Here is a 72,089-nt window from a genome sequence, read left to right as displayed (position 1 = left end):
TGTACCACAAAGACTAGAGCTCATTAGTACATTGTCAACACTTTTTAGAAGCTACCAGTACAGGTCAGTGCATGTTTGATTTTCTAGAAATATTATTGGTTGATCCAAGTAGTGGAATTACTTTTTGTTGCCATCTTATCAAGCCATCAATCTCTCCAATATTAATGGCTAACACATAACCACAATATGAACAACCTCAAGGTTTATGTAATGTGGGCAAGCATCTACTTGATGCATAGAAAATAATGAGGTCATGGGCTAGCAATCTTTGAAAGGTAGTAACATAGTATGCATAGTTAACACTTGTCAAATACACTAGAGAAAAGGAATGCATTTATTGGTTAAGTTCACTGATTGGATCCAAGAAAGCTTGACTTACACACACTGTTGATATTGAAAAGATCAAGGGGTGGCACATTCTTGTTATATGAAAGAGGAAGATCTTTAACTAAAGTGGGGAAGCGCTTGCTTGACGCGTGGCAAAGTGGGACCTATCATAAAGAAAACTATCGAGTCACACTAGGATGGAAAAGTGTGATGAAATAGAATGTAGTGATTGGTTAAAAAAATAAGTGTACTTGCTAAGGTAGGGATGAATGTACCAATGAGGCCATATTTTTAAAGGCATAATTGTAAGGTTATAGTGATATTTTGATATCATCAATCTTTGGAAGATTGATGATCAGTGCTTCACCACATTATGAAAATGACTAAACTTTTGTCAAAGTGGGGAAGCACCTGCTTTATGTGTGGTGTGTCTTTAAAAAGTTGTAATGTAGCTTTTCTATTTTTAAATCAAATAGTCTAATGCTCTATGATCAATGGAGGACATTCAAAGTTCAAATTGTGACATAAAAATTGAAACTGTGAAGCATTAATTCTATTTAGTGCCACTTCATGTGATCTTAATGCCATAGTAAGTTTCCAAATTATCCACTCTTTGAACCAGAAGATCACAAAGATAGTAGAGTGCAAGTGTTTCCAAATCTAGGGCACAAAATCTCTTAGGGTTTTTAGTGATTTGCAGAGTGATCCACAGGAGAAAAGAAGCAAGAAAAGGTAGGTAAGTTATATGAAACCTTTGAGAATTGAGAAATTGAGGATTGTGTTAGGGTAAATTAAAAATGCTTCCTCATAAGGACTTTTCTAGTAAAGTAGATTATTTGAAAAGAGTTGCCCATGTTGATTTTTTAGAAAAATCCTCCATTAGTAAATGAATTGACTAAGAGTAGACAATTCATTCCCAAAACCCTAGGTTGCTAGTCAGCGAGGGTTTCTATGATAAGGAAAATTATTTGAGGTATGTAGAGGTTTTAGTGGGAGCTTTAGAGCTCTTTAAGAAGTGGTTTGCAAAATGAAATTTGGATACTCCTATGAGCAATGTTTGGGAATTTGATATAGGAAAATTAATTTTCCTTGGAGTCTTCTTTGATAGTGACCTATTAACATATATGGCTAAGAAATATGACACAATTTCTATGGTGGTAAAGAATCATGCATGGGATAACTAATTTAGGGTTTTTCTTGAATTGATCAAAGAAGTTTTCAAGTTCAACCCTAACCATTCTGTGCATGAGAAAGTTGATATGGATGACCTTCAAGCTAGATATGATGTACAAAGCATATATCTTAGGGGAGGACCATTACAACAACATTTTGTCAAAATTTGATTATTTCCTTTGGTCACACTAAATACCCTTGAACCCTTGTTGAAAAATTATTTCAATCCTAGGGAAAAGGCTTTATATTTTTCTCTCTATAAAATCTTTAGAATGGATAAGAAAGATCACATTCAAGGATCCATTGTTCTTATCATAGCTCAAACTTTGTAGTATGGAATGATTCGCTACTTTCCTAGCTAAAGAGATTCATAATGGATTAATTGGAATAGCACGAGCTAAGGTTAATAGGTATTTTTGTTGGTATTCATTATTGATGTGTGTGTGTGTGTGTGTGTGTGTGTGTGCGTGCGTGCGTGCGTGCGTGCGTGTGTGTGTGTGTGTGTGTGTGTGTGTGTGTGTGTGTGTGTGTGTGTGTGTGTGTGTGTGTGTGTGTGTGTGTGTGTGTGTGTGTGTGTGTGTGTGTGTTGTATAAAGGAGTTAATTTCTTCTCTAAAGAGATGAAATTGGAATTAGAGAGAGATAGAGAAAGAATCTTAGTCTAGATGTGGAATGCAAACATGACATGGGAGGTCACTAATGCCAATTTCATTAGGTTTGACAAATATTTTTCTTCAAGGCTTAGAATGTTGTTGAGAGGGGATAGCCCTAGAATAACACAACCCTTATTAGAATTGATAAGACCTAAGGATCATGCCAAAGGGTTGTTGGTAAGTCATAATTGGGGGATATCATCCCATATGTTGTTTCTACTATTTTTCGAGTTTATGGCTTCTTGGGACAACCCCATGTGTTACCATATTAGGTGCCTTTAAAGGTAGGAATTATAGAATTGTTATGGCAAATTGGGTCAATTGATGAAAGGGATTTTCTAGGAAAAGACCAAGGTACATTCTTCCCAATGGTTACTATTGTGCATGATTTTGTGTTTGTTAAGAAGGGATGGAGAGGTTTGGGAAATTTTTTAGATAAGTATCAAATGGACCAATCCCATGCTCATTATATTGATCAAGAGGGATTCTATGACCTTCTTAGGGAAAGAAGTAAGGCTACAGCTTTAAAAAAACTATATATTTCCCTAAAGATATAATTAGAAACAATTTCTCATTGCAAGAGAAGGAAGTCAAAAAAGAGAAATGGATAGTTTATAGAAAAGTCCTTGATTTCATAAATGCTTTCAAGCCCAAATATTATCCTTTGGTAGATAAGAAATATTGGGGGGCCACAATGGATATGTTGATTAATAAATTTGCTAGAATTATGCAGAACTTGAATGAGAAGAAAGACATTATAACAAATGAATATCTAGACAAATCTATTGAGGTAGAAAGAAGATTAAACAATAGGATGATTGTAACTCTAGGATAGTATAGATTGCAAAGAAAGGCTAGATATATTGTGGTTTAGAATATGCAATATGTTCCCCCTTACAAGAGGCAAGATCAAAGAGCCTACCTGATACAAATGCCCCCAAGAAGTAGAGGTTGGAACAAGGATCATCTTCTCATGTAGAAGAATATTCACCATCCCAATCTCCACTCAGAATAGATGATGAGGCATCTCTAAGAGAATAGTTGAGATAGATTGGAGGGGAAGGGGATATTGTTATTAAAACTACTAATATTGAAGGACGAATACCTAAGGAGCTTCTTGTGCCATCATTTGAACTTACTATTGCTAATTATAGAGGTAGAGAGATTGAACTTATAATTGCACATGCCTCTAAAAAGTTCATTGATGATGAGAGTTTTGCAAAATCTAGAGCCTTTGCACAATTTTTATGGAGAAGAAAAATTGTAAATTTTGAGGCTAAGTGCAAATCAATAAAAGTAGAGAAACTAAGTAAGTTGGACTCTAAGATTGAGGAAGAGGTTAAGGCCAACTTCATGGATGAATTTGCACAATTGACCCCTAAAGGAGGAAGATAGCTATTGAAACAATCAAGAGTTTTAATATTATGTTGGACTAACTACTAGCCTTCCCCTTAAGGATTTGTGGCATGGCTTAATTTCCTCATGTGTTCTATAAGTATAGCAGTTGTATTGGGCATCAAATCATTAATCTTTTGGTGCTACGATAACTCTAGCTTGTAACAAGTGGTATTAGAGCTTGGTCACAGGTTTGAATCTCCTCAGGTGACACTAAGGGGGGAATTGTTGGACTAACTGCCAACCTTCCCCTTTGGGATTCGTGACATGGCTTAATTGCCTCCTATGTTCTATAATTCTATTAGTTGTATTAGGCATCAATAGGTCAATCTTTTGGTGAAATGACAACTCTAGCTTGTAACATATTACGCAAGTGGGATATAGCTAATGCTATGATTTTTTACTCTATTAGAAAAGAAAAGGATATCCAATACAAAACTAAAGAGGAGATTTTGCAAGAACATAGAGGAATAAAGTATAGCAATGATAACCAAGAATTGGTGATTTGGTCCATTGAAAAAAGAGATAAAACTAGGATACAAGAAATTTCCAATGCAGAGCATATAGGCATTCTCATAGTATATAGAGCCGATGAAGTGGATAGTGAAGAAGTATGTTAAATGACTGAAAAAGTGGTGGATTTTGGAATAGTGGTTGCTAGAAAAGAAAAGCGTAAGTTTCTAGAACTGAATGAAAAGTTTGAAGAGATATTTAAAGGATATGAGGAAAGATGAAACAAGATACAACAACTTGAGACTCAAGCATTTGAAATAAATAAGCTACTAGGAAAGAGGAATGTGGGAGAATCTAGTAGGCCTAGAATTGTCTACCCTAACCCCCCAATTGAGCCATTTGAGTCAACTCCAATTGTAGAGCTTCTTGATACTCCAAAAAGGCCTAAATTTTATACTACTAAGGAGTTTGAAGAAGAAAATAATAAGCTATGGGAATTGCATGTTGAGCTAAATAATTAGTATGAGGAAAAACTCAAAAAAATAATCTTATATCTAGTAGATAAGATTGATTGGCTAGTATTTTATGAACAATTGGTGGAAATCCTTGACATGTGGAATGAAATAAGAAGAGATGAAGATACCTTGAAGCCTATTGTACAAAAATGGAGTGAAAGAGATAAAGATATCATCCTTATGTGTATCTCAGATATCAATTTATCTTGTGAACAAATAGAAAATACTTTTGATATAACTACCAATCTATCTAAATTTGATGAGAAAAGGGTTGTTGTTCAAAAGAGAATAATAATCTACCTTTCTAGATATGTAAGAGAGAATTTTGATCTTGTTCCCAGGGCACTTAAAAAGATTGATAAAATAAAAGGAAAGGAAGAGTGGGAGAAAGAATTGGATGATTTACTATGCCATAGGATGAATGGAGTTATTAATGAAAAGGGACATGTGTTATGGGAAATGAAAAATGAAGAATTTGTTAAAGTACAACTATTCTCTAATGTCATCAGAAAATAATTTGTTGAAATAAACAAATAGGAAACATTGTGATCAAAAAATAGTGTGAGATATTAAATTTTGATTGTCTTGATGACACAGTCTTCAACAAATGGAGGGAGGAATTTGTATATTTGAAGAAAATGGAAGCAAAGGAAGATGGTGTGGGCCAAGAAGAGATTGAAAAAAATGATACATTAGTAGAAGAAAACAAGATAGAACAACCAACCTTAGTGATAAGAACAACAATTCCAACTAATGATATGTCAACTGAGGAATTAGATATAACAGTTGTATTATTAGTATATGATGATGTAAATGGAGAGTCATGAATTGAAGTAATCCTACAACAAGAAAAGTTAGATATTTCACAATCAATTCCATTGGCTACATCTTTTAGGGAGTCACAAAAATAATAAAGCCAACTATTAACCTTTTTCATCAATGAAGACAATGCAACAAAAAGTGTAACAGAAAGTGGTCCCACAAAAGAATATTATGAAGTAAAGTTTTTTTTGTTGCACAAATTTTGTCTTTTATGATAATAAAAAATGTAAATATCTTTTGTCTTGAGGAAAATTGTCAGTTCTCTATGCCTGAAGCTTGTTGCATCTCACCCTATATAAGTGAGATCCTAAGGCTAGAGAAAAGGTTTGAGTCATTTATAAATTTAGTATTACTAAGGATTGTTCAGTCTAGTTTATTGATGCAAACTTTGTGATATATTCTCTTTACAAATGTCTAATAATACCGTGATATTATAGGATCATAATTTCTTATCTTGAGTCATTTTTGAGTTCTATTACAATTATTATACAATTTTCAAAGGAAATTAATACAAAGATGAATTGTCCCCATATCTTTTCTTCTTGAATCTTCTCTCCATTTTTATTACCTAGATATCTTGAGATTGTATAACCAAATCTTTTCAATTGAATGCATTCAACTTGAATTGTATGTCATTTCACTATTGCTTTTAATTCAATGAATTAAGTAAATGCTTCAGTGAGGTTGATAGGATTTCCATGGTGGTAGGAAGGATATGTATATAAGAATGAGTTTTTAGTAAGAATGGATGATAATATTAATTGCAATGCAATCAATTAGGTCTAGAAAGTGGATAAGACTCTAAATCCCAAAGGATAAGGCAATGATCTATTAATTCAGTTTACAAATGAGGAAATCATAAATAAGCATCAAGCTTAAAAATAAAATAAAATCAATTTTACTTTAATGTTTCAAGAATGTCAAAAGCTGGTCAGCACTTGTTTACATTTTAATTTCTAAGTCTTAGATAGCTACTACTACCTAGAGTTACCTATAAATCTAAGAAGAATTGTGACCAATCTGCTATAAGGGATGTGTGTTGTTGAAAATGTCATGGAATGAATGAAATACGTGTGTAGTATTAGATTGAAAATATTTATCCCTCAAGTGCACCTGCCTTGGTTTTGCAAGGCCAAAAGAGTAGAAAATATTTTTGTAATTTTGTTGAACTTGGGTCTAGATTTGAAGAACAAATGACTATTTATGGGAAATAGCTAATCCTTAGGTTATTGTGATCTTTATCATCTTGGTATTAAGTATTTTGTGTCTTCATAGTGTAAAAACACCAACACACCTAGTAACATTTCATGACTCGCTGCTTTGGAGTGTTTAATATCCATATTAGAGAACCTATGTTTCATATTTTGAGTCATTTTGATATGTTTTGACTAGGTTTTGAATCCCTCAAAGATTGGTCATTTATTGTTGTCATGCTGATGTAAATTGTTCAAAATTATGGGAGGCCCTATATGACTTGTTATAACTTTAACCTAGTTGATTGAAATGAGATAATTCCTTTTGCATCATATTTTCTAGGTTGGATACTTGTTATGTTTCAATTTTGAGCTTATGACAAATCCTTCTGATCAATTTTTGAACATGATTCCATTTGCAATTTGTAACTTTTTACTAGTGTCATAAAGTCCAGATTGATTAGTACCCCTATTTGGGATGTCATATCTTTGAATCCATGTTAGGTGAGATCAAATGGATTATACTCTTCTGTTCTACTCTAAAAACTCTTTAAGTGTGCTAGTTTGCAAGTCTTGAAAAATCTTTTTGCACAATTTCCTAGGTCCAATATATTTGTAAAAACACTTTTCAGCCATTGTATCCAGCTTTGCAAACCCAAGTAGTTCACTTTGAACATTCACCAAATGCACTCAATTATTTTTCATGAGCCCAAATCCTAGATTTATGTTTTCCTTGTGATAGTGAACAAGTTCACTAGTTTTTGTGCCCCAAGTATCCATTTGTACTATTTTCAAAGCCAAATTTGAATGCATTTTATGGTTCCTAACATGTTTTCTTGCAAGTAGTTCTGAGAAGGCAACTTTGATGGTCAATATCTTTCAAATCTTAGTCAGGTGTTTTTGTTAGTTTTTAAAGCCAGTCAAAGGACCTTTAACACAAAATTGACAGTTTTCAAATAAGATGTGGAATGAGTTTTAAGAATGATTTCAATGGTTGAATTTGATCTCAATCAGTATGACGAGTTTAGTATGCCAGTTTGAGAGATCAAGTGTTTCAAAGATTTTTTTATCTGGGCCCACTTTAGGGCCCAACTAATATGTGGGGATTATGCATATTTTTGAGTGATCAAAAGAACTATGACTCAATGCATGTTTGATATACATATATGATTTTTTAGATCAAGTGGCTATACATAAGATTATGTATAAAAGAAATGAAGTAGGTTTGATTGGTAAATATGAAGTATGGTAGAATGTTTATGCAAGAATGCCACTTCTCATTGTCAATGTTTTGGTATTTTAGGTTATGAGAAGCATCATATATTTGAGTGTGGTTCAGAGCATAAAGAGACCCATACTAAGGATAAATATGACTAGAGTCCTTGCCATTTGCCACATAAGAATATTTTTTATTCTTATGAGAACATTGAAATCCTTTCAAGTCCCTAGCTGGGAAAAATGGCCTCAAAGGAAGATATAAAGAATAACAAGTGATGGAAGGTCATTCCCTTATGGTATTGCACTACATTTCAAGCAATGGTTTAGGATGATAAGAAGAGTAAGGAGTAATCCCCACTACATGATGACATTGAGGGTAGAATGGGTTTGTGTGGCTTGCCCTTCATTTTGGTGAATGAGTGTGTAACAAGCTAGCAAATGATGGGGCTATCAACCAATATGGTCTCTTATTGGGCTAAGGAATTTCACTTACCACTAGAAAAAGTTGCTAACATGTTAATTACCTATGGAGAACATTATGCATTTTAATATGATTTGAAGGTAGTCAAATATTTTCTTCTTCTCATTACCAAGATGTATTTTTTCCTTGAGGAGGAGTTGGAAGTCACAATTTGGTGGGGTATGCATTCTAGAAAATTGGTGGAAACTTGTTGATCTTAATTTGTTAGCATTTTCTCCAAGGAAAAAGATAAGGAACCTCTGGAGGTACATGAGTTTCACTCCTAGTTGTAGAGAGAAAGAAGTAGTAGCAACTCTATTTCCCTCCAAAGCCAAGCAAAGTATTCCATGCCCAAAATGTTTTTGTCAAGACTAAGTATAGTGAGTCTTTGATTGTGCCAAATCAATAGGAATGTCGAGGATATTTTGTATCATCATCAGTGACAGTTATCATATTAAAAGTAGTTTCTGTAGTGCCCAAGCCCATAGAGGCAAGGACTTCACAATGTTTGATCTTATTCCTTAGTCAGTTCATTTTGGTAAAATCTAGGAGCCCACATTGTCAGCAGAGAAAAGAAAATACAAATAAAAAATGTGAAGTCATGGCTTTCAAAGGAATAATTTCATATTTATATTCATTTGAAATAGCATCTAGTTGAGATTGTAGATTAGAAGAAGCCCTATTCATCAAGATTGGTGGGGACTAATTTCAAACTTGTAGCGACCATGTTTCGAGTGGAAGTATGAAGCAAGACATCGATCTTCCTTTAGAATACTGGAATTTAAATTTGAGATCCTAATCACATGTCCATTAGCTAGGATCATAACCATGGAAGAGACCAAGGAGGGTAGGGAGATAGCCTTGGAGTTTTTTGTTGAACCTGCAAACAAGTGACAAAGGAAAAGGCCATTTTATTAATCCCATGTTGAGTGGGTGGGGTTTTTCTCCAATGTTTAAATATCAAACTACACTATGCTTAAGTGTCTAAAATGAAATCTTCCCTTTGAAGGCAAGGCTCAAGCGTAGGGGTCCCACCTTGGAAGATGGCTAGCTAAGACAATAGGCAGAGAGGAAGTGATGATATTAGCATGATGCCATGTGGGACAAAATTGTATATTCACCTTGGTAATTGCATGGTTATAAAAATTGGCCCCAACAGTGCAAAAATGAAGATTTCATGATTTTTCTTGAGTTAACCATACTTAGGAAGTTTGAGTTTCAAAGCTATAAAGTGGGGTTAAGTGCCAGTTTGCCTGAGTTAAGGTGTAACCCCAAGCTAATCCTATGAAGCTACCTTGAGACTATTAGAGTAAATAATTATTTATTCTTTTACTTAAGTTTACTTAGATAAATGCATCTTGATATTTAGTTGTCATCTAAGAGTTGTTGATGAGTTGTTGACAACACGAGAGTTTGTTCCTACTTAGTCATACTTATCCTCTCACCTTGATCGAGGATATCCCACCTTTTTTGGATGTATGCTAGTTGTCACACTTATCTCCCATTGTTTTATAGCTTGTTCTAGAAGCTTCCTTGAGGCCTTTATATTGGAATCTCTCATTGTATTATTTATATTGTATTTCATTTTCTCATTGTGAAATATATCTTCTCACTTTGTTGAATTGCTCTAAGCTCTTGTTCTCTTCCTTTTTTGGTTTCCCTTCAGTAGTCTATTTGCATGAGGTGATCTTGGCACACTATGAAGTTGGATTTCATCAACTTCTACATGGTATCAAAGCCTCCCTACTACTTCTCTGTTGACTTATTTTCAAAACCATGATTCGGTGACACAAGCCCAAGTTTGTTTGTACATTTTTCTTCAATCAGGGGGAGAAATTTTTTGGAGCACTTTGGGCCTAAACAGACACTAGCATTAAGTTTAGAAGGTTCTTTATAGTTAGAATTCATATAAAGTTTTCCAATTTTGGTGACAGGAGCTCTAGGAGGCAAATTCTTTTTAGCATGTCGTACATTCTATATGTATGTGATCACAAAATATATATAAATTGCAGCACCACCACGACTCTGCCTAGTGGCCATTGCAACCACCATAGCTTGCATCTTTGTCAAAGCTCTACCAAGCCTTGTCACCACCCGTGAAGTACCTTTGCTCTGCCTCTGCTAGCAGGCACCTTCAGGTTCTCCTCCTGGGCCCGACAACTATTGGCAGACCATTGGATAGTCACCACTCTGGCAATTGATGCCAGCTTGCATCATTTCTTGACTATAAAACATCATTTTCCATCAGCACCACAACAAAATTCTAATGCTGATGTCACTTCCTAGTGATATGTCAATATTTTTCAGGCACTGACATTATCCCTGGCAATGACTCTGCTGACATCATCTTTCCAGCTACTAACATCATCAAACTAATGGTCAGATTTTTTTTTGCCAATGGCCAGTTGATGGCTATATGGCCGTCAAATTTAATCTAGTGACTATAATTTTCCAACAAGGGTGTTTTTTGGAGTAGCAGTTGTTTTTTGGCTATAACTTGAGCATATAGAGGTCTTTTTTTGATCTACAAGAAGCACCAAAAAGCTGACTCAGAGATGGAGACAACGGTGCTAGTTTTGTCACATTCTAAGTTCATTTGAGCTACTATTTTTGGCATTAAAGTAGAGGCTTCTGTTTCCTCCTCTACATTCAGAATCCAGGTTCTTTTCTAAATTTTTGTGCTTTCTATAGTTGTTTTGTGGTACTTGAGGGATATCTTTTTACATTGTGGGGAGGGTGGAATTTTCCTTTCTATCATTTGCTTCAAAATAAGACCCTTCTACTTCCATCTTCTTCTCTTAATGTCACATCCATCTGTGACCCATCTCACACTACACAACTTTCACACTTGGAAGACACACATGACTAGGCTTCTCATGTCAAGATGCTTATGGTCATGTCTTGATGTGAACCAACCTATTCTCATGCACTTAAGAGGTTCTTCAACACATGAATAAAATGGATGAGGCTATGGTATTGATTTCATTGAATATTTTAGATAGTCTTCTTTTTCACTTGGATGGTTTGACTACTTGGAGGGCTATTTGGACCAAATTCTAGACTTTGTTTGGCATAGTGAATGAGTTCTAGGCACTTTAGCTAGATGTAGAGTTGACATCTTTAACACTAGCCAGATTTCCTAGTATTGAAGACTTCTTGATGAAGTTCAAATCACTGTGTACCATGTTGCAGGGATGTGGGAAAGTTAAGATAGATGATGAGTGTATCTTCTTGATACTCTCAAAGTTGAGGGGGCAGTATCTGATCTTCTTTTCTACTTTCTACTCCACTATGGGTGCCTTGGGTGACAGACATAGGATGCCTTCATTTGAGATATTTTGTGATTGGTTAACACAGGAATAGGTAAAGATCCAATAGGTGGAATCTTCTGGCTCTTCTAGCCAAGAATTGGTTACTCAAAATTCTAAGGGGAGATCAAAGAAGAAAGAAAAACCAAAGAAAGATACACCAAAAATAGATACTAAACCTCTAGTTAACCCTTCTAAGGGTAAATATTATTCAAAGTCTACTGAGTCTACCTCCAAGACCAAGAAGAAATCTAGTGAGACCCATAATTTTTTTGGCAAGGATGGACATCCCATTTCTAGGTGTTGGAAGCATTCAGAAGCTTTAGAAGAAGCCATGCAGGAGCATAATATTTTAGCTCCTAAGTCATCATCCCCCTTGTAGGGAAAGGTCATGCTCTTTCTGCTCGAGCTACGATGTCCAAGACCACATGGATTCTTGATTCAGGTGCCTCTCACCATATGAAAAACACTTTGCAGTTGGTCACATCACTTGCTCCTTGTGTTACCTCACAAATTATTGTTGGGAACTCGTCACAACTTTTAGTTATGGTTTTTGGTTCTATTGCACTAGTTGGGGGTTCTCTATAGAATGTTCTTTGTGTCCTAGACATTTTGATGAACCTATTGTCCATCTATCATATTTTCCACTCTGGCTCTGGTAAGATAGTTGAGTTCTCACCACATGATGTGGTTATCCAAGACTTGCATGATTTTGAGATGGTTGTAGCTACTAGAAGTGTTGATTCTACATCTCACCTCTATAGGTTTGATGGATTTGAGTCTTTTGATGACACAGATTCATGTCATGTTGCACATGCAGATTCAATAAGAAAAATTTGGCATGAGTGTTTGGGCCATGTCAATTACATATATCTTTAGTAGATGAGTACACAGGCACTTGTTCTTTGGCTTCCCTAGATTTCATGTATAGATGGTGTTTATTATGGCTATGCACTTGGCAAGAAACATAGGGATTCCTTTCCACATGGACAAGCCACTTGTGCTTTGGGACCTTTGGAGTTGATTCATAATGACCTCATGTCATTTCCTACCTTTTTTTTTCTAGTGCCATATATGTGCTTACATTTATTGATGAATTCTCTAGATGTACATGGGTGTACTTTCTTAAGTACAAGTCTGATGTCTTTAATTCATTTTGAGTCTTCAAGACATTTGTAGAGAAGTAGGCTAGTCTTTCTATTTGGTGGATATGCATGGATAATGGGTGGATTATGTGAACCAAGATTTAGGGATTTTTTCTTTGACATGGTCTTCAACATCAATTTTTAGTGCCCTACACCCCTCAATAGAATGGTGTGGCCAAGAGAAAGAATAGAACCCTTCAGGATATGGCTAATTGTATGATTCAGTCTAGGTCCATGGATTCATTTTTTTGGGTAGAGTAGTCAATTGTACCAATTATATTCAGAATTAGATGCCTCACAAGGTGGTTTGACATATGACTCCTGAGGAGGCTTGGTCTCATGTCAAGCCTGATGTATCATCATTCTATGTTTTTGGGAGTGAAGCTTGGGCATTTGTGCTTGATCCTCAGCAAAAAGAAATGGAATAGAAGAGCTGACCACTCATTTTTGTTGGCTACTGCAAGGATGTTAAGGCTTACAGGTTGTTTGATCCTGATTCCAAAGAGGTCCTATCTCGATGGGATGTCTAATTTGATGAGACCCTTCATGTAGTGCACACCCCAACTCTAGTGCCTTCTTCACTTCCCACTCCTCTTCCCTCTCTTCCTGCTTATTTTTAGGATGATGAGGATGATGATCTTAGTGATCCCCATTTATCTCTACCATAGAATCCTCCATAGATGCCCAAATGGGCTTAGACTACAATTGAGTCTGCAAGATCTTTAGCTGGTGATCCTTCCACTTCTCATTGCACTCGTTCTCATACAATGGGTTCTAGTCTTATCAGTCATGTTATTTGTGATGATGCTTAGACATTTATATTAATGATAGGCCATTTAGAGTGGTACAATGCCATGGAGGAGGAGTATTCTTCTTTGATGAAGAATCATACATGGGATCTTTGTACTCTTCCCAAGGGAAGAAAGCTAGTGTGATGCAAATGGATTTATCATACTAAGTTTGCTACTGATGGTTCCATTGATAAGCACAAGGCTCATCTTGTTGTGAAGGGTTTTTCGTAGGTTTAGGTTATTGACTACACCAAGACCTTTGCCCCTATCACCAAGATGAATCCTATCGACCTTAACTTGTCCCTTACAACTTCACAGGGATGGCCTATTTTTTAGATGGATGTGAAGAGTGTCTTCCAACATGGTGATCTCACTAAGGAGATTTACATGGAGTAGCCTAAGGGCTTTGTCTAGGATTCCTCCTTGGTTTGCAAACTTTGATGCTCATTGTATGGTCTCAAGAAGGCCCCTTGGGCTTGGTATGATAAGATGGACTCTTTTCTACTTTCCACAGCCTTCACCCACTGCCATTCTGATCCTACAATGTACATTCAGCATCTTAGAGATGAGCTCTTGATTCTTGTCCTATATGTTGACGATCTTATCCTCATGGGTAGCTCATCATCCATGCTTTAGGATGTTCAGTGTGTATTAATGGACCAGTTTGAGATCATTGATCTTGGCTATTTGCACTATTTTCTTGGGCTCTAGATTGTTTACTCCTCTATTGGGATTTTTTTCTTAGCAAAAGTATGCTCTTAACATGCTTTGTCAGTTTGACATGCTTGATTGTAAGCCTACTTTGACAACTTTTCTGTTGGGCATCACTCTGTCTACCTCCTACTCCTCACCTTCATTGGATGCTACTTTGTATTGGTAGTTGTTTGGTAGCTTATTATACCTAAAACACACTCGTCTTGATCTCTCATTTGTAATAGGTCTTATCCCTCAATTCTCTTAGGACCCTCATGAGAGTCATTAGTAGGCTACCAAGTGCATTTTGTGATACATTTAGGGCACCCTTTTGTATGGCATTCACTATACCTTAGGGACTCCTCACATTGTTGGCTACACTAACTCTGATTGGGCTAGTGATGTTGATGATCAGAGGTCTACTTCTAGATTTTTGTTTTGTCTTGGCTCTGGTCCTATCACATGGTCATGCAAGAAGTAGCATGCTCATGCACTTATATCTATAGAGGTTGGGTACAAGGATGCAGTTCTTGCCAGTTAGGAGATTTTATGGCCTTGACAGTTGATGACTGAGTTTGGTTTTCCCCCTAATTTTCCCACTATTTTGTGGTGTGATATTGAAAGTGCCATTCACATTTCTCACAACCTAGTGGAGTATTAGAGCACCAAACACATTGAGCTGCAAATGCACTTCATCTATTAGCTCATCCAGGATGGTGTTCTTTCTTTGGAGTACATTCCTACTGATGCATAAGTTGCAGACATCTTCACCAAAACTTTTGCATCACCTCACTATCTTCAGTTGTAGTCCACGCTTGGGGTGATAGAAGTTTTCCTGAAGGGGTCTTGTTGAGGCCTTCCTTCCTTCATGTTTTCTAGCATGCTTGTACTTACCTCTTTTGAGGGAGGGTTTTTCCCATGTGGTTTTCTCTCTTTCCTCATTTTTTGAGGTTGCATTTCTTTGTATTTGTACATGGGTACCTTTCTTTGCTTTATTTCCAAGACCCATTCTACATTTCATCTTAGCTTTTGTGAGCTTAAGGAATTTCCCTAAGTTGCACTTAAGCGGGGGTGTTATAGTAAACAATTATTTATTCTTTTACTTAAGTTTACTTAGATAAATGTATCTTGATATTTAGTTGTCATCTAGGAGTTGTTGATTAGTTGTTGATAACACAAGAGTTTATTCCTACCTAATCATACTTATCCTCTCACCTTGATTGAGGATATCCCACTTTTTGTGGATGTATGCGAGTTGTCACACTTATCTCCTAGTGCTTTCTAGCTTGTTCTAGAAGCTTTCTTGAGGCCTTTATATTGGGCTCTCTCATTGTATTATTTAGATTGCATTTCATTTTCTCATTGTGAAATATATCTTCTCACTTTGTTGAATTTCTCTAAGCTCTTGTTCTCTTCCTTTTTCAGTTTCCCTTCAACAGTCTATTTGCATGTAGGTGATCTTGGCACACTGTGAAGTTGGCTTTCATCAACTTCTACAGAGACAACATGTGGTAGAGAGTGTTGATTGGTCAATGTTTGAGGTGGCAAAAATTGGCCAATCAGAGGTCAACACATGGCAGTCAAACAAGAGGGTTGACTTGGATGGAAAAGTGAAAAATATTGAAGATTAATATTTCATCTTTTTATTTGCAAAATTTTGAATGCTTAAGGTCTCATTTAAAAAATTTGAAATAATTTTGAGTTTTCTATAGTTTTAACTATAGAGATTTTTAAAAAAAATTCATTTTAATGCTCTGAACTTGCAATTGGGGCCTAATTTTTGAACGCATGCCAGAGGGGTGATTTTTGTCAAAAATATGTAGTGCAATATACTATTGGAACCAGAAGAAGATGGAATTTCCAAATATGGGATCATAATTTGTACATGTATTCAGTGGTACATTATATAAGTAGATTTGTATTTTTTAGGGCATTCTCAGTAGAAGGAGCATAATTCATCATTGAGCATCAAAATTAGTTGGAAAGAACATATGAAATTTTGCTGAAGCTTGAATGTGGAGAAAAATGATTATGTAAAGTTTATCTTGCCTTTAGAGGTCATTTGACGAGTGTTTTTTCTTTTCCTTGATCTCAGATTTGGCATCAAAATTAGTTACACATTTCAATCATTCTAGTGATATTTTCAAGGCATTCTCAAGAAACAATGAAAATATCTGATGTGTAGTTACAGAGAGAGAATAGAAAGATTTTTTTCATCTACAGATGGAGATTTTCCAAGTGGAAAAGGTGTAGCACCTGACCTAATATGAGATTTCTTCCTTTATATTTAGTCTCTTCTTCCTTCTTTCTCAAAGGTTGGTTCCAATTTTTCTATGAGACCATATTGTTTTGGATCCAGAGCTATGATTTCACCATCATTCTTCAGCAATTTCCCTTGTATTGAACAACAAGAAATTAGAATATAGATATTTCTTATCTATTAAGCAATTTTACATTTCAATTTCATGCATCTTATTGTATTTATTTCAAAGAAATGAATGATAATGTAGAAGCAAGTTAATATTCATTCTAATATCTTATCTCACATTCATGTTGTTTGTGATCTTTTGTGTTTTGTAAACAAAGAGTATGAAACTTAGTTGCAATCTATTGGTTGTATATGTTGATTTATTTTTCTTATGACTCAAGGACTCATGTAAATGCTTGATTTATCATCATAGGATTGTAGATCTCATGAAGGGATAGGTCAAGTATGAGATCTAGAAAGATGTAGATGTTTGATTCACATGGTGAACAAATAGATCGGGAAGTCCTGATGTATGGGATATGTCAATGACTTTCATGGATATGTGTTAGGGATTTGTAGGATTTCCTAATAGATAAGACACGGATCAACTATAGGATCAAATTGTTATGGTTTTCATATCATTTTTTTTCTGAAATCTACTTCATTAATCAAATATCCTTCCCTTTAATGTTGAAGGAATTGAAAAGAATGCCCTCACTTAGCTTAGAAATTTTTTATGCCATGTTATTAGCTATTCCATGTTTGAGATCTCTACATAAGTGTTAGAGGATTAAGGGTTTTATCTACTTTGTTAGATTTAGTGTATGCTTTTGACTTCTGGTACCATATGAAGAATCTAATAGGTCCACCGGCCTAGGTTTTGTAGAGCTTAAAGTAGTAGAAGAGTTTAGCATTATAGTTGGCCCAGTGTCTGAAAGGGTATCTTATTCTCATCAGGTTAATTTGAAACTTTGATGTTTCAAAACACCAAGAGATAGGAAGAAGATTTGAGTACCTTGCTTATAACTATTTTGTCATTAATGTGATCTCCTCCAAATGCTTTGATTGCACTCACACTTGCTTTGATTCTTTCCACATATTTTGCAATATTTTCATCTTCTCTTTTCATCTGATCAAATTGACCTCTAAGAATTTTAGTTTTAGCTCTTCTTAAATTTTCATCTCCTCCATAAATGTCTTTTAGTTTGATCCATATTTCATAGGTTGTTTTTCAGTCTTTTACTTCATCAAATTTTGTATAACTAAGAGAAGATGCAATATCAATCTTTGTGATGTTATGATTCTTTTGTTCAATAATTTCTTTAACTGATAATGTTCCAGAAGGGGTCTTGTATTTAGTATCAAGATACTTACAACCTAAATCATTGATGATTGCCAAATGTAATCTCATAAGTCTTTGCCATGCTGCAAAGTTTTCCCAGATCAATTTGGGAATCTCTCTTCTATAAGACATCCTGATCTTTAGCTTAGGTCATTGAAACCTTCTCTGCAAGCACCAAAAGCTCTGATACCAATTGTTAGAAATATAAGAGGAGTAACTAAGAGGGGAGGGGTGAATCAATTACTAAAAAAATAAATCCCAGATCCCTTAGATGCTAGTACAAAATAAACTCTGTTGGTGCTTGACAAACACACATAAAATATTGTAACTCGGTAAACACTAAAAAATACTTTGTAAATACTTAGCATGAAGAACTTAAGATATTATTTTTAATTACTTATTACTTTAAATTAGTTGCAAACACATAAAATAAATAGCATGAACACATTTGACACCAAGATTTAATGTGAAAACCCAATTTTGGAAAACCACCAATTGTAACTAGTTACTATTTTTCGCTCTTCTAAAGTAAGCCCTATTAGAGCCAACCCTATTAAAGGTTACCAAAAATACTATTAGGTGTGACCCTATTAGAGAATTTACTCACCTTGTTAGAAGTGGCCTTGTTAGATATCTTTAGAAACTTCAATAGAAATGCCATATTATTAGAGGATTTACAAATAGCTATTAATCAAACTCTATTACAAGACTTAGATCACTACTACAATGGTTAGAGAGTAATAATGACCTGACCTAATTTGGATGCAACTAAATTTTTTATTACAAATATCAATTCTAGATTATACCTAATCCTTCCTAATCTAATATATCTTTTTAGCTTCTCAAGGATATTTTGCATATCCTTCTTGATTCACTTCCTCTTAGCATCATCAAATCTTCAATTATCTTCCATGTGTTTCACACTTCACACACTTTCTAACCCTCAACTTGAACTTTTATTTATGTCTTTCATATTGTCAATTCAACTCAAATACAACTTAGAATAATCAATATTCATCTTCTCAGTCTACTAGAACCAATAGATAAATCAATTGAACTCAGCATGCCAAAACAAAAAAATCCTTCATTAGCTGACCCTTCTCGGTAGACACTAACTTAGAAATGATTTTCTTGTATTAACCAAGTTAGCTTAGTTAACACTGCATATTTGTATAGTTCCTTTGGTAACCAAGTGAGCTTAGTTAACATTGGTTCCACCCAATATTTCCTTCATTAACTGAGTGAGCTCAGTTAACACTCATCTTCTGTGGACTTTCCTAATACTAACTTTTGAACTAGGAGAATTATGGAATGATTGGTAGCCACATAAAACTATCTTTAATGCCTGAGTGATCTCGATATACACTAATTGATAATGATATAACATTTTGTGTAACATCAAGGACAATACACAATTAATTAATTGTTTCAACACACTTCACCCAATGGGTTAGGTGATCACACCACCTCCAATTAAGAAATCAAGAGGTATGTATGGGACTGATATTTAAAAGATATATTGTACATTAGTTTCAAGGAATTATTTTTGAATAGATTATATTTGCATGAAGAAAGATGTAATGTCTTGTTAAGAATCTAGATGAAATCTTTAATTTTTCTCAATTTTCATGTTATAGCCAAGCATGAAAAGTTTCACTATGTTTGCTAAGTAAAATGTTAGTTGATGTTGATCTATCATAAGTGATAGTGTTGAGCAAGCTCATAGTGGTTGTTGAATGGTAAAGGAAACTTCATGGAAGCTGAGTGTGTCAATATCTCTATTAAAGCTGAGCTTACAGCTATGTAAGCACTTAGCATTAAATGTGAGGTTTTAAGGTCTATATGATCAATTTATACTCATTTGACATAATTCAAATTTGAAGGAGAGCAAGAGGAGAAAAAGAAAAATCGAAGAAATCATTCCTAGTGTTTGCAAGTAGGATTCAATAGTCATTCGACACCATCACAATAGATTTCCAAAGGTATACATCGTGTGCCAAGCTATGTAGTTTGAATTTTTGCAAACCCTAGTCTACATTATGGCATCTAGTTCTTCAGATCCTAAGGTTAAAGAGGGTAAAGAAGTTTTGAATGTGCAATTGGTAAGCAATGAGATAAAACAACATAATTTTAGAGTTATTCCTAATATTGCTTACAAGCAAGACCCATTTGGTGCATTGTCCATGATACCACCTCGAGTTTTGATAATTTAGGATGTGAGACATTGATACACATGAAAGGTGGGTAGTATAGGAGACATGGAGATTAGGGAAACCTATGGGAAATTGTATGAAAATGGAGCATTGAAAGAAGACTTCAAAATCATAGAGATAAAAGGGTTGACTCATGCCCTAGATTTCCCCAACATCTTCAAAACTTAATGGATAAAGATAGTTTTGAGTAGAATTCATGATAATTCTATATGGTTGGATAATGGACCAGTGAAAATAACAAAGAAAATTGTACATAGAGTAACACAGTATCCAACATTTGGCTGACCTAAAACCATGAGTAGTGAATCTAAAGAGGTCATTGAGAAGAATAAAGGGGTAGTGTGGAATAAACGAGGCATGACAATTGATACAATCTTAGATCTCCTAATTACTTTTTTAGTGAGGATTATAGCACACATAAATTTTATTAATCTAGTAGGCTCAATAGTGTACCATGTATTGTTGTTAACATGGGCTATAAGATATTAAGAAGAATCATACATATGACCTTGCCGAGTTGCACATGCAACAATTGTCAAAAAAATTGGAGCAATAAGGAAGACTAAAAGTGCACAATATAAATTTGGTTCAATTATTGCATGTATATTCTTTTATGTACATAAAACATTACCTACATTTGATAAATTTGCATGGAAAACAAATAGATATATTTTAATGTAGATAGGTGAATTTATCGAGCAACTTGGAAACAACTTTGAGTTAGTTATGACTAGCCACTTTGAAGATTTCAAGTAGTCAATGAAGGAAAGATTGAGGATACTAGTTTCACTAGTTGAGAAACATTTCAATGATGTTTTATTTCTAGTTGACATTGATTTTACATATGTTCAAGCTACAGTTCCAATAGTAAGGCACCTAAGGCCTCTACAAAAATAACAGCATTACTTGCAAAATATGTAGATGCTAAGGCTACTACCTTTGGGAACTATGATGTGGTAAAATGTAAGATAACTATGGATTTGAAGACTACTACAATCGTAAGGAAGAATAACAAGATTGTGAAGAAACTTAAAGAGAAATTTGGTGAAGGAGTAGATGATGATGAAGAAGAAGAAGAAGATGATGATGATGATAAACAAGATATTCTTGCTCAAGCACCATTGGCCTTAACTCAAGGTCAAGGAGAAGATCAAGAAGAAGAAGTAGAAATTGAAGAGAGTGTCAAGAAAGAAGAATCCAATGAAGTACCTAAGCCAAATAAGAGGAAAGCTAAGATCCCAATAGATAGCAAACCAAGGAAGGTTACAAAACCTAAGCCTAGAGTTCCCTCTACTAAAGAAAGCACAAGAGATACTACCAAAAAGGCTCAAGAAGTAGATAAACCAAAAGAGAAGAGGGATAGATCATCTAGCAAGGAAGAGAAGCCTAAGAAGAGAACAAGGAGAAAATACATAGCTCCAACTGAATTTGATGAAGAGAAGACTAAATTTGATGACAATAGCTAATTCAAAGTGACAATTAATTGTCCTTTAGATTTAGATAATATATGTGAATATATCAGGAAGAATGTTGATTTATCTAGTATAACATGGAAAATTTGAGATGAACCAAGTGGAGGAGTCAATATATTCCATGATGGAAACATTAAAAAAAAACCCAATTGAGATTTCCAAATCTCTAACAAACTGCATATCTATATTGAGGATGTTGTATGAAAGACCACTTAAATTTGGAAATCACTATGTGGTCTAAAAGCACCAAAGGAAATTGAGTAGGAATCTATTGAGGTAGGTGAGGACAATGATGTACACCAACAAAAAAATAAGGCTACTACAATTGACACAAAGGTAGTTGCATAAGAGGAAGGCACTGAGACACATGAAGAAACACAAGCACTAGTTGAGGATGAGCAGAAGATAGAATAGAGTGTACCTGAGACACTAGTGCCAAGTGCCAGTCCTCAACATGAGGAGAATACATAAATTGATATTGTAAAGATCAAGGATGTTTCTATTAATATCACTCAAAACATCAATCTCCTTATAGAGGAAGACTTGAAGAAGATACTAGTACAATCCATCAACTAGGCAAAACTTTGTGAAAATCCTGTAATGGTGAGTGTTAATAAAATTGAGAAGGAAAACAAGGCATCTATAGGGGAGGAAGTACAAAAAAAAGTGACATATACCTCCCCTCCTCAATTCACATTTGTACAACCTACATTACCTATTATGGAATATCAAAGGAAAGAGACAATTACTTCCATTGTTAGTACATTGGTACAAGGTACTCCAGTCTTAGTCAATCTAATGGAACATGAAAATGAAAAGGATGCATTTTTTGGAGAGCATAAAGATGAAACATAAAAGAATGAAGGAACACAAGTTCCAATAGGTCAAGAAGATACTCTTGCACCTATAGTACAAGATCAAGGTGCTTTTGTGAATAAAGAGAAAGAAAAGGAAAAGACAAAAGAGCTAGGTATGACTACAAAACTTGAGGAGCAACTAGCAATATAGACACTGGTGAATTTTCTAGAATCTAATACTCCTCCAAGTTAATCTCTTCATAGGCCAAGTATAGAAGTTATACCCCTACAATCATCAAGGTTAGATCCAAGAACATCTAGGGAAGAGGAAGTTACATAATTTGTTGATGTAGACTTGGATGAAGTGATTGAGTTTCCCAAGTCTGATTTTGCAACCATCACTATTTAATAGATGAGCATAGTCCACAATTCTCTTGCAAGAAAGAAACAACAAGAACTTCTCAGACAAGAGCATAAGTAGAAGCAAGCTTTGATAGATATAAAGGAAATTCTTCTTTATGCATTTAGCCTACCAACACTAGAGGCAACAAAGCCTATCATAGAGAAACTAAACAGCATAGTGGAGAAGGTTAATGACAAAAACCTAGATTCAAATATAAAATTACTTGAATGGTCTAAAAGAAAGTTTCAACACAAGGTTGATGAAAAGATATCAAGTGTTATTACACTATCACAGGTTGAGATAACAACCAAAATTGACAATGTGAAGAAGGTACTAGAGAACATTTTCTCTTTGTACACCAAATTGCACAATCCAACACTCTTCACACAAGAAATAAGGAGCCACATATTGAGTTTGGAGAGTTATATACAGTCATTTGGTATAACTCTACCAAAATCTCCAGTCCAGTGTGAAAAAAATTTCAAGAACCTCCTAAACTCTCAAGGTCAGTTAGTAGTGCTACACATAGATGAAGTAAACATTAAGGCTAAATTGATCAACATTTAGTCTATCCTAACTCTACATATGGAGATATTGCGAAAGGAACTAGCCTTTACTAAAACTTGTAATGAGTTGGCCATCCAAATCAAGTCCTTGTAGGTAGCTTGTGAAAATTGGGATGCTACTTTGAAAATAATGCTTGAGGTCTACAAAACATTTTTGGATAGTGTAGGCATACTTCCAGTCCCCCAATTTCTAATCTTCAAAAGTTGTCTCTCATGAAAAGAAATTCCCTTAATGTGTCTCCAAATTTTTCTAACATGTTCTTATGAGGTTGAATTGGTTTGGAGATCCAAAATGCAAATTTCCAACTTTGATCACTTCAGGATTAGATTAGGATTTGCAACAAAATAAAGATTTGAAAATGCTCTAGCTAAATATGATAAGGACACTCCAGTAGATGGGAGAAGGTAGAACCCATGGTGCTCGAAAAAAAAGCCATGAATGTCAGGAAGCATTGTAAAGATCTTGAAGACAATGTTAAAGTCATCAAAGCTGGTATAGCTGATGTTGGAGCTATCATTTGTTGTTGGCACGCAACTCATTTCACATCCTAATAATGCTGATAAAGGTGGAGAAGATGCACTATTTTTTAGTAGCTATAATGGGGGCATTCTTGCCATTACTGATGGTGTTTCTAGTTGGGCTGATGAAAATGTAGATCCAACTATCTTTCCTATGGAACTAATGGCTAACATATCATATAGCCTTGATGACAAGGTGAATGGTGATACCCAATCTCTACTACAAAAGGCACATGCAAAAACCTACTCGAATGGTTCAGCTATAGTAATTGTTGCAATGTTGGAAAAAAATGGGACAGTTAAAATTGCAAATGTTGGAGATTGTGGACTCTGGATCTTTTTAAAAAGCCACGTAATATTTGTTACATCTCCAAAAGAACATTACTTTGTGTAGGACCAAAAAATGGGTTAAATGCATAACATACTATGAGCAAATCACAAAACTCAATCAACATACATTAGCACCCACTAGTCTACCATGAAAGCCAAACTAATCAAAAGAAATCGAACATAATAAAAAACTTCCTTTTCTGTTTGTAGCTCCCATGTCCTTCTTTCTTCTCCAAATGAGTGTAGCTCCAATTTGACTATAGTGCACACAAGATTGAAGAAAAGAGCCTATGATAGGGATAAAGCCATGAGAATACTTGAAGTGTAATTTAATGTGAGAGAAAGAATGCAACATGCAAAGAAGTAGAGACTCAAAGACTCAAAGATTTGGATTTTCAAAACTTAAGCATTCGGATCCAAAATGAGAGAAAGAGTGTCCATTTTATAATTTTCATGGAGGGTGAGAGCATTGGATTTGTCACCCATAGATATGCAATGTGGCAAGAGATTCCTATGACACATATGACAAAATATGCCAAATGTAAGATTCTATGACACATGAGAGTCAAATTTGGCTAAATGTGGAAGAGAATCTATGACGCGTCATAAGATACGTCAACCCACTTAAAGCCAAGAATTTATGATGAATAAGACAAATAGGGACATGCGTAAGAGATAAGAATATTTGATTATGAAAAATATTATCCAAGTGTCAAAGGAGAATCCACGAGGTATCATATCCAAGTGTCATGAGGATGCAATATTTTATGGAATACTTGAATTAAAAATCCTTTTATTCCACAAAATAAGAATTAGTAGAAAATGGAATTAATGATGGAAAATGAAAATTAGGAAATTGAGAATTTCCATGGTTTTGTAGATAATGAATCAATTAATTAATAAAATTAATTAATTGAGGATGATAATTAGGAAGAATAATTAGTGAGAATAATAGAATTAAATTATGGGTTATTTAATCCTATAGAGAAAATTAGTGGATAATTGGCCAAATTGATTAAATGAATGTGACCGTATCCTTTGATAAAAATGTGACAATGATGGATATCAAATAAGATGATGAAAAGGTAGACCAAATCCATGGTCAAATTGATTGATTGAAGTTGATAACATGCCAAGGACACATGACATGAATTGGTTGATATGTAACATTTAATCAACATTGTAAATGCTACAGGATTGAAATTGATTGATAAGGTTTGATCATAATAACATCGACGGACACTATCAATATTATTAAAATGGTTGATGATGCCATTATCTAACATTGGAAGCCTCAAAAATTTCAAAAATTGGATGACATGAATGATAGTTTGACCTAGCACTGAGAGCCATGACAATACTAAGGTCATATTGATAAGATTGATAAGTTGAAGGGTTTCCAAGGCACTGAAAGCCACAACAATGCCTAGGAGTAGATAAATGATGATTTATTTGGGATGTCTGATATGTTTTGGGTTGATTAGGACCAATTTTGAGTGATTTTGAGTTGATTTGGGGTGATTTCGAGTTGATTTGATATGATTCCGAGTTGATTTGATATGATTATGAGTTGATATGAAATTGACATGAAAGGGGATACAAATGATAAAATATGGTCAATCTGGCCAAAAGATCAAAGTTAGTAGAATGATAAAATGGGACAAATTAGTATGAAGAAGTGATGAAGTCGTAGATGCGAACCATTTTTTAGCGTCTACATTTTGCCCCTCTTTGATACAATGTGATTTAGAGTGTTGTATCAAAGAATAACTGATGAGAAAGTCACAACATGTCCTAGTAGGGATGATATATATGGGTGAAACCTCAAGAAATTGACTAAGATAATCACATGATAAGTCAATTTATTGAAAACAAGAAGATAAAACCATAGCAACTGACGGAATGAAAATCAGAGCTAAAATGTGAAAGTTATGAGGCCTAGAGTGTAGAATTCGGAGCCTGAGAATAATTGCATGGGTTACCACTCAAGAAAGACAAAAAATGATGAAAATTATAGTTCATGTTTTCTGCAACGAAGATATGAATCCAATGCAACTGACAGATTACAAATTCGAGTTAAAATGCAAAAGTTATGGGCTCTGAAGTGCAACATAGGGGCTCTGGGAGCAGTTCTGGGTATCCTAGGTCCCCAATTGCACCCAAAACCCAACCAAGTGCATAATTGATGCACTTGGTAAGCCCAAGTTTGCCATGATAGTACCAAGTGCATCAATGATGCACTTGGGAAGCCCAAGTGGTCTCAAAAAGAGCAAAATGTGCCCGAGAAGGCCCTGGGGGCCAAAATCAACATGACAGGGGGGCAACTAGGAGCCCAAGAGTAATTGCAAGGATTAAAACTCCATATAGTGACAAAATAATGAAAATTATAGCTCATTTTGTTCACAAGAATGATATGAGTCCAACACAACTGATGGTTTGTAAATCGGAGTTGAAAGACAAAAGTTATGGCCTCTAGAGTGTAACCTAGGGGTTCTGGGAGCAGTTCGGGATAACCTAGGTTCCCAAGTGCGCCCAAACTCTACCAAGTGTGTCAATGACATAGTTGGCATGACCAAGTGCATAAATGACATATTTGGGAACCCCAACTTCACCCTAAAAGTGCAGATTGTGCCCTAAAAGGCTTCGGGGCCCAGAATCAGCCCGATTGGACTCGGAATGACCGAAAATTATGTGTGCATGCCCAAAATGATGGAAAGATGGTATAGCATGAGTGAAATCATAAAAAATGGCCATATTTGGTCAAAGATGATGAGACAAATGTTAGACTGAGGTTGAACTAGGTGGAAAGCCACAAAAAGTTGATTGCCAGTACAGGATGATGCAAGAATGCATGAATGCAAGATGAAGATGATTTGGTGAATTAGAAGACATGATCATGGTGATGGAGAATGAGATGAAAAATAAAGATGAGATGAGGAGATGTTAGTATGATGGAAAGACTTTTGCTTCTAGAAAGTGCACTATATGTCAAATGGAGCTTTATTTTGATATGGCAAAGGGAATGCAATGCATCATGGCATAAAGGGCCAGAGCACAAATGCAAGCCTTTTGCATAAACAAGCACAATGCAAACAAAGAATGACCTTGTCCTTCCTGAGACATATGTACATGCCCCAGAATCTCAAAGGTACATTGTAACAGATAGAAATAGAAAAATATGACCATGAACCATCCCGGCCAGTCTCATAGATTAGTTTTATATCATTGAGTGGCATAGGAACATGATCAAAGAAAAACAAAGCAAAAAATAAATCACTCACTAAACAGTGTGAGCCAATAGCTATTGTTGTCTATTATTACTTACTTTTTAGTGTTTTAGGTGTTTAGATGGTGTTTGACAGGTTGATAATGTGATAACATTGTTTATGGATTCAGTTGATAGGTTCGTAGTGACATGTTGGATTGATTGTTTGTTCATGTTGCTCAAATATTGTGATTGGCATTGAAGTGTAGTGCTTTGATTTTCAGTCTGCAAAGTGCAAGTGTGAACGCAAAAGGGATGGTTATCCATAGTGAATATGTACAAGGTTTATTGCAAATTTTTTATTAGTTTTGTGATTTTTAGGATTTTTGGGGATATTTGATTTTTTTGTGTGACTGATTTCTTCAGGTCATTTTATGATTTTTAGGGTTTATTTCAAGACATTTTATGATTTTTAGTAATTTTTTCAGGATCATATCTGAATGTTTAGGATTTTTTCAGGACATTATGTGATTTTTAATGATTTTTTAAGGATCATATTTGAATGTTTAGGATTTTTTTAGGACATTATGTGATTTTTAGTGATTTTTTCAGGATCGTATCTGAATGTTTAGGATTTTTTTAGGACATTATGTGATTTTTAATGATTTTCTCAGGACATTTTATGATTTTTAGGGATTTTTTCAGGATCGTATAAGCATATACAAGTGTTAGCTCCAATCCGTTATGCGATAGATTCAATGGATAAAAAGCACTTAGGGGTATGCCCCTAGTTCAAATTCAAACTTATGCACCATGTAGGTAATATGCCCCTAGACAAGACATAAATTATGTACAAAGGCCAATGTCAAAGTGTGTGTGTAGGCTGGTGATGCTTAAGCATGGTAACAAAGGACATTAACCAGTTCGTGAGCCATGATAAGGAACCAAGGATGTCTTGCAATATGAAAGATATGATCAAGGAATGATAGAGGGGGATAAGACAAGATGCAATCCTGATAGATGGAGGAGCAATAACTAATTACACATGGTGCCTGTTTGCCAGGTTTTCACCATGGTACTTGCCCAAAGTGCCTGTTTTCCAGGTTTTCACTTTTGGACGGAATTTTTCTCTTAACTCAAATTTTTCTGCCAAGAGGCCTGTTTGCCAAGTTTTCATCAAGGCATCCTTTTTTTCATGACTTTTTTCACTTTTTTTCTTTGCTTTTTTCATGACTTTTTGCTATTTTTTTGATATTTTTTGAGGACTTTTAGATGGAATCAAGAATGTCACTAAAAAATGTTGAGAAGGTATCTATTGCTGGTGCTACTAGCTGATGAGCTCTGGATCCATGACTGACCATAACTATGCAGGATTTGTTTCGAGTCTATAGCTAAAATCAAACCACTAGAAAGGCCTCGAGATATACCATCGTGTACCGTATGTAAGACAATGTCTATCTCTTGCAAATCAAGGCATCTAAGGATAATTGGGTCAATAGAAATTTCATGTGGGATGTTACTGATGATGACATATGCAAAGGCTTGTTGGAGAAGGATTTGATCTTGGTTATTCGACAAATTAGGTAGCTGGATTTGGGGATAAACAAATGGATATAAGGGAGGGTTGGGAGGGTTGAGACCAATGACCTTCTTCCGCATGAACATTGATTGAGAGAGCTCCAAAAGACTTTGTGGCATGTTGAACACTGGAACACTGATATTCATGGCATCATATTTTTCATTTTGTATCCTTGGGAGCTTCTTAGCTTTTGATTCTTTATGGTCTAATGGGTATCTGATTCAACTGGGTCATTGGGGTTATGCTTAGAAGCTAGAGGATTTTTTTTTTCAAGTGGGATATCCTTAGATGCCTTTTCATCATTCAAAACATCCATAGTCTTACATGTAGGTACCATGGTACTAGGAGGACCTATTTGTAATGGTTTAAATCCAAGCCCTAAACTAGGAGGTCATCCTTTTGTAGTGATGGGTTCAATGATTCCTTGTTTCTGAGATCCAAGATTGCTATAGCCATCATAACCTTGTTTTTACATGATAGTAAACCCAAGTCCATACATGCTAGGAGATATAAAAGTGGGTTCTTGTTCTGATTTTTCTTTCTCAATACATATGGATGTATTCTCATTGATAGAAGTATCATTCTTCGTATTGATCTCTGAATGTTGTGCTTGAAGTGGTTGTGATTTACCATGAGATTGGGAAGAAACTAGTGACTCCCTAATGTGAGAGACTTGAGACATAAAGTACTCTCCACACCCATTTTCTTCAATCTTCATCTTTTCCTTGGCTTTACTGAGTAGTATATCAGCATCCACATACTTAGAGGAATTTGTGGGTTGTGCTTCATTGTTTGTTGGGATTTGGAATGCAGTAGCATCTCTTAGATTAGTACAAAATTGAAAAGGATCTGGATCACCAGGGATGGTAACCTCTACATTGTGATAGGAAAAATTCAAACATTGATGATATGTAGAAGGGACTGCTTTCATAGCATGAAGCCAAGGGCGTCCTAGTATCATGTTGCAATTCATTTCTATATCTAGGACATGGAACAATGTATCTTCAGTAGCTAGACCAATTCTAATAGGTAGTGTGATGATGCCCCTAGAGAAGCATTCACCATAATCATAAGCTTTTATTATGATTCTTTGAGAGGGATCCACATCATCTTCAAAATAACCCAAACTGTTGACAACCTTAAGAGTACAGATGTTCAGTCCTGCTCCTCCATCTATTAAGACACATCTGACTTTGGCATTATGTATGAAGACTTCGAGATAAAGGGGATCATTATGGTTAGGTTTTTCCTTAGGAATATCATGGGGTGAAAAAGTGATATGTTGTGATGCGGATAGGTTTCCAACCATGGCTTGGAATTGGGCAACATCCACGTTATCTAGGACTATTGACTCTTTAAGGGCTTGCTCCAAGATCTTTCGCAGTAGGTCCAAAATGGATATTTGTGCAAGGGTTTTGCCATGTTTCTCAACAAGGCTATAATCAGATGAAGTAGGAGTAGTAGGTCTAGATGGGGCTCCAGGTAGGGTGATTTTTCTATGGTGTGTAGTGACAGCACAACGAGGGTCTTCAGCCTTCAATATGAATGTGGATATGTGAAAGTCAGACTCATTAAAGCAATTGATGGTGTAGTCATAGCCGATGCATGTGTAATTCACATTACCTTGTGAGTTTGAGTTTGAAATTGAGGGTTTCTCTTTGTCATGATTACCCAAAGGATCTTTGAAAATAGTGTGATCAAAGTTGGGTGCTAACAGTGATGGATCAACTGTGATTACACCATCATCAATAAGGTCTTGTATTGCATGTTTCAATTGGAAGCATGATGAAGTCTTGTGTCCTTTTGTGTGATGGTAATCACAATACTTTTTGTCATCCCACCAATCTACTTTAGTTAATGGTTCATCTTTGATTGGGGGTAGCTGTAGGAAGTTATTACTCAGTAACTGTTGTAATGCAGTCTCAAGAGGTATCCCCAATGGTGTGAACTTTCTATCCTTGGTTCTAGGATGTCTTTTTTCTTGTGTGGAAGTCTCAATTTTCTATTGTTGAGGTGTTGTTTGATTAGGAGTTTGTGAATTTGTGGGGTTTACACCTTTCAAAGTCAATTGAGGTTGTGCTGTGCTAATTGTGCAGGCATCTACAATGCCATCATTAGTCACATTCTTGTTTTTGGAGAAATTTTTTGGCTTGTCATTAGATTAGTTGTTGTTTGTGTTTTCTTTGTTTATCTTGAGGATTCCCTTACGGATAAGAGAATCTTCAATACTAGTCCCTTTTTTCATTAGTTTAGAAATGGTGCTTGGACTCTTGATTTTGAGTTCATACATTAAGTCCGGGACTAAGTTTTCAATGCACAAGTTTACTTGTTGTTCTTCAGGAATGTCTAGTGAGCATTGACTAACTAAGCTTCTCCAACGTAGTAAGAATGTGATGAATGATTCTCTTGTCTTCTATTTAGTTGAGCACAAATTAGAAAGTGTCACCTCATTTGTAATGTTAAAGGAAAAGTGGGAGATAAACTTGTCTACTAGCTCTGACCAAGATTTGATATTACTAGGAAGTTTGGAGTACCATTCAAGTGCAAGCCCACCTAGAGAACAAGGGAACAATCTCATAAGGTAAGTGGGCTCATCACTAAGTTTGGTACATGAAGCACAAAATTCTTAGATGTGATCAATAGGGTTTCCTTTTCCTCAATATTTTTCAAACCTTGGAGCTTCAAAGTGTTTTGGGAATGGAGGCATATACAAACTTTAATCGAATGGATTAGGACGTAGGTCCCTTTCTATATATAGAGCCCATTTCTTTTGGACTCCCAATGCCTCGACTTGTTTGGAAAGTTGTTTGAATTTTTGTAATAGTTCTTCATTGGGGTTTTGCATGATGGTCTTTCCTTCAAGTCTTTTGTGTCTAGGAGTAGACCGTTTGTTGTGGTGAGAACTATGTCTACTTGGTTCTGACATTTCTATGTCTGATGAGTCTGATGAAGTGTCGCTAGGTGGTGGAGGTATGTTGATACCTCAAAGGCAATAAGGTACTTGTTGTTGGGGAACTTGTTGTGGTATTTGATATGGTACTTTTTGTGTGATTGACTACGATTGTTGTACCATGTGTTTTTGTTGTTGTGCCATGTGTTGTGGTTGTTGTTGGGATACCTCTGTTGGTTGTATGTGAGACCATGTGCATGCTTGTTGTTGTAGAGGTATTTGTTGAGGTTGTTGTGGCACATGTTGTTGTTGTAACAAATGTTGTTGGTATGTGGTTTTTTGCTCAAGGCATCTTTGGTATTCCAACTGTTGCTTGAGTTGCTCCTGTTGTTTAGCAAACATCATTTGTTGTTGTTGGAATTTTTGCTGAAATTGTTGTTGATAAATTGTGTGTAAGTCAAGTGGGTCCACATGGGATTGCATATTAGGAAATTTGGATGTTTGCCCCACTTGAGGTTGTTGTCGTTGCGGTTGATGTTGTTGTTGATATGTGGGGTGTGTGTTAAGTGGATGTATACTTGGTTGTGCCTTGGAAGTGTGGAGTCCTTGTACCACTATAGGTTGTTGTTGTCATGGGGGTTGACTAAGTCCTTGAGAATTGAACGTCATGTTTGTAATGTTGTTTTGGTACCTTTGTGTTTTAGATGTTCCTGCTTGTGACATCATATTGACTTGACTATGAGATGTGTCCCTGTTTGGAATGGGCGTAATGTCAATAAGACTTTTCTTTTGTGTGTCCATTGGGATGGTTGCACTTGATGTTTCACATGTTGTATTTATGAGAGGCTCCATAGCATTTGATGTCATAGCACTTGGTAAAGTTAGGAGCAAAGGTGTACTTTGTTGATTTGCCTCCAAAGGAGGTATGTTTGGCATCCCTAGAGCAAAAGTCCCTTTAGGTGCATCTTGTTGTTGCATCATGTGACTAAAATCAAGTCTTAATGTCCTTTTGGGGTGTTTAGGGATTGGTGGTATTTCATCGAACAAGGGGTTAACATTTATGTGTTCAAATGTACTTTGGAGGATTTTGATGGTTGACTCTTGACGGGACCTTATAGGTGCCATTATCGTGTTTGAAAATTCAAAAGGTTGTTTTCCCTTATCTAAGTCCAAATTGATCATGGGTTGTATGTTTTCAATAGTTGTGTTGGTTTGATGTTTGGACTTAGGACCTTCCAAGTTTGGGTTAAATTTGACAATTTCTTGGGCTGCCAAACATTTGAAGTTCTTACGAAAAATTTTGTCTTGACATTCCCTAGCCATTTCTTCATCAGTGATGCCATAATCAGTGTCAAAGTCATCACTTAGGTGTATAGTACCTTGTTGTATGTTTGATGTTTTAGGTTGGCTAAATTCAAAGGAATGTGATTGTTCATCTTCAGGTGTGGTTGGTACACTTCCTCCTCCTGGTGGTATTGGCACAAATATAGGTTCAAAGTCAAGAATCCATTGGACCATACCATGTGTGGGGGAAGTTTTTACAGAAAATTTCATGGTAGGTGCATTGTTCAAGGTTTGTTGTGCCATAGCTTGATTATGAGGATCTTGCGGATACATGTTCAAGGGGTTTGCTAGTAATGGTTGTGATGCCTCGATTTGGTCTTCGTTAAAGGTTTGTTGGATTTTATTACTCTTTCTTTGTCTTGGATGAGGTTTTGGTTGTGCTTGTGCCTCAAAAAACAAAGGTTGATAGATTTCCTTGGGTCTCTGAGCTGATTGTGTCCTAGTAAGTGCTGGCATGATACCTAAGAGTGCAAATGCAATGGAATTTTTGAGTGTTTTGGGTGATTTAGAGTGGTGGGTATGCAAGATATGAGTGTTTTTGGGATTTTTAAATGTTTAGGAATGTTATGCAATGTGCAGAAATGCTAAATGAACTATGGTTTTGATGTGCAAAGTAAAAATGTCCTAGGGATGTTATGCAAATGCAAATGCAAGGTGATGTTTTGAAGTTTGACTAGAGGGGATGAAAATGACTCTAAGGTATGCAAAATGACAATTAGGGTTATGTTTTGGACTTGTTAAGGATGCTAAAGGTTGATTTATGCAAGGTATATCATGCAAAGGATGATATTCTAGGGTTCGTAATGACGTTTGGGACATGCAAAATGAGGGTAAATGCTCAATAAGGTAATTTGGTTGATGGACAATTTGATAGGGTTTGGTAGTGAAAATGATGCTAAGGATTTTGTTTAATGCAATATGAAGGGGATATACCACTAGGGTAGGTCAAAATGACATTTGGGGATGCTAGGGATATGATTATGCTATGAAAAGGGTATATGGAAAGTTTTGAACTTAGGTAAAACCTTTAGAAAGTATTTTGCCTAGGAGTTTAACCTTGTGATAAAGGACTTTGGATCTTGACCAAAAAGTGACAAAAAGATGAAAAGATCAATTTGATAAAAGATGAAAAGGTCAAATATATCAAGACATAGATAGATTTTGACCCAAGAAAATGATAAGAAAAGGTAAAAAGACTAGTCAAGATCCATTATCCATCAACACTAGGAGATAGTCTAAGACTTATACTTTGTCTAGATTTTTGACTAAATTCAAAGGTTTTGGGGTTTCAAAATGATGTTTTGGGGGCTCAAAATGGTGGTGATACTAATAAAATGTGTGATATGGACAATTATTATGATGCAAAAGGGGATTTTGGGTGAAAGATATGGTTTTGGGTCAAGTGTAGAACAAGGAGGTCTAGAGGCTCCTAGATGCAGTTTTGGGGTCCTAAAGTGCAGTTGGGAGGCCCAAAATGGTCATGTAGGTACCCAACTACACTCTAACAGTGCCAAGAGCACCCTAAAAGTACCAACTACATCATTGATGCACTTGGAGCTAGTTTGGGCGTAGTTGGTAATCTAGGAAGAATTTTTGTTGATTCTGAAGGGTATGGTTACCAAACTGACATGCCAAGAAGCTAAGATGTTGGGGTTGATGTTAGGATGGGTTGGGAGATGCAAAATGAAGGTTATGATGTATAGAATGATGTCTTAAGTGAAGTTGATGAAGATTAGGTGTTGTAGAATGCAGATCTGGGCAAGCTAGTGCAAGGGGAGCTAACTAGGTACCTAAGGACATTGTTGAAGCCCCAAAATGTTATGTGGAACCCAAAATTGGATCTCAGGATCACCAAGTGCACCCAGATAATGTAGACTACATCAATTATGTAGTTGGGGCCCAGTTGGGCGTAGTTGGTAGTTTTTGGGTGCAGTTGGTAAACAGGGCTGAAACTGGGGCAATTCTAGAAGCTATGGTTTCAGGATTGATGTCATAGAGAGGTAAATAGTAGAGGACAGTGTTAGGGCTAGTATGAATGCTCAAAATGATGGATAAAGTGGTCAAGATGATGAATAGGTATGCAAGGATGCAAGGTGGTGAATGCAAAGTGCTGATTTTGATATGGGAATGCAAAAACTAAGGAGGGTAAGCTGAACCTAAATGGATGCAATATGAAAAGTAATAGATACTAAATGAGAACTAAAAGGTGTAATATGAAGTCTATATGATGCAAGAATGAAGCTTAGACTAGGGTGAATGTAAGTGAAGTCTATGCAAGTGTGAGATCTACGTTTTGGCAAGCACATTTAAGAGCATAAGTCACCATGTTTTCCAAGGTTTGAGTGTGTTGAACCAATGTTTGCAAAGTTTGATAAAGGTTGAAATATTTTGGCAATGTGTGGTGTTTTGACAAGTTCAAATGATATCCAAGGTGTAAATTTAAAATTTTGGCTTTTTATCTTGATTATGTTTTACACACATGCAAGACACATTAAGACAAGAATAGCTGTTGTAAAAAGTTAAAAAACACACCACAACCTAGGCTTTTAGGACTGTATCCATTGAATTCCTACTTGAACCAAAGTTCAGTTGTGCTTATCGAGAGTAGACAACCTAGGATCTTGGCACCATAGGCTCCCCTTTACAACACATTCACTTCTCGGGGCTACAAATATCCACTTCCCAAGGGGCGTGACTTCCCAAGGGACTGTTGCCTCTACTAAGGACCACAAGAATGTAGGATGTCTTCATGGGCATGGGTGACCCCTTGAGCTAGTGGATAGAAAGGATTTTGGCCACTAAAACATGGTTTTTAGTAAGGGCATTCTGTTCGGCAAGTTAATGATAAACTTCCGTAGAAGGTCTCCCAGCCCTGAGAACTGAGGTTTGACGCACCATAGGGGTACTGGAGGAGAGCTATCACTTAGCAATACTGCCAACACAACTTTCATCGTAATCAAATTTTATATAGCGGCTAGAAATTTGACTTGGCTTTGGCCCATTACCGCTCTGAGGTCATCCCTTGGCATACCCAATATTGAGTATCTTGGTCCAAGGCAAGCCTCCTATAAAAGTTACATAGATTTCTCTTACACCCAAGATCCACGAATGGCGAGGGGAGAGGATACATCCAATGCAAATCCTAGGGATTTAACATTTTAGACATGCCAGGAAGAAAAGAAAAAGGTTCTTTTTAAGCACCAAATGAAATGTTATCTAATCTAGGAAATCCACACACATAGTTTTGAAAGACACACAAAGTCTTTGACAACGTCCTACAAAACACACACTAGTAGTTTGTTATGATCACATCTTTATCCAACGATCACCACATGCTACAAATAACACCATTAGTAACACCAAATCACCTAATCTATGTCCTAGAGAGTGATAGGAACTTGAAATGCAGATTTTGATTGGTGCATGTGCTTACTATGAACCTAGGTGTACTCTGATAGTGCAGATTGCTCCCCAGAAGGCCAAAATGGCTTTGAACATCCCCAAGTGCACCCAAATAGTGTAGAATGCATCAATAATGTATTTGGGGCCCAGTTGGGTGTAGTTGGTAGTTTTAGGGCGCAGTTGGGAAGTTAGGTGCAGAGTGTGGGGAAATGGTGCCTAGACAAGACCTAGAAACTGAAATTTTGAAGACTACACTCCCAAGTGCACCCAAACAGTGTAGATTGCATCAATGATGTAGTTGGGGCCTAGATGGGCATAGTTGGTAAGTTAGAAATAGCAGAAAGAGGCTTTGGTGGCTTCTGGGCTCTTAAAATTGGTCTTAGGGGTCCCAAGTGTGCCCTGATAGAGCAGAGTGTGCCCTAGGACAGAAAGCTAACAAAATGCATGAAAAAAGAGCATATAAGCATTATACTGGACCCCTTAATTAATCTAGGTGTGAAAAGGAAGAGTGAATAGTCGTTATACCCTTCCAAGTGAGCTCCTTCCTTGCACCTACAAGCACAAAACAAGAAAACCCAAGTTAGATATGCATGTTCACGTTGGGTTCACCAAATGTAGGACCAAAAAATGGGTTAAATGCATAAAATACTATGAGAAAATCAAAAAACTCAATCAACATACATTAGCACCCACTAGTCTACCATGAAAGCCAAACTAATGAAAAGAAATCAAACATAATTAAAAACTCCCTTTTTCGTTTGTAGCTCCAATTTGACTATAGTGCACACAAGATTGAAGCAAAGAGCCTATGATAGGGATAAAGCCATGAGAATACTTGAAGTGTGATTTAATGTGAGAGCAAGAATGCAACATGCAAAGAAGTAGAGACTCAAAGACTCAAAGATTTGGATTTTCAAAACTTAAGCATTCGGATCCAAAATGAGAGAAAGAGTGTTTAATTTTTATGGAGGGTGAGAGCATTGGATTTGTCACCCATAGATATGTGATGTGGCAAGAGATTCCTATGACGCATATGAAAAAATATGCAAAATGTAAGATTCTATGACACATGAGAGTCAAATTTGGCTAAATGTGGAAGAGAATCTATGACGCGTCATAAGATACTCAACCCACTTAAAGCCAAGAATCTATGACGAATAAGCCAAATAGGGACATGTGTAAGAGATAAGAATATTTGATTATGACAAATCTTATCCAAGTGTCAAAGGAGAATCCACGAGGTGTCATATCCAAGTGTCATGAGGATGCAATATTTTATGGAATACTTGAATTAAAAATCTTTTTATTCCACAAAATAAGAATTAGTAGAAAATGGAATTAATGATAGAAAATGAAACTTAGCAAATTGAGAATTTCCATGGTTTTGTAGATAATGAATCAATTAATTAATAAAATTAATTGATTGAGGATGATAATTAGGAAGAATAATTAGTGAGAATAATAGAATTAAATTATGGGTTATTTAATCCTATAGAGAAAATTAGTAGATAATTGGCCAAATTGATTAAATGAATGTGACCGTATCCTTTGGTAAAAATGTCATGATGATGGATATCAAATAAGATGATGAAAAGGTAGACCAAATCCATGGTCAAATTGATTGATTGAAGTTGATAACATGCCAAGGACACATGACATGAATTGGTTGATATGTAACATTTAACCGACATTGTAAATGCTACAGGATTGAAATTGATTGATAAGGTTTGATCATAATAACATCAACAGACACTGTCAATATTATTAAAATGGTTGATGATGCCATGATCTAACATTGGAAGCCTCAACAATGTAAAAAATTGGATCACATGAATGATAGTTTGACCTAGCACTAAGAGCCATGATAGTACTAAGGTTAGATTGATAAGATTGATAATTTGATAGGTTTCCAAGGCACTGAAAGCCACAAAAATGCCTAGGAGAAGATAAATGATGATTGATTTGGGATGTTTGATATGTTTTGGGTTGATTAGGACCAATTTTGAGTGATTTTGAGTTGATTTGGGGTGATTTCGAGTTGATTTGATATGATTCTGAGTTGATTTGATATGATTCTAAGTTGATATGAAATTGATGTGAAAGGGGATACAAATGACAAAATATGGTCAATCTGGCCAAAAGATCAAAGTTAGTAGAATGAGAAAATGGGACAAATTAGTATGAAGAAGTGATGAAGTCATAGATGTGAACCATTTTTCAGCGTCTACACTTTGATTCCCCTTTCCAGTTGAGCTCTGAGATTGTTCACTAGACATATAAAGATGCAATTATGTACAACACTGATATAATGGAGGGTGACATTGTTATGCTTGGATTAGATGGGCTTTTTGATAATGTTTTTGACCATGAAATAGAGAGTGTGGTTAGTAGGTATCAAGGTTTTGATGCAAAATTTGTTAAAAAGGCAGCACGTGCATTAGCAGATCTTGCAAACACACATGCAAGGGATAGAACATTTGAGTCACCTTACTATTTAGAGGCTAGAACATAGGGATATGAAATTCCAGTGTGGAAGAAGCTATTCAGAATGAAATTTACATTCTTCTTGTCTTGCAGAAGGAACACTAGATGATATTACTGTGATAGTGGGGATGGTGGTTAATGCATGAGCCTTTTTCATAGAACTTGATCTGCTTTTACTTGATGAACCCACTACTCACCTTGATCTACATTCAGTTTTATGGCTACCAATATATCTTTTAAAATGGTCAAAAACTTTAATTGTCATCTCACATGCAAGAGAATTTCTGAACATGGTGGTTACAGTTATTTTACATTTACATGGACAAAAGCTAACAACTTACAAGGAGGATCGATACATTTGAGAGAATTTGAGATGAGTGTCTCTGTAATCAACAAAAGCTTTTGAATCAAATGAGTGTACAAGGGCTCATATGCAGGCTTTCACTGACAAGTTTCGTTACAATTCTAAAAGAGCATAGCCTATTCAATCAAGAATTAAGGTATTATGACTGATATTTAAAGTAAAACTAGTTGACATTGATACTTTGCATTGGATCATGTTGGTGATGTAGATGTCATCGTCAATGACTCTGACTACAAGTTTTAATTTCCAACCCCTGAGTATAGACCAAGTGCTCCTATCATCAGTTTTAGTGATGCATCTTTTGGCATCTTAGGGAACCTTGCACTTTAACCAATGTACACATTATCAGATGGTTAGAAAATTCAGGTTGCATTTGCAAAAATTACCTTCGATAAACATTATATTCTTTTGCTAGATGACCCTTCAAATCATCTTGATTTTGATGCCATTGAGGCTCTTATTAGAGGGCTCATTCTCTTCCAAGGAGGGGTTTTTTTTGTTTAGTCATGATGAACACCTTATACTAGGAAGTGTCAATGAGTTGTGGGCAGTATCTCAACGCAAGGCTACAGAGCTTGCAAACTTCACTTTATTTTTCAATTAGGGCCAATATTGCTATGTTGGATCCCATACATATGTGCATGAAAGCATCTATGATGAATTTGTAGAAAAAGAAAAAGCTCGGTGTTTAAGTCATATTGTTGGTGATCTCTTTTTTTAAAAAAAAGTGTAGAACAAGGTCTTTTGATTGACTAGGAGTAGTTCAACAAAATTATGGGTTATATCAAGGCTGGGAAGGAAATTAGTGCAACTGTTGTAATGGGTGGGAAGAAAATTAGGACTAAGGGCTTCTATATTATGCCGATAATTTTTGTAGATGTTCAGGATGGTATGCCCATAGCCATAGATGAAATATTTTTCCCATTGCAATCAATTATGAAATACAAAAACTTAGATGAAGTTGTGAAGCGTGCAAATGTTTCTCAATATGGCTTGGCAGAAGGAGTATTTACTAAGAGTTTAGACACTGCCAACAATATCACTCATGCATTACACATGGGGACTATTTGATCAATTGCTTTAACACTTTTGATGCAGCAATACCTTTTGGTGGGTATAAGATGAGTGGTCAAGGAAGTAAAAGTTAAAATAAGTGGGATTCAAAAAGATTGACAATAGGTTATAATTAATAAATAATAAGAGACTTAGAGAAAGGAAGAGTTATTTTGGTGACTGAAGGGACACAGTTAGAAATAGAGAAGTTAAATAGGAATTTGATAGAAGTCATGGGGATTCTTCTTTTCCTACATACAGTCAGAGAGCTAGAGTAGAGGAGAGGGCATGTTAGTTTATGTATTTCATTTCATTGCATATAGGGGTTATTATTTAGAGTTCTGTAATAGATTTGACAATAAACTATGAGCAAATAAATCTGAGCATTATATTTGTGTGTTCAAAACAGAGAAAATTTTCATTCTGAATCAGAGTGTTTAGTTGTTACTTTTCTCATTATATTTAATCAGAGTGTTGGTATATTTAGTCTTGGACACTATCTTGCATTTTTTGTCAAATATCGGATGTGATGTGGATCATAGTGTTTGCATGCATTCTTATGATGGAAATTGGAATATTTAACTAGCACTCCATTTTTCCTTTTGCATTGTATCTACATTAACAAATTCTTCATATTGCATTACCAATACTGAGGAGTCATAAGCTTGTGAATTCCTTGGATTCGCTAGGTTTAGGATTATTGACATTAGATTTCCACAATCCATTGATAATATTCTAGAGTTTTTCTAGAATTTGATTGTGTAGCATTTTTTAGCATCAACATTTCAGATTGCACATAGTGATCCATCATTAGGATGAATAGCTAGAGAATAGAATATTAAGTTTTTCACCCTGCTGTTCTATTCTGTAGCTATTCATCCTGATGATGGATCACTGTGTGTGATCTGAAATGTTGATGCTAAAAAATGCTACACAATCAAATTCTAGAAAAACTCCAAAATATTAGGTTTAGGATCTCAAATCTGCCTGAGTTAGTCCTGCCTAGGATTAACTTGGTTTCTCCTCTTCTGTTCTTAGGTTAAGAATGCACCCAGTTAGTTTAGGAAATTAAAAAAATTCATTGCATATCATACTATAAGGGAGTTGTACCTTTTGATTAAGAGGAAATCTATCAAACCCATTATAGATTATCCAAATGTTGGCATCTAATTATTCTTTCAGATTTGGGCATTTTGGGAGTTTATTCAAAAGAACAATTTGTTTACCAATAGATATTTGGCGACTCTGTTGGGGAGAACTTTCAAGTTACATTTTCTAGTTTTCCCTTTTTATAACTAGTCTCGTGGAGATAAGGTACTTGCCACAGGGATCAGGCTTTTAGCCCTGCAGTCTCAACCAACTTAAGAAGAAGAATTCAAAGTTAATGACTGGAAGTTTTTATTGAGGAAAGAGAGAGGAGAAAATTGGTGTTGATGTTTGCTTCCTCAGTAGTTATAGATATCTCTACTATCTAGAGATTGGCGACTCCATTTTGATTCTCATAACTTTGGGTGAGAAGTTCAGTGTCTACATTTTCAAATTTTATTATCTCTGACTTGCAGAGATTGACATCTTTGTTGATTAAAAAGGACCATGCATATTAAAATGTTGAAAGGAAGGAGACCAAACCCTTCCCTTATAGAACTCCATCACACTACTGATCCTGTGTTGCATGATATGTTTGAAACTTGGAGAAAAAGCATCAGTCATGGAGTAAAGATGAATCTAAGTGTTAATGAAGATCATGCAACTATTCTATTATGGAAAAGTATCTATGCAAGATATCACCTGCTGAAAAAGGTGGAAGTGAAGACCAAACTGTTACAACATTATAAAGAAAAGACATTGCATCCAAGTAAGGAACTAAAGGTGGATGATAATGAAGCTTCAGAGATCCCACATGATCACATCTCTTACAATTTTTTAGTTTTGAGTGAACAAGAAGTTCAATCAAGAAAGAAAACCAGAAGAAAACCCACATTCAAAGAGATAGACGCTGAAAGTGACTTCAATTTACATTTCCTTTGGACTACGTTTAAACAAAGTATAGCTAAAGCTGAAGAAAAAGGATTAGAATCTTTCAAAGATTATCAATCTTCTCAGCTGTTAAAGTTTATACATCAAAGGTACTTTAATATTCAAGATCAAAGAAGAAAAGAAATGTATTGTTCAACCCATGTACCTGATGAAAAACCAATAAATAAAGAGCCCATATGAACCAATGGTTCAATTTTTGGAGACCAAGAGATGCCTTGGTTTTTGGAAGCACAACTTTCAGCAAATGAAGACATCCCTCACAGTGATAAAGAATTGGTAAGAAAAGTAGACAAAGAAGTTTTTCCCATGCCTTCATTTATTCCTAATTTAAAAGGTTTTAGATTTGAAGAAAATAAAGATAAAATTTCCCATGAATTTTCTTTTAAAATCATCTGATGGTTAATGCACTTCCAGAACATGGAAAGTTTAACTTCTTTGAAAATTCTAGCAAAAATGATTTTCAATTTGCAAAGGTTGATAATGATCTTATGTTAAAATCTATTTGTCTTGAAGAAGATGCAATGGATAGCCCTCTTGATGAATTTTGTATTGAAGAGGAAGTGAGATCATGTTTTGCCAAATCTGAAAATATGGTTGAAGAGATGATAAGAAGAGTTGAAAAAGAGGACCTTTCCATCTTTTCCTCCTCTTTTGATGATAATAGTTGTAGATTAGGAGAAATAAATGAGGATCATGCTTCAAATATTTTCTCTCCTAAAAATTATCTTGAGACTGATGTGCTATCAAAAGGTGAAATCCCTGGTGTTATTGAAGAACATGGTAGGGTTAACTCTTCATCCATTAGAGTTGATACGGATCCAATGCAAGAACCACTCTTTTTGCAGGCTAATGCAATACTGGGTTTTCCTAATCATATGGATACACGTGAAAGGCTGCAATATGTTTTGATGATCATCTTGCCAAACTTGAAAATGTTGTTGAAGAGATGATTGTAGCAATAAATTGTGAAGAAGAGTCTTCAAATGTTAATGAAGTATTGCTGCATCATTAAGAAGATAAAGAGCTTGATCCTGGTTCTTTTTGTTCTAAAATGGAGGTTGATCAAACCATGACGTCGGCATGGGAATCTTCTTCCATAGTTAATCTAGGTATTGAAATTTATAATTCAGATGAATATCTTGCAGAATTGACAATTGTGACAAATGAAGAAGATGTTTCAATCTGAATGGAACTTGTGTATCATGAAGAGTCATCTTGTTTCAATTTTACTTTAGAACATGAAGTTGGTAAAGTGAATACCTATGACCAATATGATGCCATTTCATTTCTAGAATCTCTTAAATGCTCCAATTTTCTCAATCCTAGTTTAATTGTTCATATCTCTACTAAGGATGATATGGTTGATATAAGTAGATGTGATTATGTTCCGGTAGTGCATTTAGAGTCTGGTGAATACTTTTCTCCTTCATAGAAGATGGTTCAACATATGAAAGATGGAGTACAAAAAAGTATAGAAGATCCAGATATTTATAATGAGGCATGGTTATTTGGAAAAGTCCTATGGGTCATCATGTTGCAGATAGCTTTTGGACTCAAGTTCAACAATGAAGGAGTAGCCAAAGGTTACCAGTGCTATTTCAAATTGGTGGAGCATCTTCCTCTATTCAGGAAAGTTTCATACTTCTTTCTCCCTATAAATGGCCACATATGAATCTTTCTTTGCTTTTAGTTCTGCTAGTGAGGTCTCCTCACCTTTTTTAAATAGGTTTTCTTTCCAATTTTGGTGTGTCTAGTGTAGCCTTTCCTTAGTTATTTGAGGTTTTCTCCTACTTTTTTTCAAGTTTTCCCTATTCCCCTTCACCCTCCCTATACACAACTTCTTCTTGTTTTCCCTCTTTTTGGTCCGACTCTGTAGCCCAATGGATAAGGCCTGCTCTATGAAACCTGAGATTTTGGATTCTTTACATACTTTGCAACACATAATCCCCATTCAGAGCTAGCTGTAGGTGTACTTCCAGTCCCCCAATTTTTAATTTTTAAAAGTCATCTCTCATGAAAAGAAATTCCCTTAACGTGTCTCTGAATTTTTCTAACATGTTCTTATGAGGTTGAATTGGTTTGGAGATCCAAAATGCAAATTTCCAACTTTGATCACTTTAGGATTAGAGTGGGATTTGCAACAAAATAAAGCTTTGAAAATGCTCTAGCTAAATATGATAAAGACACTCTAGTAGATAGGAGAAGGTAGCAGCCATGGTGCTTAGAAAAAGAGGCATGAATGCCAGAAAGCACTCTAAAGATCTTGAAGACAATGTTAAATTCATTGAAGCTAGTCTAGTAGATGTTGGAGCTATCATTTGTTGTTGGCACACAACTTATTTCACATCCTAATAAGGCTAATAAAGGTGGAAAAGATGCACTATTTGTTAGTAGCTATAATGGGGGCATTCTTTCCATTGCTAATGGTGTTTCTGGTTGGGCTGATGAAAATGTAGATCCAACTATCTTTCCTAACGAACTAATGGCTAACATATCATATATCCTTGATGACAAGGTGAATGGTGATCCCCAATCTCTACTGCAAAAGGCACATGCAAAAACCTGCTCGACTGGTTCAGCTACATTAATTGTTGCAATGTTGGAAAAACATGGGACAGTTAAAATTGCAAATGTTGGAGATTGTGGACTCCGAATCTTTTGAAAAGGCCATGCAATATTTTTTACATCTCCACAAGAACATTACTTTGATTGCCCTTTCTAGTTGAGCTCTGAGATTGTTGTCCAAACATATAAAGATGCAATGGTGTACAACACTAATATAATGGAGGGCGACATTGTTATCTTGGGATCAAATGGGCTTTTTTATAATGTTTTTGACCATGAAATAGAGAGTGTGGTTAGTAGGTATCAAGGTTCTAACGCAAAATTTGTTAAAAAGGCAACACATCCATTAGTAGATCTTGCAAACACACATGCAAGGGATAGAACATTTGAGTCACCTTACTATTTGGAGGCTAGAATGTAGGGATATGATATTCCAGTGTGGAAGAAGCTACTCAGAATGAAATTTACAGTCTTCTTGTCTTACAGAAGGAAAGCTGGATGATATTACTGTGATAGTGGGGATGGTGGTTAATGCATGAGCCCTTTTCATAGAACCATATCTACTTTTACTTGATGAACCCACTGATCACCTTGATCTAGATGTATTTATATCACTAGCAATATATCTTTTAAAATGGTCAAAAACTTTAATTGTCATCTCACATGCAAGAGAATTTTTGAACATGGTGGTTACAGTTATTTTGACATTTACATGGACAAAAGCTAACAGCTTACAAGGAGGACTGATACATTTGAGAGAATTTGAGATGAGTGTCTCTGTAATTAGAAAAAGCTTTTGAATCAAATGAGTGTACAAGGGCTCACATGCAGGCTTTCACTGACAAGTTTCGTTATAATGTTAAAAGAGCATTGCCTATTCAATTAAGAATTAATGTATTATGACTGATATTTAAATTGAAACTAGTTGACATTGATACTTTGCATTGGATCATGTTGGTGATGTAGATGTCATATTCAATGACCCTAACTACAAGTTTTAATTTCCAACCCCTGAGGATAGACCAAGTGCTCCTATCATCAGTTTTAGTGATGCATCTTTTGGCATCATAGGGAACCTTGCACTTCAACCAATGTACATGTTATCAGATGGTCAGAAAGGTCAAGTTGCATTTGCAAAAATTACCTTCAATAAACATCATATTCTTTTGCTAGATGAGCCTTCAAATCATCTTGATTTTGATGCCATTGAGGCTCTTATTCAAGGGCTTGTTCTCTTCCAAGGAGGGGTTTTTTTGTTTATTCACGATGAACACCTTATACTAGGAAGTGTTCATGAGGCTTGGGGAGTATCTCAAGGCAAGGCTACAGAGCTTGCACACTTCACTTTATTTTTCAATCAGGGCCAATATTGCTACGCTAGATCCCATACATATGTGCATGAAAGCATCTATGATGAATTTGTAGAAAAAGCAAAAGCTCGGTGTTTAAGTCATATTGTTGGTGATCCCTTTTTTAAAAAAAAGTGTAGAACAAGGTCTTCAGATTGACCAGGAGCAGTTCAACAAAATTATGGGTTATATCAAGGCTGGGAAGGAAAGTAGTCCAACTGTTGTAATGGGTGGGAAGCAAATCAGGACTAAGGGCTTCTATATTATGCCGACAATTTTTGTAGATGTTCAAGATGGCATGCCCATAGCCATAGATGAAATATTTTTCCCATTGCAATAAATTATGAAATACAAAAACTTAGATGAAGTTGTGAAGCGTGCAAACATTTCTCAATATGGCTTGGCAGCAGGAGTATTTACTAAGAGTTTAGACACTACCAACAATCTCACTCGTGCATTACACATGGGGATTGTTTGATCAATTGCTTTAACACTTTTGATGCAGCAATACCTTTTGGTGGTATAAGATGAGTGGTCAAGGAAGTAAAAGTTAAAAGAAGTGGGATTCGAAAAGATTGACAATAGGTTATAATTAATAAATAATTAGAGACTTAGAGAAAGGAAGAGTTATTTTGGTGACTGAAGGGACACAGTTAGAAATAGAGAAGTTAAATAGGAATTTGATAGAAGTCATGGGGATTCTTCTTTTCCTGCATACAGTCAGAGAGCTAGAGTAGAGGAGAGGGCATGTCAGTTTATGTATTTCATTTCATTGCATATAGGGGTTATTATTCAAATTTCTGTAATAGATTTGACAATAAACTGTGAGCAAATAAATCTAGGTATTGTATTTGTGCATTCAAAACATAGAAAATTTTCATTCTGAATCAAAGTGTTTAGTTGTTACTTTTCTGATTATATTAATCAGAGTGTTGGTATATTTAGTCTTGGACACTATCTTGCATTTTTTGTCAAATATCGAATGTGATGTGGATCATAGTGTTTGCATGCATTCTTATGATGGAAATTGGAATATTTAACTCGCACTCCATTTTTCTTTCTACATTGTATCTACATTAACAAATTCTTCATATTGCATTACCAATACTGAGGAGTCATAAGATTGTGAATTCTTGGGATTGGCTAAGTTTAGGATCTCAAATCTGCCTGAGTTAGTCCTGCCTAGGATTAACTTTGTTTCTCCTCTTCCATTCTCAGGCTAAGAATGCACCCAGTTAGTTTAGGAAATAAAACAAATTCATTGCATATCATACTATAAGGGAGCTATACCTTTCAATTCAGAGGAAATCTATCAACCCCATGATAGATTATCCAACTATTGGCATCTAATTGTTCTTTCAAATTTGGGCATTTTGGGAGTTTATTCAAAAGAACAATCTATTTACCAACAGATAGATACACTCTAAGTGTATAACCCTTTGACATAAGGGTGAAAATGGGGGAGAAATAAGAAGTGTGGGTGAAATAAGAATATGTATGGGGGAGATCACATATTTGGGGAAGCAGTCAATGGCAAGGGAAAAAGTCAAATCTATTCAGTAGGAGAAATGATTTTGATTCAAATACAAAACAACACAATCAACACAAGGGGAGTTATTGAATTTTGATGTATGATTGATGAAGCATAAAGTTTTTTGCAAAATTTTTAAGTTTTGAAGTTTTGTATGTAAGTGGATATTATCTGAGTTATGCTTGAAAGCCTAAAGGTTATTCATGCATGACTTCATATTTTTCCAATCATGTCAAAGAGGGAGATTGTTAATCTTAGATTAGTTTTGACATATGAGTGAAAATATACTTAAGTCATTTACTTAGTTCCTATCAAACAAGTAATACATGACAAGTGACAAATATTTAGTATGAGCTGAGTAACTAGTAAGTGTTGAGTCACTCAAGTGCTCAGCATATAGTATGTACCAAGCTATTCAGATGTTGAGTGATTAGTGGATGTTGAGTCATTTAGAGGCTGAGTTATAGCATTTAAGTTACAGTTGATGCTAAGCATGAGGGACTTAAGTGCCAAGTTACACAATTTTGACATTATTGTTTGTAATGGCACAAACTTCTATGTAAACCATTTTTGGGCCAACTTAAGGATTGTTTTATGATCTTTTGATGATAAGGATGAATTTTAATTGTGAATCCCTATACATTACATGTATCCAATCAAAAAAAGAGAAGGGTTAAGCAACTAGATGGGTTAATCACAACTGTTGATTCATAAGTTACCTAGGTCTTCTTAAGGAGAACAAACCTTAAAATTTCAAAGAATACTTAAGGTGAATTGAAGAGATTTTACAAAACATTCATGGTGATGAAGGTGTTATGATTTGAGTATCATTGTAGAATTAGTTAAAAGAGAATGGAAGAAAGGAATTAGAAGACAACAGAGTTACATATAATTAGAAAGGATCAAGTACACATTAGTATAGAGGTGATCTTACATCAAGCAACAAAGTGCTAACTGAAGGATCATTGCTGAGACATTCTAATAGGTGAATCAGTTAAATATATTAATTGAATAGTCCTAATAGACTATTGTAAATACTTTAATAGGGTTCTTACTTCATTGTAAGTTTAATTCCTCTCACCAGGAACACTTCCAATAGGGTGTCAAAATCTTTAACAAGGTAAGATCTAACAATCTTGTAAGCCTTTAATAGGGTAGACCTTTCACAAGGTATATCATGTTTCGTGATTAAAATATTGTGACCTTCATTGGATACACTTCATTACTACAGTAGTGAATTTTTTGGGTGTCATGCCCACCCCAGTTTTACCTTCTTCTTGGAGGGTTTTGATGTAGGGAGGGATAAAATAACTAGGGCCAAAGGAAAACCTAGCTATTCAAACTGCTTGCATAGAGTCAACACAGTGGAAATAACAACAAATATAACCAAGTTAGGATATAAAGGAAGAAAATATCTTCATTCATATATTCCTTCAAGAATCTATTACATGCCTAGTGGTAAGGCCTTATGGGTTATGACTAGATATAATTTAATTACAATATTTGATGATCCAACTTTGCTTTAAACTTATTACTCATTCTAAGTTTTTACCTAAAGACTCTAACTAAGATCTCTTAAATACATGCACGGCTACAACTTGGCCATTTCAAATACAACTAAATAAACTCTCATATTAAATGCTAGGTTAAGCCACAAGTTGGCTCATAATATATATCTAACACTAAATTAAATGCAAAGGTCAGCCTCAATAGGAAACTAAACATAGACAACTTGGCACATGAAGGCTCCAAGAGACACTAACAGTTGGCATCCACACAATATCAACATCCACATGAACGTTGCATCCAAAAAAACTTGGCAACCACATGAACTTGGCATCTAAATGGACTCGACAACCACATGACTCAACATCCAAAGGATGACTTGACAACCAAAGAATGCGTGGTAGTAACTAAAAACTTGATATCAATCAGGAAGCTTGACATCCACTAAAAACTCAAAATATACTGAGAACTCAGCAACACAAGACATTGCAACTCAATAGAAACTAGGAAAACTAAAAAATTCATGCAAGATAGAAGTGCAACCCAGGATGCTCCTACATTAGACAACTAGGATAGAAAGAAATGATTCTCGTAAATCATGCAAGTGTCACCACTTGAGCTAAATCCAACTCAGATTGAAAAATCCATGTAACATCCTTACTAGGTCTATTTTTCTATTTTGTAAGAATTTGGTATAGCTTTGATACCATGTAAGAATTTTCCTTAGGGAGAAATCACCCAAGTTCAAGGAACTCAAGCACAAGCACAATAACAGACCAAAAGACTATGATCAATATGAGAATATATTATCTCAAGCATGTCAAAGTATGTACATACACACTAGGAGTGCTTGTATATAACGGATTCTAAGATGCATCTAGAATGTGTCTAGAATGTACTAGGAGATAAGAATTACAACTAAGCACAGTCCTCCATTGTGCATGAATGTATGTGCATCAATGAGAGGATAAGAATGATGGGGTATCTCTATGGAGATGTTGTAGACACCATGTGCTCAAATAAAGTGCTTACTCCTATTATCATAGACACCATGTGCATAAATTAGGGTGCTAACTCCTATATTGTTAACATGACAACTCATGAGAGTACGCATACTCCTAGGTGACTAACTAATAAATAATAAAATAATGCATTAACCTAAGTAAACTTAGGTAGAGTGTAAATAGTGAATACTTATTTAGACCAACACCCCCCCTTAAGTGCAACTTAGTGGAATGCACTCAAGCTCACAAAAACTAGGATGAAAATGCATGATGGTTCCCAACTACTAGGTCATGTTAGGTACCCATGTACATAATGAAAATTTAATCTCTCATAAAGAAAAGAAAGAGGGAAAACCTCATGGGAAAAGCCCTCCCCCAAAAAGAGAGATGAAAAAATAGGATTCACGGATGGATGTAGTAATGAAGACCCCCCCCCCATTATGATATACATCAAGTATGAACAATAGGAGAAATATGAGAAGAAGAAGAGAGACAAGGTAGTCTCCTCCCTAGATGTAGTGTGTCAATGAGTGAGAGATGCTCAAATATAGAAGTTGATCCATGACTACTATCTAATGTTCCTCCCGTTTGGAATAAACAATGGAAGAGGTACATGTGAGATGCTTCCCCTCTGTGTGAAAAGAATCTTGATGATGAAAAGTGTCTCTGAAACTAGCTCAACTGTCCCTATGTTGATATTGATAGTGGCTCCTTCCAATATTGTTGAGAAGAAGTCCAGATCTAGCAAGGATTGATGTAGAACCTATTTCAAAGAAAAATATATCTCCTCAAATAATAAAGAGACCTCCTACAACTATTTTACATAAGGATCCATAATCACATCAACCTGGTAAGACTTATCATGCAGAGAATGGACATGAAGGTCAGAGTGAGCCCTCACAAAAATTGGAGAAGGATCTTCCTCATCAAAGAGAAACAACATATCATCAAAGAAGTCTCCCAAATCTGCTACGTGTGGCTCCACAAACAAACTTGAAATGTCTACCAAGAAGTCATCACCTAATGCTAGAACCAAAAGACAATGTGTACCCTATTGTGTTGAAGTACATGAATTGTTCACTATGGCAATGGATGAAAAAATTTCCACAAAGAGAAGATGAATATCATCAATGATGTCTTCCACATATTCAATGTGAGACTCCATGAACAACCCTATAATGGTGGGAAGGAAGTCATCCCATGAAGCTGAAGTAGGAAGACATGGAGTGACCTACTATACTAAATCTAAAGCATCTATTGCTAGAACTAGATTAGTAGTAGCAACAGGAGCATTAGGAGGTGGGATCTCAACTAGAGTTGGAGGTACCATAACAAAAGTGACTGGAGATAGAATTTCCATAGGAAATGGAGGGACTCATGGATCTCCATATGCTTCCCAAAGAGCCATCCAAACATCATAAGGAAAAATTGCCTATCTAAGAGGAGCAAAAGATTCCTTACTCATGTTTATAAACATAAATAAAAAAAGAAAAGGAAGATATTTGAATGAAGGCGGTATCTTTGAATATAGAAGGAAACACTTCCTTATGTTCTCCTAAATGAGCAACGATTAAGGCACTCCATTTTTTATAGTTCCTTGGTGTCAACTTTTGTCTTATATTAGACTGACATATGTGACAAGACTAAATGAGATCAATGAATGTATGTACCCCCCAAAATGTAAAAGATAATCAATCAACCCCCCGTAATGTATGATTTGGCACTTAGTGTGATAGTCACATGCCAATTTAGGGCATATTTCTAAAAGTAGTATTTCTGTCCATAGAACCTATAATCTAATTGCAGATCTAGAAAGTAGACAAAAAAATATGCACTTTCAAAAAAATGGAACCTAATTATGTGTCCAGATGAGCCCATACTAAGCATTTGAAGTGGAAAAAATTGGGATTTGCGAGTTGAAGAAAAATTTAGGAAAAGAGATCTCAAACCACTTGCACTAATGTGTAGATCATTAAATTCTACCCCAAAATAAATAAATAAATTGCTTGCAAAAAGGAGTCCATAAGAGGAAGATATCACTAGTTGAAAATCATTGATGTAATTATTTTTCCTGGATTGCCACTATCGAACCTCCAAAAATCAAATGGCTCTAGATTTTGCTTCAGATGTCTAATTTGGATGAAAAAAATCTGATTTGGGGGTTTTTTGACCTTTTGAATGTGATGCAAATATCTAATTTGCACTAACAAGCTTCAATGTTTGCCTACAAAATATCTCTCCTACAGGCCTGATGGCCAACTTTTTCAGAAAATAATGCAGATCCCAAAAAAAAGTAGAGATGCAAATGATAAAATATGTAGATAGAGATTTGAAATGATCATACCAATTTTGCAAATCAAGCCTTTGGGTTGCTAGTTTGCAAAAAAAAAATTCCTCAAAATTGACTATGGCCCAATATAGGTGAATTTATAGTCAATTTTCACCAAATTGACTCTCCAGACACAATGGTGAGGTTCATTTTGGCTCTAGACACTCCCAATAGCTCCAAATACTCTAGAGTTAGGTCAAGGTGCTAAAGCAAGAATGGTCTTGAATGGCTATGTGAAGAGAAATTCCCCAAGAGCTCTGATACCATATAAGAATTTGGTATAACTCTGATACCATGTAAGAATTTTCCTTAGGGAAAAATCACTGAAGATCAAGGAACTCAAGCACAAGCACAATAGTAGACCAAAAAAGTATGATCAATATGAGAATATATTATCTCAAGCATGTCAAAGCATGTACATAGACACTATGAGTGTCTGTATAGAAAGGACTCTAAGATGCATCTAGAATGTGTCTAGAATGTACTAGGATAAGTATGACAACTAAGCACACATCATCCATTGTGCCTGAATGTATGTGCATCAATGAGAGGATAAGCATGATGAGGTGTCTCATGTGTTGAGATGTTGCAAACACCATGTGCTCAAATAAAGTTCTTACTCCTATGTTGTAGACACCATGTGCATAATTAGAGTGCTAAATCCTATGTTGTCAACACAAAAACTCACAAGAGTATGTATACTCCTAGGTGACTAACTAATAAATAATAAGAAAATCTAGTAACCTAAGTAAACTTAAGTAAAGTATAAATAGTGAATACTTATTTACACAAACACATTTCCCCAAATATTCATAGTAGTCCTTTCCTCTTGTGCTCTTCCCAACTCTCTGCTCTAGTATATATTCAACTTCTTCAATATTCTTCTTCGGATAATCATTTTCACCTCCACTTCATCTTCTAACTCATGATATTTGTATGAATCAACAACATTGAATGTAGAATATATATCCATGTCATCAGGTAACTCAACTTCATAAGCATTACCACTTTCAAACTTCTTCAAGATCTTACAAAGTCCAAACTTCTTCATCTTCAACTTACTATAGGTTCCAACATGAAATATTCCTTTCTTTAAATGAACCATCACCTCATCACAACTTCAAAACCATGATGTCTTCTAGATTTATTAGCATTATCCTTATACTTTTGATTACTTTGTTCCAATCTCAACTTCACTTCCTTGTGCAAAGAGTCCATAAAATCAGCAAATTATTCCCCTACAATACCTCTCTTCTCTTCACCAGCAAAATCTCTCAAATCTGATATACCTCTAGGCTACATTCCAATAACAATATCAAAAGTTTTTTTCTTTGTACTCCTATTCATAGAATTATTAGATGCAAACACAGCTTATGCTAACACTATTTCCCAATTACTTGGCTTATCTCCCAGTAAACATCTCAGTAAATTACCCAAGCTTCTATTCATAACCTCTATATATCCATTTATATGTGGATAGAATGTAGAACTAATAGTTAACTCAATACCCATCTTCTTCCACAAAGTCTTCTAGAAATAACCAACAAACTTGTTGTCTCTGTCAAAAATAATGCTTCTTGGTAATCCATACAATCTCACAATCTCTTTAAAGAAAACTTCAGCAACATGCCCAACATCTACTGTCTTCTTACATGGTATGAAATGAACCATCTCAAAATATCTTTCTACCACAAAAAATATAGAATCATAACCCTTTAGTGTCTTAGGCAATCCCAGAACAAAATACATGCTAATGTTACTCCAAGGTGTATACAAACCAATATTTTGACTTATTCCTTTTGTAACTTGATAAACTCCACAACTCTTCAAAAAATTTTGAACATCCTTATACATATGTGGCCAACAATACTTAGCCTTCAAAAAACTCAATGTCTTATCAATTACAAAATGTCCAAACAATCCTCCACTGTGCCTTTCCTTGATCAAATTAACTCTCATAGAACCTCTAGGGATACACAACTGAATACCTTTGAACAATATACTTTCTTGAATAAAATAATCATCATACTTATGTATGCAATCTATTAGATTTGGTGCTCTACACTCTCTCCATGCCTCAGAAAAATCAGGGTCAATATCATACAACTCTTTCATGTCATAAAAACTAAGAACTTCAACCTTTATTTTAGTCAACAAAGAATGTCTTCTGCTCAATGCATCAGTAACTCTATTAGTAACTTCATTCTTATGCAATCACAAATGTAAAACTCTACAAATACTCAACCCACTTCATATGTCTCTAATTCAATTTATGTTGACTTCTTAAGTACTATAAAGCCTTATGATCAGTATACAACACAAACTCCTTAGGGATCAAATAATATCTCCAGTTCTTGAAGGCTTGAACAGTATCAAAAAACTCTTGATCATACACAAAATGATTCCTTTTAGCATCATTCAATTTTTTACTTAAGAAAGCAATAAGTTTACCTTCTTGACTTAATACAACTCCTATTACACTACCACTTGCATCGTATTCAACTTGAAATACCTTATTGAAATTAGGAAAAGCTAATATAGGTAACTCAACAAACTTTTGTTTCAAAGTCTTGAAACTCTTATTAGCTCCATGTGTCCACTTAAATTCCTTTTGATCTCCTCTTATTCTCTTAGTCATAGCATTACAAACATAGCTAAAATTCTTTATAAACTTCTTGTAAAAACTAGCCAAACCATGAAATGATCTTACCTCACCCACATTCTTAGGTGTAGGCCACTCCAAAATTTCTTTAACCTTCTTAAGGTCCATCTTCAAACCATCAGCTGAAATCACAAATCCCAAATACACAATCTCCTCTTGCATAAAATAACACTTCTTCAAATTAATCATCAACTTCTCTTATTTTAATCTCTACAATACTTGTCTAATATGCTCAATATGTTCTTCCTTCGTCTTACTAAATATCAAGATGTCATCCAAATAAAAAATCACAAACTTACCCAAGAATCTTTTTAGAACTTCATTTATCAACCTTATAAAAGTACTAGGTGCATTTGTCAAACCAAAAGGCATAAGCAACCATTCATACAAACCATCTTTTATCTTGAAATTAGTCTTCCATTCATCACCTTTTCTAATTCCCATATAACATGATAACCACTCTTTAAATCAATTTTTGTAAAATACTTTTCTCTACTTGAACAATTCATTATGTTATCCATCCTTGGCATAGGAAACCTATATTTCACTATGATCTTGTTAATAGCTTTAGAATTAGTACACATCCTCCACTCTCCATTATTTTTAGGTGCTAATAAAATAGGTACAACACATGGACTCAAGCTTTCTCTTATCAAAACTTTCTGCAACAACTCATGCAATTATCTATTAAGTTATTCATTCTTTGTAGGTGTCAATCTATATGATGCTTTGTTCAGAAAATTAGCTCCAAGAATCATATCCATACAATGACTTATACTTCTTATTGGAGGTAAACCATCTAGTATATCTTGTGCAAAAATATCTTTATACTCATTCAATAATTCTGTAATTTCTTTTGGTACTCAGTCAATACTACTAGCTATCACTTAGTCACCACTTACTAACACTCAATTAACACTATTTTTTGGCACTTGATTACTATTGACACAACTCGGTCTCCTTGGAATTATAGAAAAACAAACTTGATTCTTTTTTATTTTCTTTTCAAATTGTTTCCCATTGACCATGCAAATCTTTACAGTAGCACAATTAACCTCATCTGAACTTTCAATCAAAGGTAGCAATATTTGTTTCTTCCCATTCACCCAAAGAGTATATTGATTCAATCTTCCATCATGTATAGAATATCTATCATATTTCCAAGGTCTACCCAATAGAATATGAAAAAAAACCATAGGCATAATATTACACAAAAATTCATCAAAGTAATGTCCAATTTATAACTTTACAATACATTGTTCACTTACCAATATCTTATGCTCATCTTTGATTCTTGAAACATGGTAGGGTTTAGGATGCTTTAGCCTGTGCAACTGCAACTTTATAACTAGCTCTTCTGATGCCAAATTTTTAGAACTCCCACTATCAATGATCACTTTGCAACATTTTCCAGCCATCTATCTTGTTTTCTTGAAAAGATTTATTCTTAAAACAAGTTTCTCATCACTTTGCTTATTACATAAGGTTCTTCTCACCATCATATTTTCACTAGCCTCATGTCCACTTAGTGAACCCTCAGTGTCTCCTTGAATCACAACATTTCTATTATCTTGCCCACTTTTAGAAGATCTACATTCAAAGGATCTATGCCCTTCTTTTACAGGTTTGAAACAATTACCATGAAATTCACCTCTAGAATAAGAATTACCTCTTCCTTGGTAAGAACTAGTACCTCCTCAGTAAGAATCACCAACTTTCCACTCAATCTTTCCTTTATCATCATTATTCCACTCAAATTTTCCCTTATCTTGCACATAATTGTCAAATCTATCACCTTCTCCATAAGATATACCTCTGCCTCTCTGGAATCTACCACTTCTACCTCTTTGTCTTTGTTCATGCCTCTTTGTCAAGATCTCCTCAAACTTCATGGCATATTGGTATGCTTCTTCTACACTTTCCAATTTTAGAAAACTTATTTCATCTTGAATTCTAGATCTCAAACCATTTATATAGCTTTATGATAATATAGCATGGGCAACCAACCTCGTGCCTCATTTGAGTGGAAGCAAGCATAGGTAGCAGTCTCCACTAATATCATCTATGGCTCTACAAATTGACACCATACCAAGCTGATCAAAAATATCTCTATGATCTCTGAGTGCTTTCTCACTAATGTTCTACTACATCACATATACTCTAGCTCCAAGGCATTAGATCATTTATGGAACTCTCGATAGGATGGCCTTGTGAAAGCTGTCAACTCATCAAAAAATTTCCAAAAGTAGGTAACATCGCCACTATGAGTCTACAGAATGAATCCTATGTATCTAAAAATATAGGGCTAGCTCCACTCCTATGGCTACACCATACCAAGCTGATCAAAAATCACCTATGGTTACCACTAAAATAAATCCCAAATCCCTTAGATGTCAACTTAAAATTTAGATTGATAAAACTGATTATTGTTGATGCTCTGTAAAAAAACATAAAATGCTAAAACTCAGTAATAAATTATTTTTTATATGTTATCAATAATTACTTAACCTTAATTTGCATGCATGAGAGAAAAGAAATGAACATATAAGACACCAAAATTTAACATCGAAACCTAATATGAGAAAAATCAACAATGTAACTAGTTACTATTTCTCACTCTTCTAAAGTGAGCCCTGTTAGGAGCCAACCCAGTTAAAGGTTACAAAACACACTGTTAGTTGTGACCATGTTAAAGGATTTAATCACCCTATTAGGAGTAGCCTTGTAAGAGGTCTTAAAACAATTAAATGGAATTGCCACCTTGTTAGAGGATTTACAACTGACTATTAAACTAACTCTGTTAAGAGATTTTAGATCACTGCTACAATGGTTAGTGAGTAAGTAACAATGAAATGACCTGATTATGATACAACTAAATTTCTGAATCTAGATCTCTTTTCTACTTATACTTGATCCTTCCTGATCAAATGTCATTTTTTCTCTCCATAAGGATACCTTCTTATCCTTCAAATTTGCTTCCTCTCTTTTCTCTTTCAATTCAATCAACACACTTGCACACTTTGAAATCACAACTTGACCTTATACTTATATCATCTAGATTGTCAAGTCGGCTCAAATACAAATTAGAATGACCAATATTTATTACCATAGTCGGCTAGAATCAACAGGTAAAACAATCAAGCTTTACATGCAAAAATAAGAAAGTCCTTTGGTAGCTAACCTTGCTCGGTAAAAACTAGCTCTAAAAAATTTTCTTGTGTTAACCAACAAGAGCTCGGTTAACACTGTGAACTTGCGATAATCCTTTGGTAACCAAGTGAACTTAATTAGCACTAACTCTATTCATTTTTCCTTCATTAACCAAGTGAGCTCAGTTCAGACACTTTTCTACATAATTCCTTTGACACTCGAGTGAGCTTCGTAGAGACTGTCTTTGCACAGAGTATACTTAGGAATGCTTAGTAGACAAGGAAAACTATCTTTGCTAACCAAGTGAGCTTGACATGCACTGACTATCATTTGATATGACATTTGTGTAACATAAAAGACAACACACAACTAAATAATTGTATCCAACAATCTCCCTCTTTGGTATTGATGACAACACAACATGTCATAGCACAATGAAATTGGGAACAAGACTCCCTTTGACAAAAAATTTCTCCCTCTTTGATTTTACACCGAAAACTTCTCCTTCATTGTACTATTCTCCCTCTATGAAAGAATTTTCTTCCTCTTGGAATGACAAAATTTCAAAAAGATGTGATAGTAAACTTCTCCTTCTTTGAAAACACACACCAAAGATAACACATGTCAAATTAATATCAATGTACCTTTAGTACTAATTCATATACAATATTCTCTTGATTGTGCTACACCAACTGATTGATCTTCAACTTGGTTCTTGTTGATGCATCACTAACATTTATTTAGTGAGCTTTAGATAGGGAATTACCCCTAGCTTACCTCTTAGATAAAAGAATGCATCCTTAGGTAAAGGCTTGGTGAATATGTCTATAATCTATTCTTTTGTATTGACATTATTCTAATCTAACTTCTTTATCCTGTACTAGTTCTTTGACAAAGTGATATTTTATAGCAATATGCTTCATTTTGGAATGCATTACTAGGTCCTTTGATATGTTAATTGTGCTGGTGTTATCAAAATACATGACTACTCGCACTTTGATTTCAACCTTCATTCCTTCTAGCAATTATTTGAACTAAACAATGTTAGAGTAGTTTACTACTACTGCCACATATTTTTCTTTTTTTGTGGATTGGGATGTGCAATTTCGCTTCTTCCTTGTCTAAGATACCAATCTTTTACCAAGAAAGAAAGCTCTACCACTAGTGCTTTTTCTATCATTAAGATTTCCTACCCAATCAACATTAGTAAATACTTTTAGGTCTAGTTTTCCTCCAATTTTGTAAGATAACCCATAGTCTTTAGTACCTTTCAGATATCTCAAGATTCTTTTGATTTCCATCACGTGGTTTTCTCTAGGTTTTGTTGAGAATCTTGCCACTATTCCAACTACCAAGGCAATATCAGGCCTTGTGTGAACTACATACTATAATTTTCCAATCAGTGATCTGTATAAGGTCTAATCTACTTCTTTGGAGTCATCATATTTCATAAGCTTAAGTCTAGTACACATGGGGGTTCCAACTAATTTTGAATCTTCCATTCCAAACTTCTTGAGTATCTCTTTGATATGCTTAGATTGAGTGATATAGATACCATTTTTGTTCTATTGTATCTACAATCCAACAAAGAATTTTATCTCACAAAACATGGACAATTGAAACTCTTTATTCATTTGTTCTAAAAATGCTTTGGATGGGTTATCATTTCCTATAAATAGAGTATCATCCACAAATATATGCCAACACAATCTTCTTATTTGGTCCTTCCTTGATAGATAGATTACTATTATCATTTTTTCTTTGAAAACTAATCTATATTAGATAGTTATGTAACCAGGCCCTAGAAGCTTGTTTATTGCTTTGTGTAATTTTCAGACCATGTCCATTTTGTTAGGATCAAAAAAACCTTCTGGTTGTTCAATGTAGACTTCTTCATCAATGATTCCATTCAAGAATGTAGATTACATCCATCTGATATACTTTGAATCCTCTATGAGTTGCATATGCAAGTAAAGTCCTAACATCTTCCAAGCTTGCAATAGAGGCAAAATTCTCACCATAACCAATACCTTCTTCTTGATAATAGCCTTTACATTATAATATTTCTTTGCTTCTTGATACTTTTCCATCTTCATTTAGCTTATTTCTGAATACCCTTCTATCTATTTTATTTCTTTATTCATAGCTTCAATCCAACTTTCATTTTCTAGTGCATCTTTAACACTTCTAGGTTCAAATTCAACAAGTAAACATGTACGTTTTAGTTTTCTTCTTGTCATAGTTCCATCTTATTTATCTCCAATAATCTAATTAGGTGCATGATGCCTTCTGACATACTTAACAAATATAGGTTCTTTAAATTTTGAATGAGTTGCACTATCTTCATTTTGAATTTCAACTTTAAGCTCGGGTCCTTTAGACTCGATATGCACTAACTCGGTAGCTTCTAAATGTGACTCTATCCCTTGTAACTTAGTTTGCACTTCCTACAACTCGATAACTATGGAGAGCTTGGGAGATGAAGTCTCCTTATTGTTAAATATGTTTGGCAATGTATTAGGTTCGTCATGAACCTAGTTCCTTTTTTCTTTCTTCTTCAATATTTTTTGCAAAGTCATCATTTCTCACATGTGCACTTTCTATGATATTGTGAGTAGACAAATTCAAGCATTTATATGCTTTACTTCTATAGGAATATCCTAGAAATATACCTTCATCACATTTTACATCAAATTTCCCTTTTCTAGATTCTTTCAAGATATAACATTTTCTGCCAAATACTTTTAGGTAACTTACATTGGGTTTGTAACCATACCATAGTTCATAGGGAGTTTTATCTGAGTCCTTCTTCAACTATACTTGGTTCAAAGTATGAACTGTAGTGTTGATAGCTTCCTTCTAGTATTTGATAGCAACATTCTTTTCAATCATTAGGGTCCTTGCACAATCCATGATGGATATGTTTCTTCTTTTGGCTATTCCATTCTTCCCTTTATCATCTAGTAGTCTTGCCTTGCCATTCATAAACTCTACCTTGAATCCAATGTTGATTAGATATGCCACACTCAATAGATTATGTTTTATTCCTTCAATCCAATAGACATTGTTACATACAAGTTCATTGGTTAATGAGATACGAACTTTTCCTTTTATGCAACAAGGTTCATTATTTCCAAACCTTACACTACCTCCATCATAGTGTTTAAAATATTCAAACTTTGTTTTATCTCCAGTCATATGGTGTGCACATCCACTATCTATGATCCATGTATCATTTTTACTAACATGAGAGATAAGTGTCATCTTATCTCCTTCGTCATCAAGTTCATCTTTTACAAAAATGTACACTATTTCATCCTCACCGTTATCAAAATCTTTATCCATAGAACAAGTTTTCTTACCTTTGTCTTTGTGGGATTTGTAACCTTTGAATTCCTTCTTGCCTTTGTACTTGTGGCTTTTCTTCTCATCCTTTCTTTCTTTGTTTGGACACCTGGCAGCAATATGACCAATCTCTTCACAAGAAAAATAGATTAGAGAGATTTTACCTTTGTACTTTCCTCTACTCCTAGAATATTTCTTTGCAGGTAGGGTTTCAATAACTTCTAGATCACTATCAGAACTTTCCTCATTTTCCTCTTCACTTTCTAATTGATTATATTTTATTTTCTTGCCTTTGGTAAAGTTTAGCTTCAAATGTAGACTCAATATTTTGGAAGTAGGAACATAGTTGTCAACGTTGTCTAGTCCAAAAGCTGTCAATCTTCCTACTAGGGCATCCAAGCATAACTTGTTATTTGAATCACATGTCTTTTCTTGAATAACAGACACTCTGATTGCATAAATGGGAAGCAACGTTCTGAGAATTTTACTTACAACAATTTCTTCTTTGATTTCTCCTCCTAATGCCTTGATTGCATTGACATGGCCTTGATTCTTTCCACATATTTTGCAACATTTTCATCTTCTCTCATCCTCATTTGATCAAATTGTCTTCTAAGGCTTTCTATTTGGCTCTTCTTACATTGTCATCTACTCCATAGATTTCTTTTAGCTTGTTCCATATATCAAAAGCAATTTTATAGTATTTGATCTCATCAAATTTAGCATTGCTGAGAGTAGATGCAATATTAATCATTATGATGTTATGGTTCTTTTTTTAAACAATATATTTAATAGACAATGTTCCAATAAGATATATGAAGCCTCATAAGTCCTTTCCATATTGCAAATTTGTCTCTATTCAGCTTTGGAATCTCTCCTTTGTAAGACATCTTGATCTTTGGCATAGGTCTTTGAAACCTTCCTATAAGCACCAAAAGCTCTGATACCAATTGTTAAAAATATAAGAGGAGTAACTGGGGTTGGGGGTGAATTAGTTACCACTACCCTTAGATGTCAACTTAAAATTCAAACTAATATAACTAATCACTACTGATGCTCAGTAAACAAACATAAATTACTTAAACTTGGTAATCAATTATCTTTTAGATGTTATCAGTAATTACTTAACCTTAATTACCTTAATTTTCATGCATGAGAGAAAAGAAATGAACACATAAGACACCAAAATTTAACGTGGAAACCCAATATGGGAAAAACCACTAATGTAACTAGTTAAAAAATTTCACTCTTCTAAAGTGAGCCCTATTAGGAGCGAACTCAGTTAAAGGTTACAAAACACACTGTTAGGTGTAAACCCATTAGAGGATTTAATCACCCTATTAGGAGTGGCCTTGTAAGAGGTCTTAAAACAATTCAATGTAATTTCCACCTTGTTAGAGGATTTACAATGGGCTATTAAACCAACTCTATTAAGAGATTTTAGATCATAGCTACAATGGTTAGAGAGTAACAATGAAATGACCTAATTGTGATGCAATTGAATTGCTGAATCCATATCTCTATTTTGCTTATACTTGATCCTTCCTAATCGAATGTCACTTTTCTACTCCACAAGGATATTTTCTTATCCTTCAAATTTTCTTCCTCTCTTTTCTCTTTCAATTCAATCAACACACTTCCACACTTTGAAATCATAACTTGACCTTATACTTATATCATCTAGATTGTCAAGTCGGCTCAAATACAAATTAGAATGACCAATATTCAATACCATAGTTGGTTGGAACCAATAGGTAAAACAATCAAGCTTTACATGCAAAAATAATAAAGTCCTCTAGTAACCAATCCCGCTCGATAAAAACTAGCTCTAAAACAATTTCTTGTGTTAACCAATAGGAGATCAGTTAACACTGCAAACTTTAAGAATCCTTTGGTAACTGAGTGAACTCAGTTAGCACTAACTTTGTTCAACTTTCCTTCATTAACTGAGTGATTTTGGTTAACACTCTTTTCTACATAATTCCTTCGAGGCCTAAGTGAGCTTGGTAGACACTATCTTTGCACATAATATACTTAGGAATGCTTGGTACACAAGGAAAACTATCTTTGTTGACCAAGTGAGCTTAGCATGCATTGACTATCATTTGTTATGACATTTGTGTAACATCAAAGACAATACATAATTAAATAATTGTATCCAACACCATCCACCTTTTAAACATTGTTATGCTATAGGTTATCTAGCAGGTTTCTTTGGAGCTTTATGGAGATTTTTCATTTTCCTATCTTCATTCACTCATTCCATCACATTCTAGATTAATATCATGTTGCATGTTAGTTTAGTTTCTATTTTGCAATGATTTATCTCACATAGCTTAACTAGGTTGGTGGTAACACTCTTATCCTTACTTAATATAGTTGCATTTTGCATGTTCATGCTAGTTTAGTCTATATTTGCTTTGCATTATTGAGGCATCCTTTATAGACATTTGTACTCTTACATCTTGTCTCTAAGAGAACCTCCCATTGCATGGTTTACTATCAAGAAGAGCATTCCTAAGGCTCAGCTAAGAGCCTTCATATTTGAATCATACTATCTTGCACTCTATGGATAGGGGGCTCTAAGCTGACATCTAGGAATTTTGAACTCGTGGGATCCCTTGGATAGAATGGTTTAGAGTTTGACATGTTTCTAATATACAATATCTAAAAGATTTTTTGAAAAGATTTGCTTTGGAGAATTAAAAACCTATTGGTACACCCATGAAACTTGTCATAGTTATCTAGTAAAGATGAGATACCTATAGTTGAGTAGAAGAAGTATAGATCTATGATTGGAGGATTGAAATATCTGATTCACACTAGACTAGATATAGAAAATGTAGTGGGATTGTAGCAAGATTTCAAGTGGATCCTAAATAGTATCATTATGTAGTAGTATAAAGGATATTCAAATATTTGAAGGGTACATCTGATTATGGAATATGGTATGATAGATGAAGTGATTTCACCTTGTGCACATATGATGATGTAGATTGGGTAGGCAATATTGATGATAGAAAGAGCACCAGTGGTAGAGGATTCTTTCTTGGAGAAAGATTGGTTTCATGGTTGAGCAAGAAACAAGACTATATGTCTCAGAGTATAGTTGAGGAAATGTAGGTTACAACAACATAATAATTGTAATCAAGTTATGTGGATGAAACAAATGCTGAAGGATATTGGGATTCAGTTTATAGAGCTTGTTATCATTTACTATGACAACACAAGTATAGTAAGTATGTCTAAGAATCTAGTATTTCATTCTAAGACAAAGCACATATCTATAAAGTATCATGTTTTGAGAGAGAATATAGTAGAGAAAGATATAAGGCTATAGTATGTAAGTACTAAAGATCAAATTGTAGATAGATTTATGAAGTATTTTCCTAAAGATACTTTTGAGTACCTAAGAGGTATGCTAGGGGTTATGCCTTGACCTAATTTAGAGTAGTTGATGCAAGGAGTGGATCAGTCTAGTGGTACATAGCACTATGATTAAAATGGATTGAATGTTGATTCTTCCTGTATGGGGGAGTATCTAATATGTACTTAGTCGTAGAGGACTTTGGGCATTTGGTATTAAATAGTGTCTTTGGATACTCAAACTAGTTGATGATTTGAACTGCTAATTGGCAATTGGTATGTAACAATTGGTATTGTGATTAACACCTTTGACATTGACGTTAATGGGGCAGAGAATGTACATGAAAAATATTTAATGAATTTACATAAGAGAAGCACCTATTGAGATGGAAATGGGGGAGAGTCATCTCTTTAGGGAGATTTAGAAAGATTCATGTAAGTGTACAGAAGGATATGCAAGTGCACAAAAGGATATGTAAGTTCCCAAAAGGATATGCAAGTGTGCAGAAAAAAGCATATATGTGTATAGATGCATCCAAAGAGTATTGGAAGTTGTTTACTATGAATAACTTTTGCTGATCCTAAAAGAAGAAGATGAAAAGACTAGTGTTCCAGAGAATTTCAGATTTGATTGATGAAGAGAATTTGAAAAGATGAGAACAATAGCAACACTAGCTGAGTACAGTTTGGTATTCTTGGAACTTAGATGTTTTTCATCTATGTTGCCATCAATGCCAAAGGGGGATATTGTTAGCATGAATGCTAATGATACTACATTGGGGAGTACCCTAAGCATTGGAAATTATTGATATGTTGCATTCATGATTGCATTTTTCATTGATGTCAACATAGCAATAATTTTGTTAAGATTGGAAAAATAACAATCAGTAATCTTAGTATATGTAGGATTGAGGAAGTTTTAAATGATGCATAGTAGAGGATATGTTCCTAAGATTGTCCTAATGACATAGTTTGAAGGAATAAGTCTGATTTGATGTTGCACAAAAGTGACACTTATTTTGATAGAACCAATGTAGAAATAGAGCATTGGAAAATAGAGTTTTGATGATCTATTGTTATCTTTCATTTGAGATGTAATGAAGATGATGCATAGATAACAATGATAGAAGACAATCATGTGGTGACACCAGCATATGTGCATGGAATTGTTTTACATGTATGAAGTCTTGTATTGACTGTGAGTTGAAAGTGTTGTGAATTAATTAATTATCTTATTCTAATTAATTAGGAAAGCCTCAAGGCCCATGCAAGGAATGATTATGAAGATACAGTGTAACGAAAAGTTTGTTTTCTCTATTTGTAAGTCTTGGTGGAGAGGACCAAGTGGAATGTGAAGGATTAGTGCACAATGAAAGAAGGAGCAAAATACTTGTTGAATGCTTGTAAGTGATCCAAGGGATCATTAGATGTGCAACATGAGATCTAGTGTCAAGATTTGAAGGTGCAAAAGTATAGTTGACAGGATAGAGACAAAGGAAGAAGTACATTTTAATTCTATTATTCTGTAAGGAATAATACATAGATCATTTGGATGGTCAATTCTTTGATCTTAAGCTGAAAGTTATTTAAGCAGTGGGTCTACCTGTCTTCCATGACTCCTAACAAAGTTGGCACAACTCCTACTAGGGCTAGAATCTCTTATCATGGATTCAGAGTCTCCTAATAGGGACTCTATGTATTAAATGTTGTAAGGGACTCTTAATAAGTTCTATCCTCTAACAAGGAATATTTCTATTAGTACATCATATTGTGGGTACCATCCCCATCAGGGTTTTCCCTCTGATCAAAGGTTTCCCTAGTTAACATATCTAGTGTTAATTGTGTATGAGTATCTTGTTGTGGTTTCAATTTATATTTATCACATGGTTAAGTTTGTTTAAGGTTAATGTTTTTTATGATAGTTGGATAACTGATTCACCCCCTCCTCTCTAAGTTATATCAGTGGACTATATATTCTAACACATGAATCCATCTGTCATGAGAATAAATGGAATAGTTAGCACTCATTGGATCTAGGTGATTCTCACAGAGGTGAAGCACCAGAACTTCCTAGGAGGTCACCCATCCTAGTACCACTCCAACTTGAGCATGCTTAATTATAGATTTCTCTCCATGGTTAGACCCAATTTTCTTGCAACCACATTTTCAAAACCTTGACCAAGTGTTGTGCCTTATGAAACATTCATTAGAAATCCCCTTAAGATCATCAATTGATAAGTAGGAAATATTTTGCACAAGAAGTCAAATTGTGATATTGCAATCAGTATTTAACCATGTAGTTTTTGAATCAAACTCACTAACCCATATATCATGAATAGTGATTCACACATGAATCTATCTCTCATTAGAATAAATGGAACACTTAGCATTCATTGGATCTAGGTAATACTCACAGAGGTGAAGCACTAGGACTTCCCAAGAGGTCACCCATCCCAATACTGAGCACGCTTAACTACAAAGTTCCCTACATAGTTAGAACCACCCTACTTGCAACCCCATTTGTAAAAACTTCACCAAGTGTTGCACCTTATTAACCATTCATTAGAAAATAATAGAAAACAATAGTACCCTCATGTGAACAAATATATTGATTCAAATTTTATACTATTTGATTTTTTAAAAATTCATTTAAAATTTAAGATTTTTATGAAATACTTTTCTAATAACTAATATTCAATGGAACTTTTAATTCAATCCCTACTTTTATTAAACCTTATCTCAAATTTAACTTGCACTTCAAATAGAACAAAAATTTAATTAAATTGTAACCCCTTATTTAATTAAACCTCAATCCTTAGAATGCTACTAATTTAGTACTAAGTATAATGAAACCTCATGTTTTATCAAATAATACCAAAATTACACCCTAGCCTAATTTATCAAGTAAAGCCATAAATATGGGAAGTAGTGAAATTTTTATTTTTCAATAAATAAGAAAATACGTTTTAACCTTTGATATTGTTATTGAAAAATTTAAATTAATTAAAGAACTTTAATATTTATTTCCTTAAACTAATAAGTAAAATAATCATACTTTATAGTCACTATTTTTTGAATAGTTAATTTTTATATATACATAATTTGGTTGTGTGTGTGTGTGTGTGTGTGTGTGTGTGAGTGAGTGAGTGAGTGAGAGAGAGAGAGAGAGAGCGAGAGAGAGAGAGAGAGAGAGAGAGAGAGAGAGAGAGAGAGAGAGAGAGAGAGAGAGAGAGAGAGAGAGAGAGAGAGAGAGAGAGATGTTAAGTATGAAGTGATGGTGAGAGGAGGTGGGAGAGAGACTTGATGGAGTGAGACATAAAAAAATAAAGAAGAAAAGAGATGAAAAGGAAAGGTTAAATGGGGAACCAAGGAGAGATGAGATAGAGATCAAGAAAAAATATAATAGGCTTTATGATAGACATACTCTGTGTGTGTGCACACACATGCGTGAGAGAGAGAGAGAGAGAGAGAGAGAGAGAGAGAGAGAGAGAGAGAGAGAGAGAGAGAGAGAGAGAGAGAGAGAGAGAGAGAGAGAGAGAGAGAGCTTATGTTGAATTTTTAGTTTCTTAGTTTTAAAAAAATGATAATTAGTTGTGTTATGAATAGTCAAAATAAGTTTTATTATTTTATTAAATCATTTTTAATTTATTCAATATGAAACTTAATTATTATTTATAAGAATATTTTGATTCTTTAATTGTTAGTATAAGAGTTGAAAAAGAATTACATATTTAATGTAAAGTATTTTATTAGAGATTATAAAGTTGTTTATTTATGTTATTGAAATCATAGAAGTGTAGCTAATGAGTGTAAATATTATTGTCGTTTAAATACTAGATAAATACGTTTATTATTCTATTTCATTAGATATAGTTAACTAATTTGTTTCATAGATAAAAGTCCTTAAATTAGTTCTTTATTTTCACTAGGATAAATAATCTTGATTTTATGGCCTCATGTTCAAGGGCTTGATGTGTTAGATGCATGTGCATGTTATAAAACAATTTGAAGAGATGAGAGATGTCTCAAGTATTTTTTCATCATTGACTTGATGGTATTATCATTATTATAGACAAATTTCATTTATCCCTGTAGATTTCATCAAAGTCTTTTCTTCTTTTTGTAATGTTGTTTATATTGCAGATTTCATAAGAGTTCTTTTTGCATTCAATGCATTATAATACTCCAAAGTTTGAGGAGGTTGAAGCAAAATGACCTTGCATATTTCAAGATTTATTGAGTTGGAAAAAATGAATGTATTGTGTTCTTGTTTATTTCCCTACAATTCTGGAAGTTGTGCTTAGCCATAATGAATTAAATATTCTTGTTAAATATGAATTTTGTGCCATGTTTTTTTATACTTTATGTTTAGACTTTCTACCTGATTATTTTATTAAAATGTGAAGTTTTCTTCTCTAATCTCTATACCTTATTGTTTATAGAAAAATCTTTCGATATTTTTTTGGTAATTTTTACAAAAGGTTTTATCAACACCATCAAAAGTGTTATATACTGTGTAGAAGCTTTTTAAGTTTTCTCATCTACTTGTTTAACATGAGGGAAATGATCTTCAACAATATATCTTAGATGCCTATAAAAAATTGTATCATTAATCATCCATTTCAGATATATTTCTTAGCTATGTTGCCAAAAATGCAAGACAGAGGCTCATTTTACATGTTTTTAATTCTTATTTTAAAAATTCACTACATTTGACTTACAATAATAGTAGTATTCAGTTTAGACTATTTTGAAACATGTTATCTCCTTTGTTAGCATCCTTCACACCTATTCTAAAACAATAGCTAGATATTCAAAAATTGGATAAGATATTGAAAACTTTAAAAAAACAATTGAGGATGTAAAGATAATATCTACAATCTTTGTCAAAATCCTCCTTGCATAGGCCAAATTTTCTATTGTGTTGATCACTTTCAAGGATCTGAAGATAGCTCTCTAGAGGACATGCAATGACCTCAATTTTTTTTATGTGGCAAATTTATGTACAAATGATAAACATAGTAACTTGTCAAGGAAAAAAAATATCATATTTTATTTTATTCCATTATTCTATTATCATCATAGTATGCTTTAGGAGTGAAGAAGATGGAAGAAAAGCATCGTGCTCTAGTTAGATGAAATACACACATTGGTTGGGGCAGCCACTCCACACCCTCTATGACTCTATAATATGAAAGAGACACCTCTTCTAATGTTAGTTCAATTTTTTTTGTAATTTTTACACAAGATTTTATCAACACCATCAAAAGTGTTATATACTATGTAAAAGCTTTTAAAGTTTTCTCACCTACTTGTTTAACATGAGGGAAAGGATGTTCAACAATATATCTTAGATATTGTAAAAAATTGTATCACTAATCATCCATTTCAGATATATTTCTTAGCTATGTTGCCAAAAATGTAAGACAGAGGCTCATTTTGCATTTTGATGATCAAAATGGGTTTCTCTGAATGATTGGTCATTTCTAAAATATTATAATATTTTTATTTTTATTTTTTAAATTTACTACATTTGACTTACAATAATAGTAGTATTTAGTTTAAACTATTTTGAAACATGTTATCTCCTTTGTTAGCATTATCCCCACCTATTCCAAAATAGTAGCTAGATATTCATAGCTTGGATAAGACTTTGAAAACTTAAAAAAAAAAACAATTGAGGATGTAAAGGTAATTTTTGAAATCTTTGTTAGCATCCTCCTTGCATAGGCCAAAATTTCAATTTTGTTGATCACTTTGAAGGATCTGAAGATAGCTCTCTAGAGGACATGCAATGAACTAGATTTTATTTTACGTGGTAAATTTATTTATAAATGATAAACATAGTAACTTGTTAAGGGAAAAAATATCATATTTTATTTTATTCCATTATTCTATTATCATCATTGTATGCTTTAGGAGTGAAGAAGATGGAAGCAAATGCATCATGCTCCATTTAGACAGAGTACATGCATTGGTTGGGGTAGCTACTACACAGCCTCTATGACTCTATAATATGAAGGAGACACCTCTTCTGATGTTAGGTCAATTTTTTTGGTAATTTTTACACAAGTTTTTATCAACACCATCAAAAGTGTTATATATTGTGTAGAAGCTTTTAAATTTTTCTCACCTACTTGTTTAACATGAGGGAAAGGATGTTCAACAATATATCTTAGATGCTGTAAAAAATTCTATCATTAATCATCCATTTCAGATATATTTCTTAGCTATGTTACCAAAAATGCAAGACAGAGGCTCATTTTGCATTTTGATGATCAAAATGGGTTTCTCTGAATGGTTGGCCATTTCTAAGCTGGTATAATGTTTTAAATTTTTATTTTAAAAATTCACTACATTTGACATACAACAACAATAGTATTCAGTTTAGACTATTTTTAAGCATGTTATCTCCTTTGTTAGCATCCTCCCCACCTATTCCAAAATAGTATCCATATATTCATAAATTGGATAAGACTTTGAAAACTTAATAAAAAAAATTGAGGATGTGAAGGTCATTTCTACAATCTTTGTCAACATCCTCCTTATGTAGGCCAAATTTTCTATTTTGTTGATCACTTTGAAGGATCTGAAGGTAGCTCTCTAGAGGACATGCAATGACCCAAATTTTGTTTTATGTGGCAAATTTCTTTACAAACAATAACATAGTAACTTGTTAAGGAAAAAAATATCATATTTTATTATATTCCATTAATCTATTATCATCATAGTATGCTTTAGGAGTAAAGAAGATGGAAGCAACTATGTCGTGCTCCAGTTAGACGAAGTAAAGAAATTGGTTGGGGCAGCTAGTCCACACCCTCTATGACTCTATAATATGAAAGAGACACCTCTTCTAAAGTTAGGTCAATTTTTTTGGTAATGTTTA

At 34.6% G+C, this 72,089-nt stretch overlaps 2 pseudogenes; both read left to right on the top strand.

Annotated features, from left to right (window-relative positions):
- Nucleotides 1–23,688: 23,688 nt before the first annotated feature.
- Nucleotides 23,689–39,085, top strand: LOC149570765 (putative protein phosphatase 2C 26 pseudogene; annotated as a pseudogene).
- A 5,610-nt stretch (nucleotides 39,086–44,695) lies between these two features.
- Nucleotides 44,696–45,497, top strand: LOC149570764 (putative protein phosphatase 2C 26 pseudogene; annotated as a pseudogene).
- Nucleotides 45,498–72,089: the final 26,592 nt, after the last annotated feature.

The sequence above is a fragment of the Cupressus sempervirens genome, chromosome 3 (assembly GCF_028749045.1).
Source record: "Cupressus sempervirens isolate cs-2001-9-10 chromosome 3, ASM2874904v1, whole genome shotgun sequence".
NCBI lineage: Eukaryota > Viridiplantae > Streptophyta > Pinopsida > Cupressales > Cupressaceae > Cupressus > Cupressus sempervirens.
This window is presented reverse-complemented; position numbering and strand designations above follow the sequence as displayed.